Genomic DNA, 52,500 nt, shown 5'->3' with positions numbered 1-52,500 from the left:
ACACAGTGTGCTACTCAGTTTGTGTGGGAAGAGCGCAGACCTCTGGTGGGTTCAGTGAATACCAAATGCGTCGCTGCTTCTGCACCATCTGCAGTTGTTTTATAGCATCTGACAGGAGGGAGTTGCAATAATCCAAATATGCAATAAGCAAGAACGCCCATATTGTTTTGTAATTAAAATAAGTCAGTAAGTGCCCCTCCCTTCACAGAAAACAGGCCATGCCCTGCTCCAACTGCTACCCACAGGAAGACACATCAAATCACTGAAATAACTGGTCTTATCAGAGTAGCTTCTTTCTCTCTGCCGTCAGACTGCTAAACCTGGTTTGAATTGTCCCATCCCTTCCTCCCATTGCGTGTACATTGCTTTAGATGTGTTCTGTAGACTTTGATCCTCAGGGCATGTTCACACTTGGTCCCTTTCAGCCATTTAAGCAAACTCAGACCAGTGACTCAGCATGTTTTGAAAATATGTGAACACACCAAAGCGAACCCAGAGCCCTCGGAAGCGGACCTCGGAAGACCTTTGTTGATGTGGTCTCTGTACGGTTTGCCTTAAGAGTCCTGACAAGTTACACCTGTGACTCTGTGTAATCACTCCAGGAGAGCTCTAGAGCAGTGGTTCCCAACCAGGGGTACGTGTACCACTAGGGGTACGCGAGCACACTGAAGGGGGTACTTGGAAAAATGTAATTTTAACAAATGCATGGAGCATAGTCACACTGGAATAGGAAAAAACGATGTAAAACACAAATTAGGGGGTACTCGTCGCACAACAAAAAGGCTTGGGGGGTACATGAGACAAAAAAGGTTGGGAAACACTGCTCTAGAGGACCAGGTATGATTAAAAAGAGGACTGATGCCCCACAAAAGCCCATCAGGAGCAGAAAGAGTAGTCGGTTCTTTTTGTAATACACTCACAATATGAAAAAAAACTAGGGGGGCCACGGCAGGTTTTTACTATTTACTAATATTCTACTCATCATGGTCTCTCCACGCAGCATGGAATGGAATTTGACTTTATCTGGTGTATCACTTGTTTTTAACGAGACGTTTGCAAGACCTCCTCGCCTGGCTGGCACTCCCGGCGCAAAGTCATCTGGGTAGTGTGCTGACGGCCCATTCAAATTGCCTCAGAACTCGTAAAACTTTCACAAATCAGACTGCCCATTGAAATACATAGGCCGTGGATATGTTGCCCCACCACGAAAAAAGGAATTTTATCGTAACGGTATCACAAATTAATACATTTATTTTCCTGGCCCTGCTACGAAACAACATGAGACAGGGTTGTTGGAAGACATATGTACAACGTAGACCCATAATACATTTGTATTTCACAATTTTCCTCAGTAATGTGTCACATACAGACATTCAGTAATAAACAAACCTCAATTATATATACTACCAAAAAAACAGCAAGCAAGGACGAAAAAAGACAAATGGTCTGTGGACAAGATTGGCATATTTTTTCATTCCCACTGGTTCACACTGAACATGTGACTGTTATGCTGCCTGAAACATTTTTTTGTGAAGAGCACAGGGCGCCAATGGCGAATATGCCAATTTTGATATTCTTTGGTATAAGCAAATTGCTCCCTACAGTGCCACTGTGTAAACATAGGCCCCATGAGTGGACACCAGGCCCTCATACCCTCCTATTGAAGTCTGTTTCTAACCATTTCAGCAGAAACATGCCTGAAGAGAGCTCCAGAGCTGTGATTTTCAAAGTGGGGGCCGGGGATCCCTAGGGGGTCGCGAGGGGGTGCTTAGGGGGCCACAGCAGGTTGGCAGGAAAAGTATGCCGGTAGCAAGACAAAATAATGATTTGAATATGGGGGCCTTGCCATGGTTTGGGAACCCCTACTCTAGAGGACCAGGTGTCATTAAATAGAGGACTAACACACCTTAAAAGCCTAAAAGGACCAGAAAGAGTAGTCGTTTTTAAAAAATATATATATATACTCACAATATGAACAGGAAGTACAGGGCAGTCATGGGTAAGCGGTTAGGGCGTCAGAATTGTATCCCAAAGGTTGCTGGTTCGACTCCCGACCTGCCAGGTTGGTGGGGGGAGTAATCAATCTCCTCCATGACTGAGGTACCCTGAGCATGGTACAGTCCCGCTGCACTGCTCCTTAGGGGCACCATTGAGGGCTGCCCCCTTACACAGGTGAGTTATAAATGCAATTCTGTTGTGTGCAGTGTGCAGTGTTCACTTATGTACTGTGGAGTGCTGTGTCACAATGACAATGGGAGCTGGAGTTTCCAAGTGGGCTTTCAGAATCAGTCCTTTTGCTGTCAGTTCACTCCTTGGTCACAAGAGGACTAGAACTAGGTGTGAAAATACCCTTCAAGTGATTACACCTAGTTACTTGGGTCCAGAAAGTAGACCTACTGTATATGGCACAGGTCACAGCCCATATTTTCACTGGAATTCAATCTGTTGAAATGCCAATTGAAAGTTATTGTGTGGTAGGTTGCCAAAACCAGATCAAAATGAAGTATGTTTTGAGTGAAGTGTAGGCTAGTTTCAATGTTGGAGCAGTCGTCCACATTCTCTTGTCAAAAGCAGCTTACTAAGCTGCCAGTTTGTGAGCACACTAAACACTCAAGAGTGTGTTGCATGCTTTCGTAGCAGCTGACAACTGGTGTCCAAGTAGGTTTTCCGGAGTCCAAACATTGAGCCAGTTTATAAACACATCAATAAACCGATTATAATCAGGTTTTTGGAGTGACCGGTTTGTTCAATTGCTCATGCAAACCGAATAAACTATAATAATCGGCTTATTGCATTTATCAGTTTATGAGAAATTCGATTCGCTCAGGTAGATTTTTGACTAATAAACTGATTTCTCAAGACATATATCCAACATAATCGGGTTATTAAAAGGTTGTTGACATTCTATGATAAGTAGCCAATCACAAGCCTTAAATTCTAGCTTTGTGTCACACACTTGAGTGGAACACAGGTACCGACAGACTGCATGTAAACAGCAATAAACAGTTTACTCCAATAACCTGTTTATTCCAATAACCCGATTATTGCGGCAATGTAAACGGGCTCATCGTTCACCTACTGTAGATCCTAAAGAAACCATTTGTGGCAGGGGCCAGGACAAAGTCATGTGAAAGGCTCAATATACAATATAATGAGCACCCAATTCTGAAGCCTCCTGGAATAGTAGGCCTGTGATTTTAGAATTTTGTGATGGCTAATCCTTGTGGGCGCACAATTCTACAATAATGATCCACATGAACAATATCTTATCCAGTCTCTCTGGTTTCACTGTGTAAGAGTGTAATTCTTATTTATTTCCAAAACTGTCAGGGCCGACCAGACAAAAACAAACCTAGTTATTGGTGTTTTTTTCCAGGTGGGATGTGTGTCACTCACTGTTCCCTTTTTGTGTTGATTTGGGTTTTATTTTGTGTGTGCTCATGGGTAGCATCATGACCCTTTAACATTTTCTGGGAAATTTAAATAACCTTGCATTATGATCCGCAACATGCAATGCACCCCCGCCTTATCATCCCTCAAGAAGTCTGCCTCCAGAGGAAAGATGGGAAAATATCTCTACCGGCGCTGGACAAAAATAACCTGCGTCATATCCGATGGAATATTCCAGCTAGCCAGTGTAAGCTTTAAAAGGACGCGCAGCATTTACGCGCGCGCATTTTAGACCACATATTACTTTAATCCTCACCACACCAATATACAAGCCTGTTTTTAGAACCACAAAGAAAACAAAACACGCACACATACAGCTACATTGTGCAGGATTCCTCCAGATTTATAGTAACTTAGCTCATCTCCTCGCAAGTTTCTGCTGCATCTGCGTAGGTCCTTGCAGGTAAGTCATTGTAAGATGTCAGTTGTTGCATGTGCAATAATATCCATCGACTATTATAGCATTTTGCTTATAGGGCATTCTGGTGTTCTTAGTTTTCATTTGGCGTTTCACAGACCATATTTTGCGTTAGCGTTGTTATGTAACTGTAAAGGGAAAAGAGTGGTTTGAGATCTTATAAGGTCTCGGGCGCCAGCGGTACTGATATGAGCTTGCTGTAGCAAATTCTAAACGTGAATGGCGGGCGGCAGCATGTTTGGCTGACTTGATATAGCCTATTGCAATTTCTGGCTTAGCGTTTCACCCACGCTTTAGCATCGTTCAAGTTATGGTTTGATATGGTTAAGTCATACACACATGTTCTCAGATATGTGCCATAAAAGCGCACTGACAACTTGTGTTATGATGACAATAGGCCTTCATTTCAAATTGAAATTTGGGATGATATATTAAGTCGCATATTGTCAATGTTAATACTCCACATCTGCAAGCACATCTTTCCTATTGTCCAACACATCATAGGCTACTGTAAACAACAGCAATAAAAGTGATGATGATGATGATGATAATAATAATAATACTTGTAATAGTACTAGTAGAATAAAATAACACCCAGAAGCATGCATGTAGAGGTTAGATGTTATGTTATGTTATGTTATGTTGAGGTTATGTTTTGTTATGTGTTTATGTGTACTAAAGTATTGTGTGTGTGCGTGTGCGTGTGTGTGTGTGTGTGTGTGTGTGTGTGTGTATGTGTGTGTGTGGATGCACTGTTAACAGGTCTCAAAGGGGGAAATATGATCCTGCTGAGCTCCTCCTCTGGTAAGTTCTGTTGATGACTATTCAGGTTTCTGACGTGGGTGTGTATATTCACCTTGTGTGTGTATTTGCATGTGTGCCTCTAATGCATTAAATGAAGTCTTTGCATAAACAATGTAGCTACTGTTGCATTTAGTTTTGCTATAGCGTAGGCCTAGTGATGTGCTTATTCATGCAGATTTCCACCTGCATAGTACGCTCTCTGGTATTGTTCTCCATTTGTTGTGTTCCATTGATATTAGTTATGTGGAGGAGTCTGGCTATCGTTTGCGTGCGTGCGTGCGTGCGCGTGCATTCGTGTGTGTGTGTGTGTGTGTGTGTGTGTGTGTGTGTGTGTGTGTGTGTGTGTGTGTGTAGTGGGGGTATGTACACATGGATTCCATTTTCTGATGATGTCATTGTGGCGCAAAGCTGCTGAAAGGAGAATGCCATCCCACCATTCTCCACAGGTGATTTGCTGAATCTGTGGAGTAGCTAGGCAACACATAACAAGCATGCAGCAGGACACAGTGCATGTGTGTGCATGCATGCATGCGTAAATAATGTGCGTGTGTGAGAGTCTGTGTCTGTATGTTAAATAAATAAACTTTCTCGTAGACCTATGTGTTAACAACACTAATGACCTGAATCTAAATGCACACATACAATTCAGTTCCTAGAACAGTGGAAAGTATCTCTAGACCAGTTTGGAGAAGCTGAATAAATTATCATGGCACAGTGGTTGAAAAACTTGTAGAGAGTTACTTGTGCACAATCCCTGGTGCTGAACAAAAAGATTATGCATTTTTTGAAAAAAAGTTTGCACACTCCTTTGGATTTTCTTCTTCTTTAAGTTATTTTTTCTTCTTTTTATTCATTCATTCAATGGCAATGACGTTTCGACCTCTCGGTCTTCCTCAGGAATCAATGGCAATAACCTTTCAAGCTCTCTGTCTCCCTCAGGAATCTGAGGAAGACCGAGAGGTCGAAACGTCATTACCATTGAATGAATGAATAAAAAGAAGAAAAAAATAACTTAAAGAAGAAAAATATCCAAATGAGTGTGCGAACCTTAAAAAAAAAAAAAGGGGGTTGAAAAACACTGAAGAACAACCTGTCTTTAGCATTTTGTCTGAGTTAAGTTCCAGACAACTTGAAATGGGTTTTCAAAAACGTTGAAAAGGAGAAGGATTTATGTGTGTGCATTGTAAATACTTGTTGGGACTAGGGATGCAAATTATCGATTAATTCATTAATCATTAGTTGATAGCCTTATATATCGACTTACGATTAATTGATAAGCTGCGTTTTCCCCCCGAAATCTCAATGTTTCTCGAAAAATCTATCTAAAAATTATAATAAAAATTGAGATAAAATACCACATTTAAATGAATTCTATTTCAATTCTTTAATCCGCAGGTGAGTTAAATATTCCCCTATTCACACCCCTCTTCACACACATTCTCCACATGCCCATTTCACCTGGGTCTCTTGTCAGTTGAATTGTCGATTAATTGCGATTAACGTTTTTTAGTCGATTAATCGATTAATCGATTGCATCCCTAGTTGGGACAGTGTTGGGAGTATCACATTACAGATGCAAAATACTGTAATGCATTACTTTTTTCTGTAGCTCAATATTGTAGGGCATTACAGGGGAAAAGGCTGTAATACATACTAGTTACAATACATTTTACTGTAACCTGGATTTTAATGGTGTTCAGTGTGTGGTGGGTCAGAAAGCAGTTGTTCTTGAACCTGCACATTTTCAGTTTGCATGCTACTGAAACAATCCTGGATGGGAGGTGAAAGAGTCATGACTCATGAAATTGACTGTTAATTGCCAGACAATCGACAGTTATTTTGGTGAGAGTAACTAAACTAGTAAAAGTAGTGTAATGCCTCACATTTTAAATATAGTAATATTGTAATGCAACAGATAGCTTTGAAAAGTCAATAACGTGTATTCAGTAGGCCTCATTTTTTACAGTTTTTGAGTAACTTTCCCAACACTGCTGACAAATAACTTCACTACTTCTATGGTTCCCAAACAAGTCATAAAAGGGTTAGACGGTAAGTCACACAGCTGAACAATCCATTCTTCCACAGCTGAACTCTATATTTTCTCAATATGTTTCTTGAGAATTGGATAATTATTTACGTCCTGTCATTGGATGTGTTTTCAGGTGACATGTGACATGGTTGTATTTCACATCAGCATCTCTCCAGCGCTTAGGCCATTGCACTGGCTACCAGTGGGATTTAGAACTGAGTTTAAAAATCCTCTGATAGTATATAAGTCACTAAATGGCTTAGGCCCTAATTATATTGTAAATATGCTCAATATCATTCTAATCAACATGATCTCCAAAAATTCTGTGCTCCTGGACACGGATGTTAAGGGCACAAAATCCGTGTCCAGGAGCACGGATTTTGCCGAAATTCCGTGCTCCTGGACACGGAATTGTTTTCCGTGCTCCTGGACACGGAATTGTTTTCCGTGATGGACACAGAGAAGTGCTCTATCTATAGGCTACTCCCATAGCTCTATATTTCCACAGTCTTGTGTTTTCTCAGGATTTTTCTAATTTCAAATATTTTTTCTCAAATTTTTTTTTTCCTACTGACAGGTTAGGGTTAGGGATTGTTTTGTTCTGGGCACAGCTAGTTTTCTTTCATTCATTATATGAATTTTATAGCCTAGCAACCAACTGGAAAAGGTAATTCTCAAAAATATGTCTTTAATGACAGGTTAAGGTTAGGGAATGTTTTGGTCAGGGCACAACTTAAATTGCTATAGCATTATTTTGTTTAGGATTAGCATTTGGTATGTATTTTCTACTGATAGAGTTACACAGTGCTGTGGTAATAGCCTATAGAAAGTACTTCCGTGTGCCCATCACGGAAAACAATTCCGTGTCTAGGAGCACGGAAAACAATTCCGTGTCCAGGAGCACGGAATTTTTGGAGATCAGGCTGTTCTAATACATGTCTTACCGTAGGTCTTCAGAATCTCCTCTACTGGTTGGGTCAAATCTAGACAGGGTGAAATAGCATTTAGTCATTATGCTGCAAAATGCTGGAACCATTTTCCTGTCCAAATTAAATCTGCCCCAACAGTAGGCCTATCTTGTTTTAGAAAGAAATGAAAAACATCTTTATTCTTTTCTGCCTTTGTTGATAGTTATCTCTACAGTATAAACTATAGTTTGTTTTTCTTCAATTTTCTCTTTCTCTAATCTTTAGCACATTGAATGACAATTATGTATGATAATGTGCCATAAGTCATTTTGATTGATTGATTGATTGATTGATTGATTGATTGATTGATTGATTGACTGATTGACTGATTGACTGATCTGCAGGTCTACTTGCCTCCTTGTAACATAGAAAGTTACTTCTGGCAGTAATGCAGAATAGATACCTGAAAATCAGACTCTGATGGCAGTCATTACAATAGTCTTCATGTGATATTAAGCACCTGGGCTGGTTGGTACTGTAGATGTCAAGAGCCCTGTTTAAAATCTGTTGCACCCATATTAGAACATGTGTTTCTTTTGTTTCAGACATGTAAAAGTTTTTATATTTTACCTGACATGTTTCGATGGTGAGACTTCTGTCTTCATCAGAGGGTCACATGGATGTTGAAGTGTGACTTGCTTTAAACCAGCTGATGTTGTGGAGGAATGTCACACCTCCACAATATCAGTTGGTCAAAAACTGTACTTCTTCCAATTATTTATTGCCGTTCAAGTTGTAGACATCCATTGAGTAGCTTGAAATTGTACAGAGGGGAGTACTAAACAGCCAGAGGTGAGAACATTTGTTTTCATTACCCATCGAGACTAGACAGAAGAGTGAAACCCAAGCAGCCCTTTTCACCCGTTATTACAAAGGAATTCGCTTTTTAATCCACAGACATTTTTGGGGTGATTTAGAGAATGCATGGAACTATTGGAACGCTCTATTCATGCCCTTTCCAATGGTAGGTTTATGACATTTGTTGCGCTGCCACCTTTTCTTCAGATTCAAGAATTTCCACCCATCAGAGTAAACCTGATGGGACCTGTTATTATGAATTCAAAAGGTTCTGGCAAATCTCATGTCCGTGAAAAAGATAGAGTCCTCTTTCAAACGATATGCCTGCATCTGCCACAATCAGGTAATTGGAGTGCTTCTGAGTCTTCACCTCTTTCCCTTGGTGCTCATCAGTGTAGGGGCTCTCAATAAGGTAATCATGTGACCTGCTAATCATGTGACTTGTGTCATGTGACCAACCTGATTGTTTTAAAAAGTAGCATACAGTACATGCGACCTGCTCTTGATGCGCTCTGAAGAAGGCCATAAGGGTCGAAACACGTAGGCATTGTAGCCAAATAAAAAAAAGTAAAAAAAAAAATTGCAACCTTGAGCCTCAGCATTTGTCTACCTGGACCATGCCCGCATCTGCTTTTGCATGCATGAAGCACATAGGCTCATTGGGGGGTTGGATTCTGAGCAGCATCTCACTAAGGGAGTAAATCAGTGCAATAGCACAGTGGCTATTATTGATGCTAGAGGTGTCTGTTCGTACGCATGTCATGCGTCATCGCTGCTTCAAAGCTCGCAAGTTGATGTGTGCTGAAGGACTGTGGGTGGATTCCAATCTGCGGACTTCCGTCCTCCCTTGCTCACTTGCCTGCTTGTGACCTCATGATGATGTCACTGACGACAGAAAATGTATTCATTTTCTTGCAAAAGCACAATTCTAATGTAATTTTCTCATTTGCAATTGGATGGTGAATGAAAAACAATCCCTCAAAAGTTGTTGTGGCTAGGCTGACAGCCGGGAAACGTTATTGTCTTATCCACGGAGGAGGGGCCAGAAGGCGGGGCGAGGCCACAAGCACAAGTGGAGGACGGGAGTGTGCATATTGGAATGTACCCTGTGTGTTGTGGTGTGTGCTGTGCTGTTTTCCTTAATGGGTGTTTTTTTACAGATGAAGAGTCACTCCGCTGGCTTTGGATTCACACCAAGTGCAGAGTACAAAACACAATAATGTAGGAACTGAATCTAATCTAAAACTCTATTGTACAAATATACAGTATTGCATGCCATAGTTTGTCTTACATCTGCAAATTACAGACCACACACACACACAGAACACACACACACACACACACACACACACACACACACACACACACACACACACACACACACACACACACACACACACACACACACACACACACACACACACACATGCGTGCGCGCACACACACACACATGCGTGCGCGCACACGCACATACACACACACACACATACACTGTTCTGGTCTTAGAAACATTCACACAAACACACATTTGCAAGAGGAGCATCTCTCATTTCCACGCTGTCTGAAATGACCGCCAAAGTGTAGGTGGGAGATATTTTGTGTGTGTGTATGCGTGCAGGTTAATTGTTTTATCATACCTGTTGTTATCCACTCCAACGCACCCTCCACACAATTACACACACACCTTAATCATTTCTGCCTTACATTTAGAGTCCTGAAGCCCCTTTCCGTAGGGCACATACTGGTAGGATCTCATATAGAAAAACAAAACAAAAGATAAAAAATATTTTCCCATTCATTGTTTTTTGATGTGAGATGATATGACCTTTTCTGGGAAGGGCCAGAGTCCTCTACACACCCACTCACATAGAGTGCATTGTATATCCTTATTTGAATACCCCAGCATTAGTGCTAGCTTAGAGACCAGTGCTATGTGCAGTGTTTGCTTAGAGACACATACATAGTTTGATTTTGACACATACATGTGCATACACACATGCAGGCACATATACACACACTAGGCTACACACAGGCACATACATGTAAATACACAAATTAACAGTTCACAAAACGCGGTGCATCCAATACGTTCTATTGAATGCAATAATGTTATGTACACGTAGCTATTGAACGATTGTCTGTTATGTAGGGTTAGGTACCCAGTACTGTATTTGTATGAAACATCATTACGTTTTCTCCCTTTAGAGATGTTTTATAGCTGCTTGACACACACACACACACACACACACACACACACACACACACACACACACACACACACACACACACACACACACACACACACACACACACACACACATTCACACACACACACACGCACGCACACACACACACGCACACACACACACGCACACACACACACACACCTGGGTTTTGATGAGCTTGTCGTTGATTTCTGTCTACAGGTTGTTTACCACCTTCAAAGCAGTTGCTTCTGCCAAAGAGCTCCAGCAGTCTGCAGCTCAAGGAATTTGCTCGCAAGAACGCCGCCAACGTGCTGTCTGTGGCCAACATGCTGATGGGAATGTCTTCCATCTTGAGCAGTCTGAATGGGTGAGTGCATGGCCATACTGTATATAAACTGCATAAACAAGGCAAGGTAAGGCAATTGTATTTCTAAAGGGCGTTGTGCACCTCAATGTGCTTTGTAAAAAAAATCAAAACAGAGACAGTAATAAATACACAGATACAAAGCACACAATCATGGAAAAGGCACAAATGAAGGCATAAAAAAAGAGAATAAAAACACGAAATGAAAAAGCATCGTTAAATAATTAAAAGCAGAAAAAAATGTTTAAAAAACACCCCCCCAGAATAATCACATCATCATAGGTGTACAGTATAATATGTCTATGGAGGAGTAGGCCCAGAGGTGTCAGTGGTGGTTATCATGCATTCATTTGCTCTCTGTCAAGAACAGATACAATCTGATAATATACTGACTGAGTTTTTTAAATGTGTGTGATATTTCTTTACTTAAAAATTAATATACAAACTGGATTCCGAAAATCATCAAAACTGACCCAACTTTTTTAGATTTGTGGCATCTAAATGTTGCCCTCAAAACAGTAATTTTGCTTGGCTTTAACCGATATTATGTTGTCTTTGTACAATTCTCCATCTTATGCACGGGTTGAATGTTTTTAAAGTCCCAACTTGTTTAGAAATGGTTTTGTTGAGATATATATTTATATATCTATGACCCTCTGGAATGTTATACTGCTTTCTGAATGGTTGTGAGGCATGGACTAAATCCTTTATCCTGGCGGAGCAAACTTCTCTCTGTTTCCAGAAGTTCTTCACATCCTCGGATGTTACCCCTTACATCACTGGCGTGCACAGACATTTTGGGGGGGCAGGTCCTGGGGTGGTGGTGGGGGGCATGTGGAACTGGCGGCTGCAATAGAGTTCTTCAGTAACGCGGAAGCATGTAGTAGATTGTAGTCTTTCATGTTAGCATTTAAGGACTTCCTGGTTCGTATCGGCTTCCGGCCTCCATTGGGAATGAATAGGGGCCAGTTTCAAATAAGCTCCGAGTGCAAGCACGCGCTTAGCGAACCCCCGCAAACTGTCGAGGGTGTTAAAAATAGGCTGCAGGTATGACATGGTTGATCATTTTGTGTCAAACTTCGACATAAATACGATGTTGCGTCCATATGCTAAACCCGGAAACTTTTGGCGACTACAGAAGCGGCGCCTGTATCTAACGTCATGTACGTGCGGAGGGTTGTACCCATGGCAACCAAAGGAAAGTATGTAGTTCGGAAGTTTTAATGATCAGAAAGGGGTTAGCAATATTGAATTAAAATCGTCATGATTTAACATGTGAATACACCAACATGATGATACGATCCGTTCCACTAATGAGAAAGGGATGCGGGGACACGCTAATGTTCGTTGTTGGCGTGCAACTTATATTTTTGCCAAACCTGAATCTCTATGGCGTGTTGCAATGTAAAAAAATCGCCATAGAACCGGAAGTCTAAACGCCGCATACAAGTTGACGTCAACGCTGAAGAACTCTATAACGGTTCAGTGTTTTTTTTGGTGTTTTTAATTCACATTTTAATGAACATTCCACAGTACGCTAAACAAAACATTTCATTTTTTTTAAAAATGATGAATATTATGTTGGAAAGTTAAAATAATTAGATTACCATGCCTAGTGCATCATTTACCGCATGGACTAAAAAGTGTACTGTCGCTTTAAATGCGTGTCTCCAGCGCAGTGATCAGGAAGCGATTCATTCTAACAGATTCCTTACTTGGAAAACTCTGCATCTCATTTTTCCTCCATTAGTACCGATTTTAATTAGTCCATGAATGTTTTCAAACTGTTCAAACGAATATTAAAGCTTAACTCTCATTTCAAGGCGTTGTCAAAAGGATTTACCCTATTAGGCTACACGGGTATTGTGAAAACTGGCTGCTACTTTGGGTCGGAGATTTTATCCGTGTAGGCTACACTTTTCTGGAGGTGTCAAGCACAATCCTCTATCCTACCTGTTTCCCCTCCGCATAAGACATTGTTGTGTGTACCCTGCTTTTATTGCCGAGCAGAAGGCTATAAGTGGCAGATTTGCTGGAATTTACGCACAACCGTTTTATTTTCTCCCTGGCCCTGACCGCTGTTCTGTTCCATGTCGTCTGTCACAAATGTGATTTGGTGCGTTGCATAGGCTATTTCATCAGGAGGCCAACGTTTCCCAAACATACATGAATCCTCTTGCTGTTTCCCAAACATTCTGTTAATCTTTAGACCTGAAACTGTTTGAGCAACTTCTGGATTCAGTAGGCTAATATAATGGTTGTTGCAATGAGCATGTTACGCGCGTTAATTGTTGACATAACTTTGGCTACCTCTTCTGCGGTAGATTTGATAGGGCCTAAATGCACAATTTGCTAAGTCTCATTATAAAAGCCAGGGCTCTCTTTAGATCACTTCCAAAGTCAGAAGCAACTTTCAACATCATAAATAGGCTATTGACTGTTACCTGGCTGGCTGGAGGGGAGAATGGCATGTGGGGCTGCCCGCCACACTGCTACCTGTCCTGTGCAACACGCTTCCGAATCTGTCAGTTCAAGCGCGCTCACGTTGACAAAGGGAGAGATGTGTGCCGTTGGAGGGGGAAATTATCATTTTGGGGCATTATTATCACGCGATTTTAATTGACAATTATGTCTAAATGATGATGGGAACATCGACTACAGCGTTAACCCTACATTTAAGGAATAAAATAATTAAAAATAAAAATAAAAACCAAACTTTCAAAAGGGCACTTTTGTCCGTTAAAGGCAACTTGGTGTTGCCCAAGCAACACCACATGTCTATCTGTGCACGCCTATGCCTTACATAGCCTATCTCATACCACAAGGTGTATCCTGGGGTTCTGTCCTCGGGATAGACCAGCCTCTGAGTGTATTGGGTGACTTGAAGTACAGGAATATTGGCCTATATTGGAATGTTGGGTTAACCAGACATCCTAATTAGTTTTTCAGATTGTCCAAGGAGTTTTTATTTGTCACATGCATATAATAACTGAAAGTAAAACATACAGTGAAATTAGAGATCGGGCAGATGGACAGATGTACAAGCCAAAGGTCCTGCCACGCACTTTCTTCTGTTGTTTTTCTGTGTGTAACTTTTTGGCCTGTACCGGAAAGCATAAAGAAACTTCAAATTCAACCGGAAAACTGTCACATAGCCGCTGGGTGAAAGAATCACTCACAAGGTGATAAAAGCGTGAAACAAGTGTTCATGCAGATCTGCAGCTTGTTGTAGAGGATGTCTTGGATGTGGGAGTCATGGCTGAGCTCTCTCAATGGAAAGTGGAAGAAGGACACTGCATCCTTTCTTCTCCCGTCACCTATCACCAGCCAAATGCAACTTCAACACAACAGCAATCACAAACTGCTGGTCATCAAGCTCGCCCTTGAGGAGTGGCATCATTTACTGGAGGAGTTCATGATTCCTAGTCTGGACTGACCATGAAAACCATGAGTATGTTAAAAGGTCACCATTCACCATAGCCGTGGACGCAACTTCAACAAATCAACAAACTCAAACTGAAGGCCGCCTCACCACACCTCATTTTAATGCTAGGTAAAACAAATCAGTTTTGCTGCAGGGACCTCAAGTGCCTCGCTGGTGTGCCTGCACAGAGTAGTGCCTTCTCATAGGACCACCCTTCCAGGGCTGCAGGAGATATATTTAAGATCAAAGACTCTGGCAAAAAGGATAATGAAAGACACTCTCCATCCATCCATTCTATATTTCTAAGGCTGGCCTGCCTCAAAATACTGTATTTAAGCCATATTCTTCATTTGTTATTTTTTCCCTTTCTTCTTCAGTAATTTATTGTTACTACACAGAAGACCGCAGTTGCAATTTTCTTTTCACTGGCAATTGTGCCAACACAAGAAGACATGTGACAAGTAAGAATCTTGAATCTTTTTTTAAGATATTGTTTGGTTTTTCGACTTTATTAGTGAAAGGACGCTCTGAGAGAGAGAGAGAGACAGGAAACGTTTTGGGAGAGAGAGTCGGGGAAGGGTTGGCAAAGGACCTGGGCTGGATTTGAACCCGAGTCGTCCGCGTAGTAGATAAGTGCCCTACCGTTCAACCACGATAGGACCATAAATCTTGATTCTTGAATCTCCTTCCAGGTCCAGAAAGATGACATATCTTCCAATGACCCAGTGTTCATCCTGTCCAGTCCATGTGTCATTGCTGCCCTGACTTGGAATATTGAGGAACAAGTGCGGTTGGTTCTCCTTGACCATTCCAGCCTGAATGCATACCTTGTTGATGGTCTCTTCCACTCACACTTGCTATCTTCCAGACCAGCCCAGCAGTTCTGGTGGACCTCTCTGAGGAAGGATTTACAAGAGATTCATTCAAGTCTGCCCCACTTGCAACCAACATAATGTAAGGCATCCAGCCAGAATACTCCAGCCTCTACCTGTGTCCCTTCAAACATGGCTGCTTATGGATGTTGTCTCACACTGGGGTCCACAATTCCACCTCCTCGTTGTGGTAGTTCTACCAGATCCTATTCCGTTCGCTCTCCCAATAACCGGCATGGGGGTGTCTGTCCGATCAGAGCTCGCACAGTATCCGCGGGCGCGGGTATTGTCCAAGCTCTCAGTTGAAGCCCTGTACTCCCGAGTCCACGCATCGCCTTTTAATCATAAACAACATTTGGGATCAGCAGTAATTTCAGAACGATGGCCAGCGACCTTGCCCAATACGCTATTTCCGCTCTTTGCTTTTAACTCATGTTCCTCGAGTGCAGTGGTCCAGCGACTCCGTAAAGCATTTTCATGATTTCTCGAGTGCAGTGGTCCAGCGACCCCGTAAAGCATTTTCATGATTTCTCGAGTGCAGTGGTCCAGCGACCGTGTAAACCACTTTCAAGATCAGTTCGCTGCGCGGACGATCACGAGGAGACCGTTCTCCAGCGAGAACGAAGATGTATGCATACATAGGCTACTGAATTCTAATTTCAGATAGCGCACTTATGAAACACATTTAGCAGACACTTTTAACCAAAAAGACTTCAATAAGCTGCATGCAATTACATGTTACATGTGTGCAGAGGATCAGTTACTTATAAGCATGTGTACTTTGTATATGTTCACTTAACGGACCATGTGTATATGTTCCAGATTTACAGAGGTGTTATTCTCTGTCCCCCCAGGCACCAGTATGCTGCCTGCTGGCTGGTCCTTATTGGTTACCTTCTGGATCTGGCTGATGGGGCGGTTGCCAGGAGACTCAATGCCTGCTCTGCACTGGGTAAGTGCACAACACACTTTAGGCCACTTCTCTCCAGATAGTATAAGCCTGTAATTGTACAATTATGTACAATTGATAAATGTACAATTGTACAGTGTGAAAGCGAGCCATACCCCCCAAAAAACCCAAAACATTTGGTTCGGACCAAAGCAAGTGAACTATCAGACTTTCCTGGTCTGAATGCACTGAGTTTGGTTCACTTAGGACTGTAAAGGGAACTTTATGTGAAAATTCCCTGAGGCACTTTGTGTGCATTTCCATAAGACACACTCCACTGCTGATGCATAGAAGGGTTTCAGAATCAGTGTTGAAACTCTGCATTATCTCAACAGGCGTGAGAAATACAAAAGTTATGTTTTTTCTGTTTTGGATGTTTGCTGTCCATGTCGAGTCATTACTGGCATCTACCACAAGGTATTTGAAACACTACCCTCTCTACAAGGCTGCTCCGAGATATACTGTTAGAGGGTCAAACGAGCTGGGCAGGGATGTACAGATGTAGGACTTTTCAAATCATTTCATTACTGTTGATATACTGTAACTCAGAACAGCAGAGTGGTAGTCATTGAGGCATAGTGGACGTTTTCGTTTTGGCACAGGTACAGAGATGGATTGTGTAGTTAAATCATGATGGAACAACCCCCATGGCTAAAGAGGCATAGGATATTTGTGCAAACACAGGGGCTAGCTGATGATGCTGGGGCTAGCTTTAATCTATTTGTGATGGTATATAGATTTGATGTCAAATGTGCATGGAAAGCATTCAGCTCATCTGCTAGTGTGTACTTGCTTGAAGAACCTGTGATGTTTATCAGGCCACTCCACACACAAGCTGAATCCAATTTGTCCCTGTAGCGTAATTTCGTAACCTTGATTGTTTTCTGCCGGTTGTAAGCGGCACTGTAGCCCGATATGTCCCTTGAGACAGGCCCTTCATTAAAGACATGTGTGATGAGGCCCTGCCGTGGCTAACCAGTAGGGCATTTCGCCTGCCATGCGGCTAACCCGGGTTCGATTCCCTTTGCTGACCTCTGCCCAATTCACTTCCTGTCCACCTCTCACACTGTACTATCAAAAATAAAGTTAAACAAACAAATATATATATATATATATAAAAGACGTGTGATAACATGATAATGAATTTCTACCATGAAGACTCGAGAGGCAAAATGAAGATTAATGACTTTCATGATCATTAAAATTGTACATGGGGTTTGTTGAAATGGCACATGAAGATCTCTTTGGCGCAGGCTCCCGTCTCCACGGTGATCCATGGAAGGACCGTATATCCTCCCATCGGAGATGGAGGTGGGTGAAGCCTGCCCCCTTTTATACAGTTATAGACTGGAGACTGGAGATGCATAGACGTTTTATTGACTGAGGGAGAAGGGATAAATCAGTGATGTAGAGGGAATTTTCACAGTTTGCATTTTTACATTTACAAATTAGCTCTCATAAATAAGGATCAGCAACAGAAAATGAAATGAAGTTCAGTTAAATTCTGTTTATTCGCCAGACTCCAAAAACACACATCAAGACAGACCAGGACAATCAAACAGACTCCTTGACGATATTATTCAATATCGATATCTTTATTTGATGCGATGCAAATAAATTATTTTATGATACGATACTTGATACTATGATACGAGATTTTTTTTTCGATACTTAAGAAAGCCCCACAATACAATACAATACAATTCGATTTGACTTTTTTCCAATTACTTTTCCAGTTCTGTTATGTTATGGCCCCACAATACGATGCGATTTGACCCAATCGTCAGATTATATCGCGATATATCGATACATTTCGATTATTATTTACACCCTACATTTTATCCAGTGCGCTGGATGTATACCTTGTGCTACTGTCAATTCGATTACAGAGTGCCACCGTGATATTATTGGAAGAATCATCCAGGTGTTGTGCAAATTTGTGCTTTAAGTTTCTTAAAAGTACATACTGTACAGTGTGCACTGCTACAGTCACAAACATCAGGCTTGCACCTTCTGCATACTGGAATTTTTTGTAACACTTTATTTTAGGGATACATCTATTAGCACTAATACATACAATGTTCCTGTGTAAGTAACTTGTAAGGCATGTACAAAGCAAAATCAGTTAGGCATGTATTCGCAAATGTCTTGTTCATGCACAATAAGGGATTTATTACCAATTTAACCGTAGTAAGGACCTAGTAGGCCTGAGCATTTGCTTAGTACATGCCTTAAAAGTTACTTATGCAGGCATTAACATTGTATGTATTAGTGGTAATAGATGTATCCCTAAAATAAAGTGTTACCGAATTTGTGTAATAAATGATTGAGCTGTGTCTCAAAGTTAAGTGAGCACACCCTTTGGAGTGCCACAGCCTTAAAGTCACACACTCACAAGACGAGGCTCAAAGCCTTACAAGTATTTCAAACGATCAAGAAAGGAACAGGCTTGGAAGCGTGGAAGTGAATGTCACAGCGGAAGATTGCTCCTCGCAGTTGAGTGCTACAGCTTGAGTGCAATTTTACCAGACATAATGAATACTTAGAATTTGATGGTGATGGTAAGTATTCATGAAAAAGATAACATTCGTGAAAGGTCAGCATGAATTCTGGAAATAAACCACTACAAATATCACGTAATGCACCTTTATATTTCACAAGCAGATTACCATCACAGTTTTAATGTGCCTGTACATATTCAGTTGCATAGTGTGAGCTGTTTCACTGGCCTTGGCCCGCTCATATTCCTGCGAGCCACACCAAATTTCATGTTCAAGTAGCCTATGTGGGCCAACTGTAATACACATTTGAAATGATCTCGAGGGCAAAATAAAATGATGCCGCGGGCCAGAGTTTGACATCCCTGCCGTAGCCTGTCTGCTCGGGAAATGTGGATGCAGAGAGAACAGTTATTTCAGCTGCACACAGCTGCACCTGAGCAGTGTAACCCTGATACCCCTCGGATGGTTTGAGCTAGAGAAAGTCAAAACACTTATAAATATCACAAGTTTCTACGCAGCGGCCATCACAGAACTGAATTATGCTTCAAAAGCATAGTTTTTATTATATACATATCATTCTTTTTATTCCATTTTGTTTTTTATTCTTATTTATTTTTGCTTCAACAAGGAATGCACAATTTCGTTGTGCTTGTCACATTGTATTATATTGTATTATAAACATCAGGTATGCATGGCTTTAGGCTACTCTTGCACATGCCATGACGACTAAAATTACAGTTTACACTGTACTTGACTTTAAATTTTTTTTTTGCTGATCTATGAATGGCCGCGGAAACAACATTTTAATGTTGTGAATGGCCCATTCCACTCTTTTAAGACAGATGCAAATATTTGCAGCCGATGTAGCCCCTTAATGCGCGCTGTACCTCCTGTGGCACACCGTAATAGACATTGAAAGTTAACTACTATAGTACTACACTACTATGACATTGCACAGGGCCTTTAGTAATACATTACGACTTGGTCATTGCCATTCTGGTAACATCTTATTTATAAGACCGTGTCTTAAGGGATTAAGGGCACAGACATTGTGCGAGGCAGTGCTCGGCAAACAATACTGTGAGGGCACTTTATGCACATGCAGAGCTGCCGGCTGTCGTATTACAGCTGACTGCACAACGACCCACAGCACTAACCATCTAGTGAAGTTTGCGGATGATACAACACTGGTGGGCCTCATCACTAAGGGCGATGAGACCCACTACAGAGAAGAAGTAGACCTGCTGGCCAGATGGTGCAAAGACAACAACCTCCTGCTGAATGTCAACAAGACCAAGGAGATTGTTGTCAACTTTCAGAGGGTCCAAAAACAACTGCCACCACTGACCATCGACGGTGATGCTGTGGAGAGAGTGAGCAGCACCAAGTTCCTTGGAGTGCACATCAGCGACGACCTCTCTTGGACCACCAACACTACATCACTGGCGAAGAAGGCCCATCAGCGTCTCTACTTCTTGCGCAAACTAAAGAAGGCAAGTGCTACACCCTCCATCATGACAACATTCTACAGAGGAACCATAGAGAGCGTCGTGTCCAGCTGCATCACAGTGTGGGGAGGAAGCTGCACGGAGAAAAACAGGAAGACACTCCAGCGTGTTGTGAACACAGCGAAGAAGATCATTGGAGTACCACTCCCCTCCCTGCAGGACATTTACACCGCACGCACGCCTCACCCGAAAAGCACTGATGATCATCAAAGACACAAGCCACCCTGCACACAAACTGTTCAGCCTCCTGCCCTCTGGAAAGAGGTACAGGCGCCTCCGTTCCCATACCACCAGGCTTGCAAGCAGCACGATGCATCAAGCAATCAAGATACTGAACACTCAACCCACTCTCCCTTCACTGTCAGCCTCTAGCCAGCCAGGCCACTGACAACGCTCCCCCCCCTCATCCCCACCACCATATCTGCGACTGAACATTCCACCTGCACTACTACATCTGTGACTGAACTTTCAACCTGCACTAACTCAAAACATGCACACACACACACACACACACACACACACACACACACACACACACACACACACACACACACACACACACACACACACACACACACACACACACACACACACACACACAAGCACACTGCACTTTCTGCACAAAACCCAAACATACACACACTGACACACAACTCATACTCACACACATACACACACACACACACACACACATACACAGGTACACACACACAGACGCACACCGCACTTTCTACCTGCACTAAACACACACACACACACACACACACACACACACACACACACACACACACACACACACACACACACACACACACACACACACGCACACAAAACACATACAAACACACACACACACACACACATACTGCTGCTGGTGTATTTAATAAAACCTTTTTTAATTATTTATTTTCTTCAAATGCTACTATTACTATGTCAGAACGCTATAAAGGACTTTTAAAAAAAGCACAACAAAATACCTCCTCTTAATGTATGTTCTCTACAAGTCTTCTGTTGTCCAGTCTTGCACTTTAAATGTCTGTATGAGCAATGTCTACGTCCATACTGTCTATGTCCATGTATGAGTACTGTCTATGTCTATACTGTCTATGTCCTTACCTAGATTAGTCTATGTCTGCATGGGAGAGCAAGAAACGCAATTTCAAATTCTTTGTATGACCAGTGCATGTAAAGAAATTGACAATAAACTTGACTTGACTTGACTTGATTACAATACAGCATTACAGGAACCTGTTGCTGCTCTAGGCTCTACCTTCATCTACTGCAGTTTTTCTCAAACCTTTTCTACTGGTACCCCTTTTGGATCCCCATCTCCGACCCCCAGTTTGGGAACCACTAGGTCTGTAACGATACACCCAACTCACCATTCAATTTGTATCACGATTTTTGACCCACGGTTTGATACACCACATGATTTAAAAAAAATATATATATAATATATATATATATATATATATATATATATATAATTTTTTTAAATTAGTGTTAGGGCTGGGACTCGATTACATTTTTTAATCCAATTAATCTTTAGGCTTTGAAATTAATTAATCGAATTAATTGCATTTTAATCGCATTGAAATATCTGACTTGAGAACAGTGAAAATATATTTTTTTCACATGGATTTTGAATAATTACAATAAATAAGCTTAATATAAAAATATTATTCATTTTTAAAAGAAGAGAGAATTCTTCTCAATTTCAGCAGGCTGTTCACCATCAGGCGTAATACTGCCCTCCACTGGTCTAATCCAGAACTATGTAGCTATATTATACCGCGATTAATTGTTTAAATCGCGTTAATCAATTAATTGCATAGCGTGATCAATTAATCAAAATTAATGCATTAATGTCCCAGCCCTTATTTATTTATATATATATATATATATATATATAAATATATATATATCTGTGTCCAAGTGTTCTGGGGATTAATCTGCTTCATCATTCATGCAGTTCTTCCCTGCAGTTTTCACACTGGACAAAAATAAACAAAACAAATCAAAACAAAGCTTTCAAAAGAGAAAGGTGCTGTAGCACCATATGGTCTCTATTTGGGCACATGACTGCAACGGCACGTGACCCAAAAACATTATGGTAAGGATTAGACAGTTAGGTGTGTGTGCGTGTGCGTGTGCGTGTGTGTGTGCGTGCATGTATGTGTGTTTGCGCGAAGGGCCACTGACAGCTTTGCCAGTCACTCACTCCCTGGGCCCGGGACAACTGACCCCTTTGTCCCCCCTTTTGGCTTCCTTGTTTGTATGTGTGTGTGTGTGTGTGTGTGTGTGTGTGTGTGTGTGTGTGTGTGTGTGTGTGTGTGTGTGTGTGTATTGTGTGAGTGAAAGGGGTGCAATCACATATTTCCCACTGCAGCCTGAAATAGCTCAACAGTGGTCACTCTCTCGTGAGTCACTGCTGGGGCTATTTTGTGAGTGAACAATGCCCCTGGATGTAATGCAGCATGCCCTGATCAGGCGGCCTTTGTGTGCCTAAGCCACCCATTTTTGGGGGCTGTGGCATTCCACACGTGGTCCGCATGCCTCGGCCTGAACCAGGGAATTCCATTTTGCTCCATAACGCCATACCACCGGCCTGTCAAAAACACACCGACCGCTTCCAGAATAAAGCAATTTGGGAATTTTGTTTACAAAGGGCCAGAGGGCTGATTCAGACCTTTGCACACATGTGCTTTAACATGCACTTTCAGTCAATCATTACTCACATCCACACTGTGCCTGTATTTCTCATATATTTATGTCTCGTGTCTCTTTGTGTTTGTGTGTATTAATCTTTCTCTGCGTGTTTGCGTGTCCATAGGTGCTAAGCTTGATGACTTTGCAGATTTCACCACCTTTGGGATTGCCACCTCATTGCTCTTGAGGACTGAGAGCCTCCTCGACAACATACTGTGCATGTGCTACGTCCTGTCGGTCTTCACACGGCTCTGCTTCTTCTCAAGTGGTAAGGGGTGTGTGTGTGTGTGTGTGCGTGCGTGCGTGCGAGCGTGCGTGTGTGTGTGTGTGTGGCTGTATCTGTCTGTACGCACAGATGTATATGGGTGTGTACACTATGTAGTAGGCCTATGGTTTTATAAATAATGCATTTGTAGCTTATAATCGAGTCTTGTCGGCAGGGGGCATGTCAATGAAGATTAAAAAATTAAGGCAAACATATCCATATAGGTCCAGAGTCAGAGACAGTCACAGTCTTAAGCCTCCCTCAACGGATTTCTCCACTGTGTCACTGTCCCCCAGACTCTGTGTCCCCCTCTGTTGACATTGTTGTTCACCACTGTCTACCTTAATTTATATCGTAAATCAAGACAAGAAAGTCATGATACAGCTGAAACATAATTATCAGCCCATAAGAAATTACAGGCAGGTGCTCTGTGATTGGTAAAGCACACAGGGAGGGAGCATTGTTATTTTTTGTAAACTGACTACAGGTTTTTTGTGGGAGCCAGTGAATTCGTTTTTTATGGTGCACATTTAATAATCTGCCTGTCTAAGTATTATGCTGTGAAGTGCATTAGCCTTGTTTGTTGCCTATTAACTTATCCTGATTGATTTGTCCTTGTAGTTGTTATTACCAGCAAGGATCTATACGCATCCCAAATTCAGGACAGCATTTAATTAAAGGAGCTCTTCTGCCAATTTCAATATGCTGTTGTATTGCTCACGCTACCCTTGACATGTCAGTACCCGGTGATGCTGCATTTTTCGGTGCAGCCCATTCCGAGATCTGAGCTATTGTAATGGGGGCAGATTTTGTTTACATTAAAAACCGTCTCAACATAGGCCTACTCCAAATATTTTCCCAAAAGGTATTGGTGTTTGCTAGTTGTCTGCTAGCCTTGCATAACCTTTTGGATGTTTTTGGGAATACATCAAGATGTTTTTTTGAAATGTAAACAAACTCTGCCCCCATTACAATGACCAGGATCTCGGAAAAGGCTGAACAAAACAAAATAAAAATGCAGGTACTGACAAGTCCAGGGTAGTGTGTGCGCGTTGAAATTGACGAAGTTATCCTTTAACATTTAATGATCGAAGCATTTGTTAGTCTGGTCATCAGAAACTAAAGAACAGAAAGGACTGAAATGTGCAGACCTTCTCTGAATTCTTATGCTCTCTATTATCTCACAGCTTGATCACTCCTGCCCCTGGCTGTGCCTCAAAAGCTGACCATCGGCACCCCATGTGATGTTGGCTAAATGTGCCATTGTTCATTGTTGAGTGCTCAGCTGCCAGTAACTCTGTGACACACACACAGGCACACACACAGTCACTCAGGCCCTTTCCTGGAGCTGCCAGGACCATACATCTTCTTCCCATGGCTTTCACACTGCGCTCAGAACCTTGAGCTTAATTAAAGGATAACTTCTGCCAATTTCGACATGCAGCTGTAATTCTCACACTACCCTGGATTTGTCAGTACTTTTCTTCAGTCTTTTCCGAGATCCTGGTCATTGTAATGGGGTCAGAGTTTGTTTACATTTCAAAAAAACAATAACATCCAAAAGGTTTTGCAATATCAGCAGACAACTAGCAAACAGCGATACCTTTTGGGATAATATTTGGAGTAGGCCTATGTTTAGAAGGTTTTTAATATAAATAAAGCCTGCCCCCATTAGAATAGCTCAGACCTCGGAAAGGGCTTAGCCAAAAAATGCAGCGTCACTGGGTGCTGACAAGTCAAAGGTAGCGTATACTGTATATTATGTTGGCAACTCGGGTTCAAGTCCAACCTGGGTCATTTCCCCTTACTTCCTGTCACCTCTTGGCTGTCCTGTCTACATTAAGCAGCATAAAAGCCCCCCATGCTCTCTCTGACTGTGGTGTCCTGTCACTACAGGAATCCCCTTCATGTACCGCGGCCTGCCCTGCATCTACTCCTCCGCCATCTTGGCCTGCGTCTCGCTGCTGTGCGGTGGCAACATCGTGGCCCTGCGCATCACCGCTGTGGCCATGATCCTCTTCATGATCAGTCACAACTTCTACCCCCACGACCGTGTGCTGGAGTCGCAGGCCTGGAAGAAAGTCATTTACGCAGGAGGTACAAGACCACCGTTGCTTTCTGTTGTTTTACGTAACTCTCATTGTCTATTCTACATCTGCTGCAAATATTTGCATCTGTCTTAAAAGAGTGGAATGGGCCATTCACAACATTAAAATGTTGTTTCCGCGGCCATTCATAGATCAGCGAAAAAATTAATTAAATAATTAGTTAACTTGCAATGTCTATTACAGCGTGCCACAGGAGGTACGGCGTGCATTAAGGGGCTACACGCAATATAGCATTGAAACATACTATATAAGGGTAAGATAATGGTGTTACCTTGATTCCTGCTTTATGTTGTAACATCCTTCTGATGTGCGCTATCTGCAGGTGTGGCCATGGTGTTCTGCTCCTCATTTCCACCAGCCTGTGTCTACTACCTGCTGTGGTCCATGTCCTACATCCTCTTCCCTACCTCCCTCTGGAGCTGCAAGGTGTAATGGGAGTGCTGACCATTTATTGAACTCAGGCTGTGGAAGAAAGGCCCCAAGATGACTAAGGCCCAATCTCAATTCACCCCTTGGCCCTACCCCTTACCCCTCCCCTCCGTTTTGTGTAGGGGTAGGGGTATCCCAATAGTTGTTAAGGCAGAGGGGTATAGGTAAGGGGGAGGACTTTGTAGCCCTCAAAAATGAGGGGTTCGGCCAGGCAGACTCCGTTTGGAGGGGTAAGGGGTAGGGGTAAGGGGTGAATTGAGATTGGGCCTAAGCATGGTGGCCATTCACATCTTCTGCTTGTTGCCATGGAGAATCCAAACTATGTCTCAGTACCTCAGGCTTCTGGGAGGAAGAGGTGGCCTCGTTTGACCCCTGTCTGTTTCTCTTCAGTCTGACGACACCAAGCCACAACCCCTGAAGGTCTGCTATTGAGGCGTTCATGGGCATTTTTAAAATCTTCCGTCACTACTTCTTTATATTTTTTTCTGTGAAAATTCCATCTATTGATTGCCTGAGAGACATGCATGCACTAGTGCCTCCGATGGTCTCATCCATCGTGATAGCTATACACTGTACTAGAGTGATTGGGAGGAAGAAAGGAAAGGGTGAAGGGACATGCAGTGGTGTAGTCTACGTAGAACGCGGGTATATGGAGTAAACCCACTTCAAAATTTCAGGGATTTCAGTATACCCACTTAAAATTGATTGATCCATTCATTTGAATAGCACAAATATATACGGTATACCCACTTCCAAAAATGCTCAAATATACAGTATGCCCACTAATAAAAAGTAGACTACACCACTGGGGACATGGACATGTTGTAGAGGTATGCACTGAGAATGGTATGCAAAATTGAAACTTACCTGAAGTCTTTTCACTAGCAGAGTGAAGAGATACAGTAGATACACAGTTTGCTGTGAGTTTCCATCATTTACAGCAGTGGTTCTCAAACTTTTTGCGTGAAGTACCCCCTGAGAAAATATTGAGCTCTCCAAGTACCACCTTGACAACCAACATTAGAATATCGCAGTAAAGGCTTTCCATATTCACTTTTGCCAGTCAATACAGGAGAGGTTCATAATGGCATTCCAAGTACCACCAGATATGTCTCAAGTACCACCAGTGGTACACGTACCACAGTTTGAGCACCACTGATTTACAGTATTAAATGTTCAAAAAATATAACTACTTGTGTTTATGTACATATACCAAACAATTTCATTGTGCAATGATGTGTTTATTCCCACATTCAGATTGTGCTGTGGACCAAGGAAGAATGAGATAATTGTTAAGATTGTACAGACTTGTAATGATGGTGAGGGATTGCCTGTGTGTGTGAGTGAGTGAGTGAGTGAGTGAGTGAGTGAGTGAGTGAGTGAGTGAGTGAGTGAGTGAGTGATAGAGGTGCTCCGATTGCTCGGCTGCCGATCATGACCGGCCGATAATGGCCAAAAATAGCCTGATCGGTGATCGGAAAAACATGCCGATCAAAAAACCGATCGAGAGATATTAAATTCCTCACGCAACCATTTTGCCTTTACACCTGGCGCTGCATGTAGGCGCTGGCTCTGCACAGCTGCAACTGCACCAAAAGAAGGCATCTTTGCTTGTCTATAACTTTTCGGCATTCCCCCCTTCATTTCCACCATTCATAACCATATCTGCATCAACAATGATCTGATTTTCCGATCCATGCGCCGTTTATCTGACAATGTAATTTGCGATTGAGTACTCGCCAGTGAGCCATTTTACGTTATAACCTGTGTTGCCTCGGTCAGCACGCGACAACTTCACGTTGTCAGCACAAACATGTCAATTATTGTTTTCAAATTTGTAATTGGCAGTCAGTCGATTAGTTTGATAGTCGCTGAAACACCAAACGGCGACAGATGTGGTTAAAACTTGAGAGAGAGATTCAGAACGGTAGTGGAGCACTGCATCTGTGGACGGTGACAGAGAGGGGAGGGGCTCTCCTCACGAGGCTGCTCATTTAAAGCGACAGGTTGTTTTTTTTCTCTTATATGGAAGACTATTTGGTGTAATGTTTCAGTTTCAATTCAATCTTAAATATTTTAGTTATTCTATGCAATAACTTATACATTGATTAATACTGTAGACTATATTACCAACACTAGTCTGAAAGATAATAATAATTATAATAATAATAATAATAATAAAAAAAAATAAAAAATAATAATAATAATAATAATAATAGCCTAATAATAGACATGTGCAAATTAAGACTGATTGGTTTATGGGCAGAAATGGTATTCAATAAGGATAATTAATAGGCTATTAAAAAAATAGGAAATCATTTTTGTGATCGGCAATGATCGGTAATCGGCAGATAAAGATTTTTGGTGATCGGTATCGGTGATCGGGCCAAAAAATGGTGATCGGAGCACCTCTAGTGAGTGAGTGAGTGAGTGAGTGAGTGAGTGAGTGAATGAATGAGAGAGAGAGAGCACATAAAAAAGACTGTAAGGATGACAGTAGGACAGTATTAAATAAAGACTCATAAGAACAACTGCTCAGTTTCAACTGCATTATGTTTCAGAGCTACTTTGGGTTTCATCTGTCAGGTTTCCCCTGTCAATAGCACCTTATCAGAAACGATATTGTTAACCTTTTGAGGAGTGCCATCAAATATATGTGATTACAATTTTGGCAAAATTTTGAGTTCTTACACTGGTGTCACAAGGACTTTGCGGGATTTTTGACTTTTGATTGATGGATTTTTGTTTGCACATAACTCTTGAACCATCGTGCAATTCACACATGAATCCACCAGATGGAAGCAGTCAACAAACTATAGCCACCCCACTTCTTTTTCGTTTGGAACCAGTCCCCAGTCATTGTGTTTGGGACCTTCAATTTCACAGGCTAGGTTTGCCTCTCAAAGGAAATAGTTTGGTGCATTTTGTTTAGCTGCCAGGTGTGAAGAAGCCTTGTCTAAGTCTTGTCTATTTACTCAACATTTTCTATTCTATTTTATTCTATTCTATTATCTATTCTATGTACACTTTATTTCAATGAATTAGTTTAATTAATTTATGACAGGCTGTGCTGCTCCTCCCCCAGCTGGAGTTCCCGGGGTGTGCTCTGAATGTTTGACGAATCAGCATTCCATGCACACTCCAATGGTATTTTCAGCCAGTCACTTGCATCTGGGGGCAGCCGTGGCCTAGTGGATAGAGAGTTGGTCTTTCAATCTAGGGGTTGCAGGTTCAAATCCCCCCTGACCTCTCCCTACATCTCCATCCATGGCTGAAGTGCCCTTGAGCAAGGCACCTAACCCCACACGTTGCTCCAGGGACTGTAACCAATATACCCTGACAAGTGTATGACAACTGTAAGTCGCTTTGAATAAATGAAAGTGTCAGCTAAGTGCAGTGCAATGTAATGTAATGTTTATGGTCAGAATAATGGGCTGTTGGATCAATGACATGGGACCGTCAAAACCTTTACCATACAGCATATAGGTCCAAGATAGATAAATTATGTGAAATAGTGAAAACACATTTCATTTCATTTTTCCTGCATTTAATTTTTCTGATTTCCGATTTTACTCAGTAGGCCCTGCTCAGAGTAGATTTAAATGTAGTTGAGTAAAAGTACTTGGGCAAAAATGTAATTGAGTAAAAGTAAAAGTACCCATTTCAAAAACGACTTTACTCATCAAAAAGTACTCCATTACATTCATTTGAGTATATAGTTACCTTCTGCCCATGGGAGAGAGAGACCCTCGAATCCTATTGCATGGGAATGCAATTAAACTTCCCAAAATGTCATTAGATTGCTTTCCATCTATATCAAAAAATATGTTTTACATTTACAATTACCATGTTACTATTTTGAATCCAATTACCTAATGCATGTCTTTGATTGTTGGTGTAACGGAGGTAAAATGTTTACCTAAAATGTAAACCTCTCTCCTGACACATCATACGGATGTGCTGGCAACTGATGGGCTATCAATCTGGCCTTTAGCTCGGTTGTTAGCAAGGATAGCAGAGATCGGATGTCTTACCTCATCAGAGTGTACTACGGCATGGCCGCGAGGGGAGTCACTTTCTTCTTCTATGGACAGTACTGGAGGCATGGTAAAGTGCAATGCCACTACCTGTCAGGGTTGGAGTGTCGAACAGGTCAGAAGACACTGTGATGTTTTGTCAGCTATCCTTAATTCCCCCCCTAACCCAACCCCCTCCACTCCTCTAGCCAAGTAGGCTACTTTATACATCACTGCCAGTGAGACCAGAAGACATATCTGGAGCTTAGACTGATGCTTGTAGCTGCTGTCATAATTGCTTGTCTGTAATGTTGCAATTCTGTAATACTCAAAAAAGGCCACAAGGTGGCAGTCAGTTCAAATATATTACACTACTGAGCATCCTCACATTAGGTTCCTGAACAGTGAGAGACCCCAAAACAAGTATGAGGATTATAGACTACAGAATATCAATAAGAGGCACTCACATGAGCAACGGTACATGGAACATGAAAAAGGTACATGGCACAAAAGTTACACAATTTTTCCCCCTAGGCCATGTTAGGCCATGTGTTGTAATTACTTCACCTGTTCCTGTCTGATGGCTAATGGGAGTACAGCACATTCAGCATGGAAAGTCAAGGCATGAGAGGGGGCAACAAATTGAGACGCCTATTAGCTGGGAAAAAAAAAGATTTTCTTGTTTATGAGAACTACAGAGAGACAGTCATTTTCTCATTTTTTTTTTCTTGTGTGGCTAGCCTCTTAAGCTGCGGGGCTATTTTTGAGTTTCGTAAAGGTTTTGCACCACGTCTACTTAAATGGTTCCTGTGTCTGCATACTTTTACCTATCCTGAAGTGGATGGTACCATTTGAAACTAGAGACTCTGTAGAATGCACAGGAAGTGACAGAAATATTTTGTGATGTACTGCCAAGGACTTACAGGGGCTGGAACATCTTTTTTCTGAAACACGGAAATGAAGGCCCCCTAGAAATGACTATTTTTCAGCAGTTTAGCTGATACATTTGGCCTTGGAAACACCTTTAAGACTTATTCAGAGGGCTACTGAAGCTGTTTGTCAAAGGGGATCTTGATGCAGCTATATGACCTTTCCCAAGACAATTATGTGTGGATATGCCAATGCGTTTTGCCAAGTGTCTTTTTGTAAATTTTTTGGTTTGTCACAATGCACCCCCCATGTAAGGTCTTACTAGAACCTTTTGAGCTAGAAGCCTGATCATGGTCACATATGAAAGCTTGAAAGGAAGGAAGGTCCGCACACTGTTGCTGCTCCAGGTTTATTAACACAACGTTTCGACCATGCAGTCTGGTCTTCGTCAGGTGTATGTCAAACCGGCATACACCTGACGAAGACCAGACTGCATGGTCGAAACGTTGTGTTAATAAACCTGGAGCAGCAACAGTGTGCGGACCTTCCTTCCTTTCATGTTTAATCGTGTTTAAGTCCAGCACCTGTCCAATCTGGATGTGCGCGCTCTCCAAAACGCTACTGTGCACATATGAAAGCTTACCCCTTGAGGTGTTGTTGAGCCAATCTGAAATGCCTCAGTCCCTGGATGTAACACAGAAGAGCTATATGGTTCATTTAAAAACGTGGACTATCATTCAGTCTTTGAATTGAGTTACTAGCTCTTTCTTTGTAGGAGCTACAGTCATTCAAAGCAAATGTGCCAAAACGAAGTTGTGTAAAACAGGACCTGCCTACTTCTCTTCTAAGGCTTCTTTCAGGGTAGGATTGTCATAGAGCCACAGAACTCGTGCTCACGTAGTCAAGAGAGTCTGGGGATCACATGGAATCCCATTGATCATATGAAAAATACGACAGTTCAGGCGAAAACAGCACAATGCTTGAGGGAAAAAAACGTGATAGTTTTGTTTGTTTGTTTGTTTGTTTTTGTTTGAGTGGAGTTTTGGTTTGGTTTGAGTGGAGTTGTACAGCTTGTGGTTGAAATAGGCCTACAGTCAGAAAATATATATATTTTCATAAACCTTAGATTCTAACTTTTTGTGTCCAAGAATGTATTCATTTTTTGATGTCCACTCATTATAAGAAAGTAGGGAGACATCAAAAGCGTGCTTGGGGGATCATATTTGAAAGGTGACCTTGTGTAATAAATTGATAATAATGCACAAACATATTCAGATCTCTGTACAGTAGTGCTAAATGTATTCCTCAGGGTCTAAGCTTTCCAATGATATGTGTTGTTCCTGGGTTTATTACACCACGTGGATTATAAACAATTGTGGAATGAATTTCAAAGTTGAAGTTAAAGGTCATCGGGCCGGGCCCCCCCGACAGTTAAGAGGCTAGGGGCTGTCAAAAGTAGGCAAAGGCAATTCAAATATTCTTTTCACCACGTGTTGAAATTACTTCACCTGTTGAAGCAGGGCATGGCAGTGCTCTTTGGAAGAAAGCCAATAGCCCATACTGCCATACAAAGGCAAAGTGCAGTAACTACATATTTAAGTCAAAATTGAGCTTAGACAGAAAAAAAGTCTTTGTTACACCTCTTTTATCTTGTAGCAAAGCCTTACATTATGGTCCAAATGTGTCCCGTTTTAGAGATATTGCTATACCAGTCAAATTTGCAGTAACTACAAATATCCAACCTGATACCAAGGCTTTGAAGGCCTTTCTCTTCGTGTCAATGTTGATGTACTTACTGCATTTTGCCTTTGTAGGGCAGCATAGTAACCTACCTTATCCTTTGTTCAGAGGGGTGGGTGGTTATCTTAGGTTATGTTCATGCTTCTTTCAACAGACCGAGGGGCACCCAAACATATTAAAGGTAAACATTTGCCTCTTTTTAAATAAAGGGATGTCACTGATAATGATGATACATGATGTGTGTTTGTGTGTGTGTGTGTGTGTGTGTGTGTGTGTGCGTGTGCGTGTGCGTGTGCGTGTGTGTGTGTGTGTGTGTGTGCATGCTCGTGTGCGTGTGCGCGTGCGCGTGCGTGTGCAGGTTTGTGTTTTAAATTGTACAGTACGTGGAACCATAAAGAGTGCACTAGGGAAAATAAGATAAGAGAAGGAAATGGGAGATACCAGTATATATTGTATTTAGACTTCAAGGAAGCCTTCAATTATATAGGGACATGTAAAACTGCAATGGCATGATGTTTCAAGAGGGAAAATACTTTGATAGGCTGTAGAACCCCTTCCTGTTACCCTCTGTCTCTATCAGTGATTATTACGCAAGACTGTTAGTTCATACTACGGCTTTCCTTTCTCAAGGTGCAGAAGCTCTGATTAAATTAAATTAAACTTTGTCATTACACATGTGAGAATACAGTAATGAGACTCAGGGCTTTCTTGTGAAAAAATGAATTCTGCCTCTCTATATTTAAAAAAAAAAAAAACATATTTTTGTTACCATGAGTTGGCAACAGCCACAGAGTGTAAAAAATGTGAAACAGGCTGGCCTCCGCCAGTGTACCAGTTCTTTACAAGCTGAGGTCCCTGTCCTTTCTTTAGCAGGCAACGAAAGAGTTTCACTCTCTTTTGATTCCACTGGTAAAGAAATCCATTTAGCTTCTTTTCAATGTCAAAACTTAAATAGAGAGAGAGAGAGAGAGAGGGATGGATGGACAGACGGACGGACGGACGGAGATAGAGACAGAGGGAGATGTCAGCACAGTCAGAAAATCAATTAGATCAAACAGGCTAGTGGCCGTACCCGTAGGTGTACCAGTGTTTACAGTTTGGCCAATGCTCCTCTCCTTTATAAATCTCAGGCACAGGAAGAGGTTTTTTTACTCTTCTTCTTCTTCTTGTTCTTCTTCTTCTTCTTCTTCTTCTTCTTCTTCTTCTTCTTCTTCTTCTTCTTCTTCTTCTTCTTCTTCTTCTTCTTCTTCTTCTTCTTCTTCTTCTTCTCTTTCTTGCTCTTTATTATGCCTATCCTATGATTGTGAATGTTTATAAGCAAAGATTATTGTGTATGTTGTACTTCATGACTGCCTCTTGCGTTCTTGCGTGGCTCTTTGTCAGACCGCATAAAGAATGAAAGGAAATTGTGCAGAGTGCAAACAGAACTGGAGACAAGACCTTGAGCTGGTGTACTGTCCAGTCAGCACTTGGAAATAATCAAAAATCTGTCTTGTGGCTTTACAGCACAATGTCACATGTCAGCAGTTTTTGGAGGTTGCTGACTTCTCTACATCAGTATTTCTGCCTAATTATCCAGGACATTGTAGTCACTGCAAGGTGCACGAACCAGCACTGCACGTCTCAAGATGAAAAACATTACAAACTTTTTGTAACTTTTTTCTCACGTGAAGTGAAGAATTTTCTTTCATGTAACCAGTTTTGTGACCACTAATAGTTTTGCACATGCCTGTTTTGATACTTTGCAATTGCAGCCTTTTTTGCATATGACATCTTTTTATTGTGTGTGTGTGTGTGTGTGTGTGTGTGTGTGTGTGTGTGTGTGTGTGTGTGTGTGTGTGTGTGTGTGTGTGTGTGTGTGTGTGTGTGTGTGTGTGTGTGTGTGTGTGCGTGTGCGTGCGTGCGTGCGTGCGCGCGCGTGGTAGGGGTTGTATGCCTGAGTGGCTACTCCTATTTTACTGGATTGTAAGTTTTCTTACCTGCCCAGGGACTGCAGATGGAAATTAGCTATTAGCTATAATCTGGTGCAGGTCATCTTTTTACTATGTAACTAATGTACCTTGCACATGGTCCCTGATGAAATAAACCAATAAACTAAACTAAACTAATTTGTGTGCTCACAATTTTTATGACTGGACTGGACTGAAGAAACCATTTTGGTTTGAATCCATCTGCCGGGCTAGTAGTTAATTTAGAGCAGGGGTCCCCAACCTTTCTCCGACTGAGGGCTACCAAGGGCTACCCGAGGGCTACTGAGGGCTACCCGAGGGCTACTTGTTTGTTCAAAACCTTCTCCTGATGTCTTGACATCATTCCCAAATCACACTATGATTGAATGGTAATTTGCTTATAGGTTATAAAGAAATAATGTCATATTAAAATTAAGAAAAACATCAACAGTGACTAAAATATTGTAGTCATCAATGTTTATTAACCTCCTTGGAGGGCACCTCAGAAGCTCCTGGAGGACTACCTGGCGCCCGTGGGCAACACGTTGGTGACGCCTGATTTAGAGTAATTACCTGGATGGTCGGAACGGGGCTGGGCTGACTACACTTACGTTAGTTGCCGCTTTTATCCAAAGTGACTGAACAGTTACACGTACTGTATATACAGTGTATTGGATACAGTAGCAATTGGCTTAGGTGCCTCTCTCAAGGGTACCTCAGCCATGGGTGGAGATCTAGGGAGCGGTAAGGGTGGGATTTGAACCTGCAACCCTCTGCTCTTAAGACCATCTCCCAAACCATCAGGCCACAGCTGCCCATCTATGATTGCTCTTCTTAAATCTGGGCCATAACTCATGTTTTTTTTCTCCTTTGGATAATCATGCTTGACTGTCAGGTCACCATATCACATGATTGGGAATGGTGTGTTTCTGTAATGTTTTGCCCCTATTCTAAACTCATGGCGCATTGCTTAAAGTGCGTGCGTGCCTGCATGCGTGTGTGTTTGTCCTAGCATGGTCCTCATTCCTGTTCCGACCTGGCTGTGTCTGTCTCTCCACTACGTGCACAGCGTGCAGATGCTCACTCTTGAGTGGTACTGTAGGCCTACCACCTGTGACCCCATGGCTACAGGCTCTGCTAGTGCCCACAGGTTACCCCATGTGTGAGGGGATTCTTGGCTCGGTCTGCACTGAGGGGCAAAGGGGTGTAGAACCCCAAGCAGGGGTACAGAACAGCCAAAGGCAACAGGAGCACAACAACTAGAAACAGCAGGGGGCAGCAGAGGAACTACCAGCAGGGGCAGCAAGGGAACAACCAGCAGGGGCAGCAGGATATTAATCACAGAAAAGAGGGGGCACAGCCAGCAGAGTCCGGGTAACGGCCAGGGGGAGCAGGGGAACAGCCAGGTGCAGAACAGCCAGGGGCCAAACAACAGCAGCGGAGACAGGGGACCAAACCGAGGCAGGGGAACTGCCCAGAGAAGCAGTGGAACAACCAGCAGAGGCATCAGCTAACCCTGCCACTCAGGCTCAGCTCATAGACCAGAGCCAAGCTGACACTACTGAGGGTATCTGATAGCCCTGCCACACAGGCCCCCACGCTGTGACACCACTGAGGCCATCAGCCCTGTCACTCAGCCCCATGCTAAGGTGACATGTGGCATTACATTGCACTTAGCTGATACTTTTATCCAAAGCAACTTAGAGTTATATAAATACAGGGTAACGGTTACAGTCCCTGGAACAGAGTGGTATTAGGTGGCTTGCTCAAGGACCAAGAGTTGGTGTCTTGCTCAAGTGTTACACAGCAATTTGCGACAGCAGTGGAAAACGGCAAGTACAGCATCCATCTTGTGTTGGTAGAACTGAGCTCTTCACTCAATGCAAATCAATGGAGAACACCCACCTGTCAAAGCAAAATGGCTTAAATCTGTATGAATATGAAGTGACACATTAATCAAGGGTCAGATTTGAAATGACAAAAAGGCCTTGACTAAGGCCTAACTAGCCTTGAAAAGGCTAAATATCTTCTTCAATCATACGAGTCGAAATCAGTTCATATTAATTGGGTAGCTATTTAGCAGCACATTTAAACTATTGTCCTTATGGTGTGTAATGATCCCAATTACTGTAATGTATTATTTTTTTTTGCTGTAACGCAGTAATATAAGTCATTACAGGTTAAAAATCTGAAATATTTTCTTAGTTACAATGCTAAGTTGAGATACAATGCATTGTACCATAACCTGGATTTGAATGGTGTGTGGTGGGTCAGAAAGAAATTATTCCTGGACCTGGTAGTTTTAAGTCTGCATGGTACCAAAACACCTCCTGCGGGAGGTGAAAAAGTCATGACTCATGAGCTTGATTTACACTATAAATCGCCAGATCCATATTTAAGCCATATTTTATTTTTATTATTTAGTAATATTGTAATGTAAGGGATTACTTTGAAAAGACAGTAACATGTAATTAGTAATGTATCACAGTTTTTTAGTAACTTGCCCAACACTGCGCAACATTGAGGGGGGGCCTGGGGCCACTGGAGAAGGTCCAAACGAAGGCAAAGGGTTCACCGGATGGACATCCAAGTGCCAGCAAAATGTTTTAGTGTGTGTTTGTTTTATAGCTCCCTGCCCGGGAACGACAAATGAATGTAGTAAATTAGCTTTATAGCTTTATAACTAGAACGGCAGTGTACATGGCCCCTGTCAAATAAGCTATTAAACTAAACTAAACTAAACTAAACTAAACTAAACTAAACTAAACTAAACTAAACTAAACTAGAGGACAGTGCCTCTTGGCACAAGAACCACAGTCCACCAGGGAAACTCTTGTGTGTGTGCGTGCGTGCGTGCGTGCATATGTGTGTGTTTCAGTGTGAGTTTGTTTGCATTCCTGTGTGTGTGTGTGTGTGTGTGTGTGTGTGTGTGTGTGTGTGTGTGTGTGTGTGTGTGTGTGTGTGTGTGTGTGTGTGTGTGTGTGTTCTGCAAATATTAGGCCTATGTGATGGTATGATATGATTATTTTGTAATTAGTAGCAGCAGTTCTAGGGGTATACTGGGTTTGCAGAATGGCAAATTCGTGATGTGGCTCTTAGCTACACACATCAACAGTGACCACATTGAATGTCTCTATGAAGAGAGTAGAGACATTCATAGTCAGCAAGGTAATGAGCCTTGACATGGTTCAGATGAGACCCAATGAGAATGAATAGAGACTAGCAGCCCGTTGGCAGCTGCAAGACAGGGCTATATAGCGCAGTTTATAATGTCCAGGATAAATCAAGCAATTCAATATCACGCCAATCACACACAAAGCAAAAAAATTACTGTAATTTAGTTCGCCTCAACAGGGGTTAAGTTCATCAAGTCACCCTTGTTAAGACCGCCAGCTGAAAGAATACAAGGCAGCACTACTGCTTTCTCTATGAGCTGTCCTCCTATGTCCAGGGCAGACGATAAGCATTGGCAAACGAGGTAGTCGCCTATTGCCAAATGCCTTAGGGACATCATAACAACGCCTGAAAATCTGACAGAATTAGAGGGTCAAGTGAAATAAAACATTAAACTTCACATTGAATCTGATTATTCATAGGCACTTAGTATATACAGTATGTGTATGAGAGACAAGATCAGCTGTGCTCGTGCCTATAATGATATGTTTACAGATGCCATCTATGCACAAAAAGAAAGGGGGTTCTTGCCTAGGGCTTCAAATTGACTAGAACTGGCCTTGCTTAAAGCTAACCTTGGGAATGTGTGATCGAAACACATTTACAGTATCCATCATAAAATTAAATTTGGTATCGCCTACTGAGCTGGTTTCTTGCCACTATTTACCTATACATCAGATCTTTGTAGCACTCAAGAACAGGTCATGCCTGAGGCACCTACTACCATGTGTGTGATAAAATCATCTTGTTCAATTGGTTATGATTGGCCCCAAGGCCAGAAAATGAAAATGATTAAACCAAAGTTAACATCGCATTGGAGCAAGAACAAATGCTTTAACAAATGTGAGAAATTTTGAGCTGTCACTTCCTGGGTTTTGGTGTGTTTGCTTTGGAGAATAATGTGCCATTGCTTGCATATAGAAACACATCACACACAGATGTGGATGAGCGATCTTAAACAGTCAATATTCATTAACATCAGAGGACACATCTGACTTGTAGATTGTGTGTGTGTGTGTGTGTGTGTGTGTGTGTGTGTGTGTGTGTGTGTGTGTGTGTGTGTGTGTGTGTGTGTGTGTGTGTGTGTGTGTGTGTGTGTGTGTGTGTGTGTGTGTACGGTGTGTGTGTGTGTGTGTGTGTGTGTGTGTGTGTGTCTGTGTGTGTGTGTGTGTGTATACGGTGTGTGTGTGTGTGTGTGTGTGTGTGTGTGTGTGTGTGTGTGTGTGTGTGTGTGTGTGTGTGTGTGTGTGTGTGTGTGTACGGTGTGTGTGTGTGTGTGTGTGTGTGTGTGTGTGTGTGTGTGTGTGTGTGTGTGTGTGTGTGTGTGTGTGTGTGTGTGTGTGTGTGTGTGTGTGTTTGTCAAGCCCTGATCATCTGACTGCAGTACCAAGATCAAGATTATGTTGTTTTACACCAGTGAAGGTACGCGTGGTGTGAGCAAATATTTGATGATTAGTTTTTATTAAGTGGTAACAGTTGTAGTGTTTGGATTGCTGGGTACCCACCAATACTTGTTAATTCTACCCTGTCTAGCCAAAAGGCAGCAACAAATTTCATGAAATTGAGTTTGGACAGACTGTGAACTGCTAAACAGCTTAGTTTTGTGGTGGAATGTCTTGCTTCTGGTTATTAGGAGAGTAGAGAAAAAAGCTTCACAATTATTTGCTGAACACAGGGTTTAATGACATTTCTCTCAGTTTAATATCTTCACACATACGTAGCCTAGCTGCTGCACTGTGAGGCGGAAGAACTGAAGAAAATCAAAAGGATGTCAGTCTTACACATGCAGTATGTATGATGTCAATGAAACCTGTGTTTCTATCGTTGTAACACATGTTTTAAAGGATGGAAAAGAAGAGGAAGAATAGTACAGGAGTTGACATCTCCACGCGTATTCTAGTCTACTGTGATGACTTTGTTATAACCTAGTTCTCACGCAGATGCGAGCTCACGAAGATGCACGATTCACGAAGCACAAAGGGTCTGCATGAGAGCCAGGCTAACTGTGTTAGTCAGGGCTTTGAATAAGCAGTGTGGATAGCAGTTAAATGTTAATGTCTCTGCCTTAGGCAGCATTCAGTTGAAAGCTGTGTACCCCCATCCCCGTTATACCAATTTGCTACCGTGCAATATGGCGATGGAATAAAGGACTCAACTTGGCTCACATTTAGGTAGACTATATAATTTTGCTTTTACTTTTGTCTTCACACGTTTCCACATTTGTAAAGGATATGCTCTGCCTACCCATTACCAGTGTGAGCAATAGGATGCGCAAAAATGGAAAAAAGGAGGCGCACACAAGACTTGTGTGAAAAAGTGTATTGAAGCCGAAAATATACAACAGAAGTCTAAGGATTAACTGGAGAGACAGACGTTTCGGAGCTAGTCCATTTTCAATGTCTCCCTGTTGTATATTTTCTGCTTCAATACACTTTTTCACACAAGTCTTGTGTGCGCCTCCTTTTTTCCATTTTTGAGTGATTACTACTTTTTTGGGAGTGCTCGCACCAAGCAATACACGAGCATTAAGTTCAAGGCGCAGACGCCGACCTTTGTTGGTCTTTTTGTCATTCACTGAGCAATAGGATGGCAATGAGGATGGATATCTGGCAAGGGTCTCCAAGGAGGAAAGTGGGTGGAGACGGCCCCATCCTTAACACAGGGTACCTCTGACACTTCACAGTGGAGGATTGAGACGTTCAAATGTTAATCTGCAAGTGATACATTCAATTCAGATAAACGTGGCTATCTTCCATCATAGTTCATAGTGCTACGTAAATGGCACACATAAATAGTAGCATCATTGTGCACATGGGCTTGACGACAGGTCCATTCACTCTTTCCTGCAAAGACTACATTATAACAACATTGCTATGACATTGCTGATTAATCCTAGTTCATTAGATTTTGTGACAATAAGTTTATAACACAGGCTCTGGTTATTCTCCACTTTCACCCACCTGTCGACATTGACCCCATGACCTGTCGGTTTCAGCCCTATACGATGCTCAGTTCATTCCCTCCTCTGGCTGCTTGGGTTGGATATTGATCTGTGTGGATGACAGCTGTGTTTGGGGCTCTTTAAAGGTACACTGTGCAAGAAATGGTCAAAAAGGGTACTGCAACTAAGCTGCTCATTGAAACTGGGTTGCCTATTGCCAAATTTGACCTTTTCATGAAAGTTTACTAAACAATAAACTATTTTTCTAGTATGGCCCAAGTACAGTCATTTTTGCAGCTAAAAATGACTATTTCTGAAAATTCAAACTGGCGGACCATGGAGAAGATCCCCCTTTTCATGTAGCCTATGAAAAGTGCAATTTTTCCAGTCATAATGAATACTTAGAATTTGATGGTGGTGGTAAGTAGGCCTAAAGGTAACATTAGTGAATAGGTAGCATGGATTCTGGAAATAAGCAACAAAAAAAATCTTACACAGTGTACCTTTAAGAAAGGCAACACTTTAATATTTACAAGAAAACACATTGTGATTTTTATGCCTCAACTCCCAGGATATGTTTGCACAATTATTCTTTTCTTCCTTGATTTCGTCTTGTCTTAATGTCTGTTGACTAAATGTGTCTTGAAATGTTGTGTATTATGTGTATTATGTGTATTGTGTCACTACTTGACTAGGCCTTTTAGGCAGATGGGACCGCCAGCATTCCTATTCAATTATTTGCTGTCAAAGCTTAACTACACAATAGCAACATTGCTATGACATTACCGAGAGTAACTGATTAAGATATTAAGTCATTTCCATTTTGGTGAATACAAGGTTACAACTGAGGCTCCGCATGAAAGGGTTAACTCCCCCCCTGGGGATCAATAAAGTAAATCTACTCTACTCTAATCTGTTCTACCATACTTAACACCACTCTACTATGTACTCTACTCTGTTCTACTGTAATGTACACTACTCTACTATGCTCTACTCTACTCTACTCTGTTCTACTGTACTCGACACTACTCTACTGCTGTACTCTACTACTCTACTCAGCTTTACTCTACTTCTCTACTAATGTACTCTACTACTACTCTACTAGACTCTACTCTAAAACTCTACTACTCTATTCTACTCTGCTCTCTCCAGTGTCTGGGGTATCATTTCATAAGGGCTCAGAGTATACAGTAGCTTGTCTCCCCTTGGAGATGGGAGCTGACAGCGAGGGGAGGGGGACTTCACATTGGAACAAAACGTTTAGAGTACATGCCAGATTTTAATGCTGATTATTTTGGTATTAAATGAACAAAACACCTGATACATGTGTGAAAACAACTGCTTCTCTTTCCTGTGCCTATTGTACAGAGGTGGAACGTAACTAAGTATTTTTACTTCGTTACTGTACTTAAGTAGATTTTTCTGGAATTTGTACTTACTTGAGTAAAAATAAAAATGCAGACTTTTACTTTTACTCAATTACATTTTTTGACAACTACTTGTACTTTCTACTCCTTACATTTTTAGAAGAAGACTTTGTTACTAGTTACATTTATCCTAGGTTTTCCTGTTGTGTTTCGTGGATATTTGAGTAGCCTCAGCTGCGGGCAGGGAGGCGGGACCAAGCCCCTCTTCCAAACTGACACCCAGACAGAAAAGATATTTTAAAACACATTAACAGAACTCATCATGTTCTAATAGAACCGTTGCAGAAACTTTTTCCTATTGGATCAAGTAGGCAGACATGGAGAAAGACAGTCATTGCGCGAGTAGGCCTACTTGTACTTTTGTACTCAAAAAGTACATTTAAAAGTTTGTACTTAGGACTTTTACTTAAGTACATTTTTGGTAGACAACTTTTACTTTCACTTGAGTAATTTTTTCGCAGGGTACTTCTACTTTTACTTAAGTACACAACTTCAGTACTTCTTCCACCTCTGCTATTGTATTACTTGTGTGTGAGTGCAAGATTGATATTTTATTCAATTTTATTTATTTATTTATATTTCCAGACAGGTTTGTCTTTTTCCTAAACTACTGGTTGGCCAAGCTGCAAATGGCTTTCTTTTGGCCACAACCAACTGGTGAGCTCTCTCTGTTTGCCACTTGCTGATGTTCAACTGTCTAACATGTATCTTTTCACATGTTACATGCTTAAGTGCCAACATACTGAGTTGATGTATTAAGTCCAGTCCAAACACTAACTATACAACCCACTAATCTGTTCCATTTCAAATCACTTTCATCATGTTTACCTAATGAGGGATATTTTGTGCACTGGTGAAGCTGAACACAAACCACTTCATGGTGCTCAATAGATGTCATACTGTTTGCATGCCACTTCATCTCTGTTGCCCTTGTACCGTGTACTGTATAGGCCTACATGTAAGGCACCCACAATAACCACCAGAGTAAATTAAATAGTGTTTATTTACAAAAAATAGGTCAATTCAGAATAAGTCAGAGAGAAATAAATCACTACAGCCATACATAAAATATAACAAATTGAAGGCAAACATAATTGAAGATCATATCTGCAAATATACAAACTAGGTGGTTTGTCACAGTAAACCTCGCCCATGTGTCAATGTATAAATCATCTTTCTCTTAATTACATATAAAGGTATGCCATTGCAGTGTTTCTGTAGAAGAAATAATTTGTCTTTTTTACAGGAAAGCATGTCTTGAAAAGATGTAGTCTTAAGTGTGATGGATGATTCTCCCGGCGGTGCAGGCACGACTATAACCCACGCCGAAACCTAGGAAAGAAAAGCACAGTCCACATTCTTTTCGGCTTTAAATAAGACATTAAAAAGAGTGATGAGACCTTTGTGTGATCTGATTTTTAGTCGTTTTAGTCTGAGATTCAGACACATTCCTTGAACCATGGCAATAAAATCCTCGTTAGGCTGTTAATAAAGCCTTTGCGAAATAGCTAAAGTAATGACACTATCAAGGGAAATCATCGTTTATAATATTATGTGCCACGTGGTTGTAATTAACGGGGTTCTGTTGAGCGGAGAAACAAGCGTCCCCCATTTGTTGGTGCGGCGCACCAGACAATTGGACATCTACTACTCTATCAGTCCACCACTGACGACTTATCATTAAACGGACGCAGTCATGCCTCACCTCAGCTTGCATTTGTTGAAGATGCTTCTTGTTCCGGGATAGTCCTTTCTCCAGGGACGCCCGGCACCTGTTGATAGATATGATTATTAAAGCACGCAGCGAAAGTAGCCTACCAGTGTGGCGCGCACCACCACTATTGCATTGAGAGAATGAGATTGATTTATAGACTGTCAGTCTAGAATGCTCCAGTCACTAATTGGAATGCTCGCCCCTACTTTACCCACCTGTGTCAGTACTTCTGCGTCCCATGAGTCCCACAAAAATGTCGTGCATTTCTCCTAAACAGCAAGACGGAAAAATTAGCACATTTCCCTCCAGAGACAAGCATGATTGATTTGATCATTCTGACAAAGCTAGAAAAAAAACAACTTACTTTTGAGTGGAGCTGGCATTTCTTCGGCATCTGAAAGACGAAAAGAACACTTAAATACGGCCCCTGTTGCCCTTTTAAACAGCCACAGTTAAAATATGATGGTTATTACAAGACAGCATATGGCCACAGAACTCTTTTTCTGTCCAATAATGGACACACTCACCAGTGCTTCTACGCCCCATTAAACCCACGAAGCTGTCGTAGTCTATGTCGTTATACCGCTTCAATAGCTCCCGCGTTGGGTTCCGAAAACTCGGTGTGTCCTGCAAGGTAGGCTTGCCATTAGACTTTTGTAACAGGTGTACTTTAAATGAACAAGACAAGACACACGATCAATTCCGGTATCATACAACAGAACTTACATCGGAACTTGATCTCTGGCTGTCTACTTCTATACAATTGGACAGAGAAAAAGGGGGTTCCATGACGAGAAAAAACACCACCAACAGCAATCCTCGGATCATCTTCAAGTGCGTAACTGCAGGGATATACAATAATAACAAAAATAGCACACTGTCACAAATGTTTAATTCATGCAGACCAAATAGGCAAGATATCCATTGTACATTTTCATCCATTGCGCAGTATTTTATGCAAACAAAAACAAGCATACTTTTTTTTAAGCCGCACTCTGGTAAGTATTGATACGCGTTATCATGGTAACGCACGACCTTAGACCTGAAAACATTGTAATTGCAACATTATTTCCAGAGTTTGGAATCGGGAACCAAATGTGCGCTCAGGGCGCCAAGGCGATTTACCAGAAGGTTTATTGAATAATTCCTTGACACTCAGTCTACTTCAACCGTTGCAATAAGTGTACTCTTCGAAAGCAACATTTACTACCCGTAACAACTTTTGTGCCAGCATGGTACTTTTATCCAAATCCAAAAATCTGTGAAAGATTTACATGTTCCAAAGTGGCGCACAGCTAAACATTAAAAAATACATCCCTTGACGATTAAAATAGCAACCCTATAGCGTAACTAATTGTTTTACGCACGGGTCGTACATTGCCTTGGTACCTCGTCAAACGCCATACAGTCTACAACATTGAGGAATACCTCGCCATCAATACACCTGCAGCCATTTTTCACCCTGTGACACTTTGTTGAATAAAAGTGTCAAGAGGGAGTTGTTCTATTTTTGATTGCAACTTACCTGAGGTGATGGCGCTATGAAAGACCTGACCCAGTGCAGAGTGCGGCGCTGTTGGTGAAGTTGAGCGCTCCAGTCCGATGATTGAAGCAGAACGGGTCCGCTAAAGGAAGAGGCGCCTCTCCCCTTATTGATAAATGACAGGAGAGGATCTGCGTAAGTCCAATCATACGTTGTGGTGGAGGTGTGGTCTGCGGTTTTATGCCAACCGACCATCATCACTGACCACGCAGCTACACTCTTGACATCAAAGGTTTTCGTCATCCCCTTAAAAGGAGAAATTCCTGCTGATTACATGGTGACACGTGTCATCTGTATTTTATTAGCGCATTTGTCACACTTAAGGTCAGTGTATAGATGTATGCAGAACTTGTGTTGGTGACTGTGGTGTTGCAGAAAAGCTGCAGGTGGGTGTCTGTCTGAATAAGTCAGCCGTGGCAACACACAGGCTCACACACGCGCGCACACTCACGCACACACATCCTCTTATTCTTGGGCCATTTAACACTCAAGGAACAGCGTCCACCTTGCTTGTCCAAATGTCAGCGATGTTGACTCCCTCATTTGCAGTTAATCTATTTGCATTGCCCTTTCAGCCCGAGGACTGCAGCTCCTCAACTCTTTATTTTTGTGCTCTTTTTTTACGCGGCCTGCATGTACAGCCAGCCAGTCGATTCACAGACACTGCGGCGTGGCCATCGTAATCTTTAAAGGAAGTCGTTTGGGTGATAGCATCTGGACGCCATGTTTCTGAGCGTACATGGCCATCTTGACGGCCCGTCTGACGGGCTCACGCTGCGCTGATTAGCAAGGTCAGCCATTTGTCACGGTCCGCCCCGCCAAGGTGCAGAGGAGAGGAGAGGGCCCCTTATTGTGTTAGCCATCAGATCACCAGATCGTCAGATCATCATCATCATTAGCATTGGGAGGGAGACGCACTAACAGACAGACAGACACGCTCCTCTCCTCTCATGCAGGGCACGGTGGGGAAAGCACTTTGTTTGTACACTAATGCAATAAGATCACAATTACCTCATGTGAATGAGAGGAGGTGGGAGGGTCATGGTTAGCATACAGAGTCAATGAATCAGTTGAATAGATTTTGTTTTGTTATACACTAGATGGAATTTCTAACATGGTGACTTGGTGATTATGAGAAAGTAGGCCTATGTGTTTGTCAGACAGAACAAATATTTATGCAGAGTAGGCCTAAATAGAAAAATAGTTTTGGTTATAGTTGTAATTTCTAAGCGTACCCACAGTGACAGATGAATGTGTCTTTATCAGCAATGTGAAATGATTGTGTGAAACAGGGGGGATAACGCTGCAGTGTCACTGTGGTAGCAAGATGATTGGATGCCTTATTCTCCAATCCTGTTTTTCCCATGCAGCGAAATTGCTTTTCTCACTGTTAAATCTGCCTAAATAGTTCTGACACTCATCAAAGATGTCTCAGCGCGCAATCAACCTTTTTTTGTCTTTACTCCCATGACATGGGGGAAAGGCACTGTGACACTTTGTCTGTGCGATAGCATAGTAATTGGAATTGCTGCATGTTTAAATAAGCTGCAGGGGACATGGAGGATGATTCACCTTGATGGGCATCGGGCTGCAAGCTGGGGGACACTTGGCCACTTGATCTCTAGTAACCAATGGACTGATATCATGGCAGCTTTGGTTCCCAGACTTTTTCTGCTGTGACCCCCTTTTCGTGACCATATTACACTGTAAGTAGGCCTACAGCATGTACATACACAAAAATGCATGATGTAAGTACAATACTAATACACATTATTACATTTTATGACACCAGTTATTCCACTGTGCAGTACACTGTAACAGTGACCCTTTAAAATAATGCGTTAACCACTTATTAAACAGGCAAGTACAGTGAATACTGTTACTAATTCATAGAATGGTTATAATATATAAAAGCATGGCCTGTATTTAGAGCATGTAATGCAAGTAATATACAGTAATACATTATGATGTGTTATAATAGGCAGGCATCCATAAAAGCATATTTGAAGTGTTTTATGTAAATACTCCCTTCTCTTCACAACCCCACAGCAGTACCTCTGAGAATCCCTCAGGTCAATTTGGAAACTGTAAAGGTAAAGCATGAGGTGGAGGTACTGTACAGCATCACCACCAGGGGCGCCAACAGAAATGGAGGGCCCCATGAAAGATTCAATTTTTGGGTCACCTTAAAGGGGTATGCCACTATTTTGGGGCTTAATACCGTTAAAATCGTTGGCCAGGGTTTATAAAGGTGGTAAAGTGTCTTATTTGTCATGTTTTCTTTGGCTCCACGTAGCCTGTTTATTTTCTGTATATTTTGTACATAGTGTCCAGTTATATTTTCTTTATATTTTGTTTTGGTTATTTTTGGTTTATTTTGGTCTCTTGGCTCACTTTCACCGGTGCTGTGCAAAAATAAATGGCAAAACCACATCTTCTGCCTCGTGCCTCATCTGTGTGCCTGACTCGTAAGACCCTCGACACTCTACCTTGTAACATTTTGGTGGCAGCGCTGGGACCAGTGTCTATGAGGGTCGGCACACAGTAGGCTGAAGAGATGCAAGCACAAGGGAAACCAAATCCCCCAGCGGTGAGAAGCAAGTCTGCCTTGGGCGCATATGGAGCGCCCCCTGCTGAGTTGGAGTGGGAAGACGGCAACACGAGGCCACAGTCTGCGCCACCCGATGATCGCATGGGCAGACTAGAGATGGTGCTGGAGTCTTTCATCCAGGCCCAGCAGAAAAGAGAAGAGAGATGGGAGAAACGGCACAGCGGCAAGACCAAAGGTGGAGTACCATGCAGCACCAGTTTCAGCAGCTGCAGACACTAGTGAAGTCGGACAGTGAGCACCGCCTGACCCCAGCGGAAGACTCCGAACAGCAACACCTGACTGCCGCTGAAGCTGACGACCGTCCCGTACCAGACACTCCAGAGCCTGAACCAGAGACTCAGCCTGCACGCCAGGATGACCAGGAGCTGCGGTCTGCGAGCGTTGCTCTTGAGAGCAGACCACCTTCAGCATCCCGTGCGGCCAGCCCCAGGACCGAAGCCTCCTGGCCGTTGTCTCTTCCCCCGGCCCAATATGGCTACCGTCCTCCCAAGATGGCACCCTACACGGAGGACGAGGACATCGAGCATTACCTCACCACATTTGAGAGGATCGCCACTGCAAATAGATGGCCTATGGAGAGTTGGGCTGTCTTCCTGGTCCCTCTACTGTCCGGGAAAGCCAGAGCCGCCTATGTCGCCATGGACGTCGTCGAGGCTCAAGACTACGTGAAGGTGAAGCTAGCCATCCTCACAAAGTTCGAGATCGACCCCGAGGCATACAGGCACAGGTTCCGGAGATGACCATCCAGGAGGGAGAAACGGCGCGGGAGCTGCAATCACGACTCACTGACCTCTACGGCAAGTGGATGTGTCCAAATACCAAGACAAAGGAGCAGATCGGAGACGCCATCGTCCTTGAACAGTTTCTACGTATGCTCAACCCCGAGCTCAAGGTATGGGTGATGGAGCGTAACCCGAAAACCTCCAAGGTGGCAGCCGAGATGGTGGAATCTTTCGTCGCTGCTCGTCGCCACCGCAGAGGATACAACATCGGGCACCAAGATCAACCCAACCGGCGTAACCAAGGTGGACAGCGCAACCAAGATCTTCAGCTCCAAGCCAAGCCTGCGGGTGGTAGTCGTGAGTACAAGCCCTCTAATGCCCCAAACTCCAGGCCTAGCCCTCACCCTCCCCGTAACCCTAACTACAAGCATAACCAGCCCACTAGGCCCAAGCCCCGCATCATTTGCCATGGTTGTGGACAGCCAGATCACATTAAACCCCAATGCCCTTTAACGTCCTCTAGTGCAGCCATGTTGTGTTACACCCCTACAAGTGACCGTAAACCAGCCCCTAGCTGTATGGATACGTTGGTTCCCGTTAGCATTCGAGGGAAGGTGTTTAAGGCACTCATTGACACTGGCAGCAGTCAGACTTTTGTTCCGGGTGGGTACGGTTAAAGTCAAATGTATTCATGGGGAGGAGAGCGAGCACCAGACAGCAGATGTTCCTGTAGAAATTGAAGGCCAAACTTACCTTTTAAACGTCGCCATCATGGATAACTGCCCCTACCCAGTTGTGTTAGGACAGGATGTACCAATTTTGGTTGACTTGTTGCAAAGCTACATGCCTCCAGCTACAGGCATGGTAGCGACACGGGCCCAAGCCAAGGCCAACCCTGCTGACAGCACTTGGCAGGAGTTGCCCTTTGGCGAGGTCCATGGGCCAGACAAAGTAAGAAAGTCCCGGTCCACAAGGAGGAAGGAGAAATTCTTTGGCACTCCGGTACAGGAGTCCAGTCTCTCTTCCGCACTACTAAGAGGGCGATGTTTTTTAAATGTGTATGATTTTAACCAAATGCAGAAAGATGACCCTACCCTTGCAAAGTGTTTTGAAAGTGTAGTAACTGATGAGGACCAACTTGCTAGAGCAGCACTATGTGGCATGGAGAGTTTTGTGATCAGAGAAGGGAAGCTGATTGCGTGTGAGTGAGGAGGGAGAGCAGCTGGTTGTCCCCGAATCCCTCAGGCCTAAGGTGTTGGAGGTGGCACACAGCATCCCCTGGGCCGGTCACCTTGGTCAGCAAAAGACAGTAGAGAGGGTTGCCCAACGTTTTTATTGGCCTGGAGTATACCAGGAAGTTGTCAATCACTGTAAGTCTTGCCCGACCTGCCAGCTCACTAACCGCTCCCATAGAACCACAAAAGTTCCCCTTGTCAACCTGCCCATAATTGACACGCCGTTTACAAGGATAGCAATGGACATTGTAGGCCCCCTGGACAAGAGTAGGGCAGGCCACCGCTATATCCTTGTCATTAGCGATTATGCAACCCGCTACCCCGAGGCCTTCCCTTTGAGAAACATTAAGTCCCGGCAGGTAGCTAATTGCCTTCTGCAGCTGTTTTCACGGGTGGGCGTCCCCAGAGAGGTGCTCACAGACCAAGGCACGAACTTCAATTCCAAATTCATGAAGCAGGTCTACTCTCTGTTGGGCATCCAGGGCATTAGAACATCTCCCTACCACCCGCAGACCGACGGAATGGTTGAGCGATTCAACCAAACGCTCAAAGCCATGCTCAGGAAGTTTGTGAGCGACACTGGGGCCGACTGGGACCAGTGGCTTCCGTATCTCCTCTTCGCCTACCGTGAGGTCCCCCAGGCTTCCACAGGATACTCACCCTTCGAGCTCCTCTACGGCCGCCAGGTGAGGGGTCCCCTGGACGTCCTCCGAGAAGCCTGGATGGGAGAGGGTCCTGCAGCGCCGACGAACATCATCAGCTACGTTCTCAAAATGCGAGACAAGCTGGAGGAGCTGAGCAGCCTGGCCCACGACAACAAGGAGCAAGCCCAGTCCAAGCAGAAGACATGGTACGACCGGACGGCGCGTAGCCGCAGCTTCAATCCTGGGCAGAAGGTCCTCCTGCTCCTGCCATCGTCGGAGAGCAGCCTGCTTGCCAAGTGGCAAGGCCCGTATGAAGTGCTTCGAAAGATGGGTCCTGTGACCTATGAAGTTGCCATGCCTGATCGTCGCAGACCAAAACAGGTGTTCCACATCAATCTGCTGAAGGAGTGGGTGTCTCGTCCAGAGCCGGTCGGCAACGCAATGTGGGCGCGATCGGTGCCTGAGGAGGAGGAGCTGCAGGAGCAGTATTTCCCCACTGCCGGAGGCGGAGACGTGCCTCCGCCCATCGACCACCTCGCCAGTCATCGTCAGGAGGAGCTGCAGAACATCATCCCTGAGGGTCTCTTTCGGAAGGAGCCAGGCCGTACGACGGTGATCAGCCATGACATCCAGCTGACGTCTCCAGGCCCCATCCGCCCAGACCTCCATCAGGGTTCCAGCACGCCTGATTCCTGCACTGAAGGACGAGGTGCAGTCCATGCTGGAGATGGGTGTGATCGTGCCGTCCCACAGCCAGTGGTGCAGCCCAGTGGTGCTCGTACCCAAAAAGGATGGAGCACTGAGGTTCTGCGTGGACTTCGCAAAGATCAACGCAATCTCTAAGTTTGACCCCTACCCGATGCCTCGGGTGGGACGAGATGGTGGAGCGGCTCGGGAAGGCGGTCTACCTGACCACACCTTGATCTGTGCAAGGGCTACTGGCAGGTCCCCTTGACGCCAGAGGCCCAGGAACTCACCCGCCTTCCGAGCACCCACTGGCTTCTTCCAGTTCACCACCATGCCGTTTGGTCTACATGGGGCGGCCGCCACTTTCCAGCGCCTGATGGATCGGGTGCTGAGGGGGGCGGAGTCGTATGCCGCCGCCTACATTGACGATGTCGTCATTTTCAGCACTTCCTGGGCGGACCACCTGAAACATCTGGCCGACGTGTTCCAGCGGATCAAAGACGCCGGCCTGGTGGTCAACGCAAGCAAGTGCCAGCTTGCCAGGCCGGAGGTGTGCTACCTGGGCTATGTCCTGGGTGGTGGCACCATCAAGCCTCAGGTGTCTAAGGTGGACGCCGTGCTGACTTCCTTCTCCGCCACCCACCACCAAGAAGGGGATCCGCTCCTTTTTGGGGTTAGTGGGGTGGTACAGGAGATTCATTCCTGAGTTCTCCACCAGAGCCACTCACTGACCAACCTCACCCGAAAGTCCAGTCCCAACAAACTGGTCTGGTCTGAGGAGTGTGACAAGGCCTTTCGGGACCTTAAGGACAGCCTCTGTCACAGTCCCGTCCTCCAAAGCCCCGACTTCGACTTGCCCTTAACCGTCCAGACAGATGCTTCTGGGCTGGGGCTGGGGGCTGTGTTGGTGCAGGGGGTGGGGGAAGAGCGACGACCGGTGATCTATATCAGCCGGAAACTTTTTCCCAGGGAGACCAGGTACTCCACAGTGGAGAAGGAGTGCCTGGCCATTAAGTGGGCCCTGGACACTTTAAAGTACTATCTCATGGGCAAGGAGTTTGTGGTGGAGACTGACCACCGGGCATTGCAGTGGCTGGACAGAATGCGGGACAGTAATGCCCGCATAACCCGGTGGTATCTCTCCCTCCAGCCTTACAAGTTCACCGTGCAGTACAAGCCGGGCAAGGTGAATGTGCCGGCAGATTTCTTGTCCCGTCCCGACGAGGAGGGCCAAGCTTGAGTTGGGGGGTGTGTGACGATGCGACTTGTAGCGCATCTTCACGGCGTCTGCTGTGGCAGCCGCCATCAAACACATGCACTGTCATTTCTCCCCATTCATTCTGTATTCACTGTTTTATGATCGGTCACGGACTTTGCAAACTATTGTACCAGAATTCCAACCGTTAATCTTTGTGTAGCGGTCT

The 52,500-nt window shown here is 43.2% G+C and overlaps 2 protein-coding genes across 7 annotated transcripts; one reads left to right on the top strand and one right to left on the bottom strand.

Annotated features, from left to right (window-relative positions):
• Positions 1-3,608: 3,608 nt before the first annotated feature.
• Positions 3,609-27,838, top strand: tmem269 (transmembrane protein 269). 5 transcript variants are annotated; one of them, XM_063208214.1, is made up of 9 exons: positions 3,609-3,853; positions 4,631-4,672; positions 9,628-9,688; positions 10,894-11,041; positions 16,189-16,286; positions 17,537-17,594; positions 23,126-23,269; positions 25,163-25,363; positions 25,697-27,838. In XM_063208214.1, exons 4-9 carry the CDS (start codon positions 11,038-11,040, stop codon positions 25,804-25,806), a joined length of 615 nt encoding a protein of 204 aa, XP_063064284.1. In that variant the 5' UTR covers positions 3,609-3,853; positions 4,631-4,672; positions 9,628-9,688; positions 10,894-11,037; the 3' UTR covers positions 25,807-27,838. The 5 variants fall into 5 exon arrangements, with proteins under 5 accessions (XP_063064284.1, XP_063064283.1, XP_063064286.1 ...); XM_063208216.1 differs by lacking the exons at positions 3,609-3,853; positions 4,631-4,672 and adding an exon at positions 5,029-5,118; XM_063208217.1 differs by lacking the exons at positions 3,609-3,853; positions 4,631-4,672 and adding an exon at positions 5,729-6,721.
• A 15,071-nt stretch (positions 27,839-42,909) lies between these two features.
• Positions 42,910-45,389, bottom strand: tac3a (tachykinin precursor 3a). Of its 2 annotated transcripts, XM_063209606.1 has the most exons (7): positions 45,160-45,389; positions 44,361-44,476; positions 44,162-44,261; positions 43,999-44,028; positions 43,850-43,903; positions 43,626-43,692; positions 42,910-43,252 (listed from the first exon to the last, which is right to left on the bottom strand). In XM_063209606.1, exons 2-7 carry the CDS (start codon positions 44,460-44,462, stop codon positions 43,234-43,236), a joined length of 372 nt encoding a protein of 123 aa, XP_063065676.1. In that variant the 5' UTR covers positions 44,463-44,476; positions 45,160-45,389; the 3' UTR covers positions 42,910-43,233. The 2 variants fall into 2 exon arrangements, with proteins under 2 accessions (XP_063065676.1, XP_063065677.1); XM_063209607.1 differs by lacking the exon at positions 45,160-45,389 and having other exon boundaries at positions 44,361-44,501.
• Positions 45,390-52,500: the final 7,111 nt, after the last annotated feature.

Source organism: Engraulis encrasicolus, chromosome 10, assembly GCF_034702125.1.
Source record: "Engraulis encrasicolus isolate BLACKSEA-1 chromosome 10, IST_EnEncr_1.0, whole genome shotgun sequence".
NCBI lineage: Eukaryota > Metazoa > Chordata > Actinopteri > Clupeiformes > Engraulidae > Engraulis > Engraulis encrasicolus.
The sequence above is the reverse complement of the archived record's forward strand: the minus strand, read 5'-3'. Positions and strand labels throughout refer to the sequence as shown.

Excerpts from the sequence above, each read along its gene's own strand:
- tmem269 (XM_063208213.1), top strand. The coding sequence starts at position 4,648 with ATGATCCTGCTGAGCTCCTCCTCTG. Across the intron at positions 4,673-10,893 it reads CCTGCTGAGCTCCTCCTCTG|GTTGTTTACCACCTTCAAAG; the intron begins GTAAGTTCTGTT and ends TTCTGTCTACAG. Across the intron at positions 16,287-23,125 it reads CAATGCCTGCTCTGCACTGG|GTGCTAAGCTTGATGACTTT; the intron begins GTAAGTGCACAA and ends GCGTGTCCATAG.
- tac3a (XM_063209606.1), bottom strand. The coding sequence starts at position 44,462 with ATGATCCGAGGATTGCTGTTGGTGGTGTTTTTTCTCGTCATGGAACCC. Across the intron at positions 44,262-44,360 it reads GCCAGAGATCAAGTTCCGAT|GACACACCGAGTTTTCGGAA; the intron begins GTAAGTTCTGTT and ends CCTACCTTGCAG. Across the intron at positions 44,029-44,161 it reads AATGGGGCGTAGAAGCACTG|ATGCCGAAGAAATGCCAGCT; the intron begins GTGAGTGTGTCC and ends TTCGTCTTTCAG.